At 40.3% G+C, this 72,089-nt stretch overlaps 1 protein-coding gene across 1 annotated transcript; it reads right to left on the bottom strand.

Annotated features, from left to right (window-relative positions):
• Positions 1 to 16,700: 16,700 nt before the first annotated feature.
• LOC126080564 (fatty acid desaturase 2-like protein FADS2B) lies at positions 16,701 to 58,841 on the bottom strand. Its single transcript, XM_049891758.1, has 12 exons — positions 58,521 to 58,841; positions 39,277 to 39,387; positions 35,843 to 36,040; positions 33,980 to 34,081; positions 28,534 to 28,659; positions 27,477 to 27,537; positions 24,750 to 24,826; positions 24,457 to 24,554; positions 22,660 to 22,756; positions 20,672 to 20,751; positions 18,872 to 18,997; positions 16,701 to 16,752 (listed from the first exon to the last, which is right to left on the bottom strand). Exons 1-12 carry the CDS (start codon positions 58,839 to 58,841, stop codon positions 16,701 to 16,703), a joined length of 1,449 nt encoding a protein of 482 aa, XP_049747715.1.
• Between the last annotated feature and the right edge of the window lie 13,248 nt (positions 58,842 to 72,089).

Below are 72,089 nucleotides of genomic sequence, written 5' to 3'. Positions count from 1 at the left end.
TATTCCAAGGAGTGGAATTGCTGGATGGTATGGTAGTTCTATTTCTAGCTTTTTAAGGAAGCCCTAAATCCATTTCCAAAGTGGTTGTACCATTTGACATTCCCACCAGCAGTGTAGAAGTGTTCCAATCTCTCCACAGCCTCTCCAATACTTACTACTTTGTGTTTTTTTTTTTTTTTTGCATTAATGACAGCCTTGTTGGAGTGAGATGAAATCTCATTGTAGTTTTGATTTGCATTTCTCCAATGGCTAATGATCGTTAGCATTTCCTCATGTATCTGTTAGCTACATGAAAGTCTTCTTTAGTGAAGTGTCTATTCATATCTTTTGCCCATTTTTAAATTGGGCTATTTGTCTTTTTGAAGTTGAGTGTTTTGCAGTATCATGTAGATTTTAAAGATGAGGTGCTGATCAGAAATGTCATGGCTAAAAATTTTTTCCCAGTCTGTAGGTAATCTTTTTACTCTTTTGGTGAAGTCTTTGGATGAGCATAGGTGTTTGATTTTTAGGAGCTCCCAGTTATCTAGTTTTTCTTCTGCATTGTTAGTAATGTTTTGTATACCATTTATGCGATGCATTAGGTCTCCTAAAGTTGTCCATATTTTTTCTTCCATGATCTTTATTGTTTTATATTTAGGTCTTTGATCCATTTTGATCTCATTTTTGTGCATGGAGTGAGGTATGGGTCTTGTTTCATTTTTTTGCAGATGGATATCCAGTTATGCCAGCACCATTTGTTAAAAAGACTACCTTTTCCCCATTTAACTGATTTAGGGCCTTTGTCAAATATCAACTGCTCATATGCGGATAGATTTATGTCTGGATTCTCAATTCTGTTCCACTGGCCTATGTAGCTGTTGTACCAGTACCAGGCCATTTTGGCTACTGTGGTGGTATAATAAGTTCTAAAATCAGGTAAAGCAATGTCTCCCACTTTGTTCTTCTTTTTCAGTAATGCTTTACTTATCCGGGGCCTCTTTCCCTTCCATATGAAGTTGGTGGTTCGTTTCTCCATCTCATTAAAGAATGTCATTGGAATTTGGATTCGAATTGCATAAAATGTGTAGATCGCTTTTAGTAGAATAGACATTTTTATAATATTAAGTCTTCCTATCCATGAGCAAGGTATGTTTTTCCACTTAAGTAGGTCTCTTTTGGTTTCTTGCAGAAGGGTATTGCAGTTTTCTTTGTAAAAGTCTTTTTACATCTCTGGTAAGGTTTGTTCCTAAGTATTTTACCTTCTTGGGGGCTAGTGTAAATGGTATTGATTTGGTGAATTCCTCTTTGATGTTCTTTTTGTTGGTGTAGAGGAATCCAACTGATTTTTGTGTGCTTATCTTGTATCCCGATACTCTGCTGAACTCTTCTATTAGTTTCAGTAGTTTTCTTTGTACAAGAGGATTCCTTAGGGGTTTCTGTATATAAGATCACGTCATCTGCAAACAGAGGTAATTTTACTTCATCCTTGCCAACCTGGATGCGCTTTATTTCTTTAGCCTAATTGCTCTGCTAAGACCTCCAGCACAATGTCGAATAAGAGCGGTGATAAAAGGCATCCTTGTCTGGTTCCTGATCTCAAGGGAAATGGTTTCACGCTCTCTCCATTTACGGTGATGTTGGCTGTTGACTTTCTATAAATGCCCTTTATTATGTTGAGAAATTTTCCTTCTCTTCCTATTTTACTGAGAGTTTTTACCACAAATAGGTGTTGAACTTTGTCAAATGCCTTTTCTGCATCACTTGATAAAATCATGAGATTCTTGTCTTTTGTTTTATTTATGTGATGGATTACATTAATTGTTTTTCTAATGTAAGACATCCCAGAATACCTGGTATGAATCCCACTTGGTCATGGTGAATTACTTTTTTGATATATTGTTGAATTCCATTGGCTAGCATTTTGTTGAGGATTTTTGCATCTAAGTTCACGAGGGATAAAGATTCGTAATTTTTTTTTTTTTTTTTTTGGTGTCTTTACCTGGTTTTGGTATCAGGGATATGGTGGCTTCATAGAATGCGTTTGGTAGTATTCCATCCTTTTCCATGATCTGAAATACCTTTAGTAGTAGTGGTGTTAACTCTTCTCTGAAAGTTTTGTAGAACTCTGCAGTGAAGCCCTCTGGGCCAGGGCTTTTTTTTTGGGTGGGGGGGGGGGGGTGTTTTTTGATTCCTTTTTTAAATCTTCTTTTGTTATGGGCCTATTTAGTTGTTCTACCTCTGTTTGTCTTAGTTTAGGCAGGTAGTGTGTTTCTAGGAATTCATCTATTTCTTCTAGGTTTTCAAACTTATTAGAGTACAATTTTTCATAGTAATCTGGTATGATTCTTTTAATTTCAGTTGGGTCTGTTATGATATCACCCATCTCATTTCTTATTCGGGTTATTTGCTTCCTCTCCTGTTTTTCCTTTGTCAGTTTGGCCAATGGTTTATCAATTTTGTTGATTTTTTTCAAAGAACGAGCTTTTGGTCTTTTTAATTCTTTCAATTGTTTTCCTGTTTTTTATTTCATTTAGTTTTGCTCTCTAATTTTTATTATTTGTTTTCTTCTGGTGCCTGAGGGTTTCTTTTGTTGCTCTCTTTCTATTTATTCAAGTTGTAGGGATAATTCCTTGATTTTGGCCCTTTCTGCTTTTTGCATGAGTTCATTTATTGATATAAATTGACCTCTGAGCACTGCTTTTGCTATGTCCCAAAGGTTCTGATAGGAAGCGTTTTTGTTATCATTGGATTCTATGAATTTCTTTATTGCATCCTTAATGTCTTCTATAATCCAGCCTTTTTAGAGAAGGGTATTGTTCAGTTTCCAAGCGTTTGGTTTCTTTTCCCTGCTTTTTCTGTTATTGATTTCCACTTTTATGGCCTTATGGTCAGGGAAGATGCTTTGCAATATTTCAATGTTTTGGATTCTACTCAGGCTTGCTTTATTACCTAATATGTGGTCTCTTCTAGAGAATGTTCCATGTGCACTAGAAAAGAAACTATACTTGGTTGCTGTTGGGTGAAGTATTCTATATATGTCTATGAGGTCAAGTTGGTTGATTGTGGCATTTAGATCTTCCATGTCTTTATTGAGCTTCTTTGTGGATGTCCTGTCCTTCACCAACAGTGGTGTGTTGAAGACTCCTACTATTATTGTAGAGCTGTCTATCTCACTTTTCAAAGCTGATAGAGTTTGTTTTATGTATCTTGCAGCCCTGTCATTGGGTGCATATTTTTTTTTTTAATTAACTTTTATTAAGCTTCAAGTGAACGTTTACAAATCCAATCAGTCTGTCACATATAAGTTTACATACATCTCACTCCCTACTCCCACTTGCTCTCCCCCTCTTGAGTCAGCCCTTTCAGTCTCTCCTTTCGTGACAATTTTGCCGGCTTCCCTCTCTCTCTATCCTCCCATCCCCCCTCCAGACAAGAGTTGCCAACACAATCTCAAGTGTCCACCTGATATAATTAGCTCACTCTTCATCAGTGTCTCTCTCCCACCCGCTGACCAGTCCCTTTCATCTCTGATGAGTTGTCTTCGGGGATGGTTCCTGTCCTATGCCAACAGAAGGTCTGGGGACCATGGCTGCCGGGATTCCTCTAGTCTAAGTCAGACCATTAAGTTTGGTCTTTTTATGAGAATTTGGGGTCTGTATCCCACTGATCTCCTGCTCTCTCAGGGGTCCTCTGCTGTGCTCCCTGTCAGGGCAGTCATCGATTGTGGCCGGGCACCAACTAGTTCTTCTGGTCTCAGGATGATGTAGGTCTCTGGTTCATGTGGCCCTTTCTGTCTCTTGGGCTCTTAGATGTCGTGTGGCCTTGGTGTTCTTCATTCTCCTTTGCTCCAGGTGGGTTGAGACCAATTGCTGCATCTTAGATGGCCGCTTGTTAGCATTTAAGACCCCAGACGCCACATTTCAAAGTGGGATGCAGAATGATTTCATAAGAGAATTATTTTGCCAATTGACTTAGAAGTCCCCACAAACCATGTTCCCCAGACCCCCGCGCTTGCTCCGCTGACCTTTGAAGCATTCATTTTATCCTGGAAACTTCTTTGCTTTTGGTCCAGTCCAATTGGGCTGACCTTCCATGTATTGAGTGTTGTCTTTCCGTTCACCTAAAGCAGTTCTTATCTACTGATTAATCAATAAAAAACCCTCTCCCACCCTCCCTCCCTCCCCCCCTCGTAACCGCAAAAGTATGTGTTCTTCTCAGGTTTGCTATTTCTCAAGATTTTATAATAGTGCTCTTACAGAATATTTGTCCTTTTGCCTCTGACTAATTTCGCTCAGCATAATGCCTTCCAGGTTCCTCCATGTTATGAAATGTTTCACAGATTCGTCACTGTTCTTTATCGATGCGTAGTATTCCATTGTGTGAATATACCACAATTTATTTACCCATTCATCCGTTGATGGACACCTTGGTTGCTTCCAACATTTTGCTATTGTAAACAGAGCTGCAATAAACATGGGTGTGCATATATCTGTTTGTATGAAGGCTCTTGTATCTCTAGGGTATATTCCTAGGAGTGGGATTTCTGGGTTGTATGGTAGTTCTATTTCTAACTGTTTAAGATAACGCCAGATAGATTTCCAAAGTGGTTGTACCATTTTACATTCCCACCAGCAGTGTATAAGAGTTCTAATCTCTCCGCAGCCTCTCCAACATTTATTATTTTGTGTTTTTTTGGATTAATGCCAGCCTTGCTGGTGTGAAATGGAATCTCATCGTAGTTTTAATTTGCATTTCTCTAATGGCTAATGATCGAGAGCATTTTCTCATGTATTTGTTGGCTGCCTGAATATCTTCTTTAGTGAAATGTGTGTTCATATCCTTTGCCCACTTTTTGATTGGGTTGTTTGTCTTTTCGTGGTTGAGTTTTGACAGAATCATGTAGATTTTAGAGATCAGGCGCTGGTCGGAGATGTCATAGCTGAAAATTCTTTCCCAGTCTGTAGGTGGTCTTTTGACTCTTTTGGTGAAGTCTTTAGATGAGCATAGGTGTTTGATTTTTAGGAGCTCCCAGTTATCGGGTTTCTCTTCATCATTTTTGGTAATGTTTTGTATTCTGTTTATGCCTTGTATTAGGGCTCCTAGGGTTGTCCCAATTTTTTCTTCCATGATCTTTATTGTTTTAGTCTTTATGTTTAGGTCTTTGATCCACTTGGAGTTAGTTTTTGTGCATGGTGTGAGGTATGGGTCCTGCTTCATTTTTTTGCAAATGGATATCCAGTTATGCCAGCACCATTTATTAAAAAGGCTATCTTTTCCCCAATTAATTGACACTGGTCCTTTGTCAAATATCAGCTGCTCATACGTGGATGGATCTATGCCTGGGTTCTCAATTCTGTTCCATTGGTCTATGTGCCTGTTGTTGTACCAATACCAGGCTGTTTTGACTACTGTGGCTGTATAATAGATTCTGAAATCAGGTAAAGTGAGGCCTCCCACTTTCTTCTTCTTTTTCAGTAGTGCTTTGCTTATCCGGGGCTTCTTTCCCTTCCATATGAAATTGGTGATTTGTTTCTCTATCCCCTTAAAATATGACACTGGAATTTGGATCGGAAGTGCATTAAATGTATAGATGGCTTTTGGTAGAATAGACATTTTTACTATGTTAAGTCTTCCTATCCATGAGCAAGGTATGTTTTTCCACTTAAGTATGTCCTTTTGAATTTCTTGTAGCAGAGCTTTGTAGTTTTCTTTGTATAGGTCTTTTACATCCTTGGTAAGATTTATTCCTAAGTATCTTATCTTCTTGGGGGCTACTGTGAATGGTATTGATTTGGTGATTTCCTCTTCGGTGTTCTTTTTGTTGATGTAGAGGAATCCAAGTGATTTTTGTATGTTTATTTTATAACCTGAGACTCTGCCAAACTCTTCTATTAGTTTCAGTAGTTTTCTGGAGGATTCCTTAGGGTTTTCTGTGTATAAGATCATGTCATCTGCAAATAGTGATAACTTTACTTCTTCCTTGCCAATCCGGATAACTTTTATTTCTTTGTCTAGCCTAATTGCCCTGGCTAGGACTTCCAGCACGATGTTGAATAAGAGCGGTGATAAAGGGCATCCTTGTCTGGTTCCCGTTCTCAAGGGAAATGCTTTCAGGTTCTCTCCATTTAGAATGATATTGGCTAAGATGCCCTTTATTATGTTGAGGAATTTTCCTTCAATTCCTATTTTGATAAGAGTTTTTATTATAAATGGGTGTTGAACTTTGTCAAATGCCTTTTCTGCATCAATTGATAAGATCATGTGGTTTTTGTCTTTTGTTTTATTTATGTGATGGATTATATTAATGGTTTTTCTGATATTAAACCAGCCTTGCATACCTGGTATAAATCCCACTTGATCATGGTGAATTATTTTTTTGATGTGTTGTTGGATTCTATTGGCTAGAATTTTGTAGAGCATTTTTGCATCTATGTTCATGAGGGATATAGGTCTAAAATTTTCTTTTTTTGTAATGTCTTTACCTGGTTTTGGTATCAGGGAGATGGTGGCTTCATAGAATGAGTTGGGTAGTATTCCATCATTTTCTATGCTTTGGAATACCTTCAGAAGTAGTGGTGTTAACTCTTCTCTGAAAGTTTGGCAGAACTCTGCAGTGAAGCAGTCCGGGCCAGGGCTTTTTTTTGTTGGCAGTTTTTTGATTATCATTTCAATCTCTATTTCTGTTATGGGTCTATTTAGTTGTTCTACTTCTGAATGTGTTAGTTTAGGTAGGTAGTGTTTTTCCAGGAATTCATCCATTTCTTCTAGGTTTGCAAATTTGTTAGAGTACAATTTTTCATAATAATCTGAAATGATTCTTTTAATTTCATTTGGTTCTGTTGTGATGTGGTCCTTCTCGTTTCTTATTCGGGTTATTTGTTTCCTTTCCTGTATTTCTTTAGTCAGTCTAGCCAATGGTTTATCAATTTTGTTAATTTTTTCAAAGAACCGACTTTTGGCTTTGTGAATTCTTTCAATTGTTTTTCTATTCTCTAATTCATTTAGTTCAGCTCTAATTTTTATTATTTGTTTTCTTCTGGTGCCTGATGGATTCTTTTGTTGCTCACTTTCTATTTGTTCAAGTTGTAGGGACAGTTCTCTGATTTTGGCTCTTTCTTCTTTTTGTATGTGTGCATTTATCGATATAAATTGGCCTCTGAGCACTGCTTTTGCTGTGTCCCAGAGGTTTTGATAGGAAGTATTTTCATTCTCGTTGCTTTCTATGAATTTCCTTATTCCCTCCTTGATGTCTTCTATAACCCAGTCTTTTTTCAGGAGGGTATTGTTCATTTTCCAAGTATTTGATTTCTTTTCCATAGTTTTTCTGTTATTGATCTCTAGTTTTATGGCCTTGTGGTCTGAGAAGATGCTTTGTAATATTTCGATGTTTTGGACTCTGCAAAGGTTTGTTTTATGACCTAATATGTGGTCTATTCTAGAGAATGTTCCATGTGCGCTAGAAAAAAAAGTATATTTTGCAGCAGTTGGGTGGAGAGTTCTGTATAAGTCAATGAGGTCAAGTTGGTTGATTGTTGTAATTAGATCTTCCGTGTCTCTATTGAGCTTCTTACTGGATGTCCTGTCCTTCTCCAAATTGGTGTGTTGAAGTCTCCTACCATAATTGTGGAGGTATCTATCTCACTTTTCAATTCTGTTAAAATTTGATTTATGTATCTTGCAGCCCTGTCATTGGGTGCATAAATATTTAACATGGTTATATCTTCTTGGTATATTGTCCGTTTAATCATTATATAGTGTTCTTTCTTGTCCTTTGCGGTGGATTTAACTTTAAAGTCTATTTTTTCAGAAATTAATATTGCCACTCCTGCTCTTTTTTTGATTGTTGTTTGCTTGATATATTTTTTCCATCCTTTGAGTTTTAGTGTGTTTTTGTCTCTAAGTCTAAGGTGTGTCTCTTATAGGCAGCATATAGACAGATCTTGTTTTTTAATCCATTCTGCCACTTTCTGTCTTTTTATCGGTGCATTTTGTCCATTTACATTTAGCATAATTATGGATAGGTATGAATTTAGTGCTATCATTTTGATGTCTTTTTTTGTGTGCTGTTGACAGTTTCTTTTTCCCACTTAATTTTATGTGCTGAGTAGATTATCTTTATATATTGTCCTTTCTTCACATTCGTTGTTGATTTTGTTTCTGCTGAGTCTCTATTTTTTCTCATATTTTATTTTGATGAGTAAGATAGTTTGTCTCCTTTGTGTTTACCTTATTATTTACCCCTATTTTTGTAAATTTAAACCTAACTTTTATTTCTTTGTATTGCTGTAGCTTCCTCTCCGTATGAAAGATCTATGATTATATTTCTTAGTCCCATTTTATTGTTTTAATGTTGTCTTCTTTCATACTCTAACATCGCTGTTACCCTGTTTTGAGCTTTTTTTTTTTTAAATCTTGCTTTTTTTTTTTGATTTCCCTGTCTGGGTTGACTTCTGATTGCTCTGCCCAGTGTTCTAGTTTTGGGTTGATATCTGATATTATTGATTTTCTAACCCAAGAATTCCCTTTAGTATTTCTTGTAGTTTTGGTTTGGTTTCTACAAATTCCCTAAAATTCTGTTTGTCTGGAAATGCCCTAATTTCACCTTCATATTAAAGAGACAGTTTTGCTGAATGTACGATTCTTGGCTGCCAATTTTTTTTCTTCAATTTTTTAAAAATAAGTCATCCCATTGCCTTCTTGCCTGCATGGGTTCTGCCGAGTAGTTTGAGCTTATTCTTACTGACTCCCCTTTGTAGGTGACTTTTCATTTATCCCTAGCCGCTCTTAAAATTCTCTCATTATCTTTGGTTTTGGCAAGTATGATTATAATATGTCTTGGTGACTTTCTTTTAACACCTACCTTATGTGGAGTTCGATGAGCATCTTGGATAGATATCTTCTCATCTTTCATGCTATCAGGGAAGTTTTCTGCCAACAAATCTTCAACAACTTTCTCTGTATTTTCTGTTATCCCTCCCTGTTCTGGTACTCTAATCACTTGTAGGTTATTTCTCTTGATAGAGTCCCACATGATTCTTAAGGTTTCTTCATTTTTTAAAAATTCTTTTATCTGATTTTTCTTCAAATATATTAGTGCCAAGTTATTTATCTTTGAGTTCAGAAATTCTGGCTTCCACTTGTTCAATTCTGCTCCTCTGACTTTCTATTGAGTTGTCTACTTCTATAATTTTATTTTTAATCTTCTGAATTTCTGATTGCTGTCTGTCTATGGATTTTTCCAGCTTATTATTTTTTTCATTGTGTTCCTGAATAATCTTTCTAATTTCTTCAGTTGCTTTACCTGTGTGTTCCTTAGCTTGTTCTGCATGTTGCCTCCTTTCCTTCCTGATGCCTTGAAACATTCTGTACATTAATCTTTTGTATTCTTTTTACTCTGCAACTGGTAATTCCAGGAATGCACTTTCATCTAGAAGATCCCTGGGTTCTTTGTTTTGAGAAACTGTTGAGGTGATCATGGTCTGTTTCTTTATGTGACTTGATATTCACAGTTGTCTCTGAGCCATCTATAAGTTATCATATTAGCTTATGCTTGTTTACTGTGTCGTAGTTTCTTGCTTTGTTTTGTTTTGATATAACCAGATGGGTTGCTTGAGTGAGCTAGCTTGATTATTTTTGCCTTTGGAGCCCTGATGTCTTGTCCCAAGATGGCTAGAGCTGTTATCAGGTATATCAATCCAGGAGTCCATTCACTTTTCTTGTATGAATTCAGCTCATGTTTCCAGGTAGCCGATTATCAAGTGTGTGGTACAGGCTCTGTCCTACAGTCTTAGAGGGCAGGGGTGATTGGTGTATGTACAAGTATCTGATTACAGCAGGGAGTCACACTCTGAAGAAGGCAGGGGGCTGAGAATCAACCCCCGAGTGTTTCTGAGGAAAGTGTGTCCCTGTTCCCTAGAGCATGAAAGTCGGTGGGTTCTGCAGGTGGACCTTGGGCACCCAAAGTTTTTGGTTGTAAGGACTGGGACGTACCAGTTATCCTTGGACCTCTGCCATGGGTGGCTGGGTGACCTGAGTGGAGCTACCAGTGCTCAGGCCCCTGATGTGGGTACGTGAGGACACTGTTTAATAGGCAAAGCAGCGTCAAACATCAAACACCCACCTCTCCACTGCACAGCTGAAACACTCGGAGTCTGCCAACAAGGGCCTCGTCTCCTGAAATAGGCATACACATATCCCTGCAGAAGGGAAGGGTGCTCAAAGTCCTTGGACCGTTTATGCCTGTGCAGAAGCAGCTTCTGTCCTGAGCTCCCCTGGTTAGTGGAGCTGGCAAATTATCTTTTCCTCAAATTGCAATTTTTTTTCCTTCTCCAAAGGTGGGAGGATGGCTCTAGGTCCTCAGCAGAGCCTATCTCAGCTACAGGGAATTCAGCCACTGAAGCTGGCTTGGGGTGGGGTGGCACAGTAAAATTTACACAAGTACTTAGCTTTTGCCAAGAGCACCATTCTTCTCTGGTTCTGGAGGTTTTAGTAGGCTCTGTGGCTGGCTACTTCTCCCTGAGGTAACTGCGGCTCTATGCTAGTACCAGTCCGCTGCCGCTGCTCCAGTAATGGTGCCTGATGGTTCCTCACGATTCAGGTCTGGTAACTCCTCTCTGCTTCTGAATGGTCTCTTCCTCCTCCTGCCCCTCTGTTCATTTTCTAAGCTTGCCTTTGATGCTCAGAGCTCCTAGCTTCTCATAAATATACTCGTTTCACTTGTTTTTTCAGGTCTTTGTTGTAAAGAGGTCTCGCTGGAAGCATCTGTCTATTCTGCCATCTTGGTTCCGCCTCACCCCTGTCTTCTTAATCCCCCTTTACTTTGGACTTCCTGGCAGAAAGCCCTAAATCTGAAACTCTACTCCACCACTTTCCTAGCTTTGGCATCAGGCGAGTTGCTGGGCCACCTTAAGACTCAGTTTTTCCATCTCTAAGATGAGGTTAATTACAGCACCTCTCCATGAGGCTGTTGTGGGGATTAAATGGGATGAAGGCCACAAAATAGCATAGTATATATTGCTTGGTCCAAAACGAAAACCAAAATTAAAACCAAATCCGTTGGCATTGAATGGGTTCTGACTTGTAGCGACTCTATAGGACAGAGTAGAACTGCCCCATAATGTTTTCAAGGCTGTAATCTTTACAGAAGCAGACTAGCAGACTGCCACATCTTTTCTCCCGAGGAGTGGGTGATGGGTTCAGACCTCTGACTTTAGGATTAGCAGCCAAGCACTTAATCATTTTTACCCCAGTACTCCTCATTGCTTGATAGATGTTCATAAATAATTGGTAATACCTTTTAAAAATCTAGAGTTAGACCATAGACATATCCAAACTCCCTGAGGGTCTGAATTGCTGGGCTGAGGGCTGTGGGGACCATGGTCTTGAGGAACTTCTAGCTCAATTGGCATAACATAGTTTATAAAGAAAATGTTCAAATTCTACTTTGGTGAGTAGCATCTGGGGTCTTAAAAGCCTGTGAGCTGCCATCTAGGATACTTCAATGGTCTCACCCCTTTGGGAGCAAGAAAGAATGAAGAAAACTAAAGATACAAGGGAAAGATTAGTTCGAACAACTAATGGACCCCATCTACTATGGCCTCCACAAGACTGAGTCCAGTACATCTAGAGGGTGCCCAGCTACCACCACTGACTGCTCTGACAGGGATCACAGTACAGCATCCTGGACAGAGCTGGAGAAAAATGTAGAACAAAATTCTAACTCAAAAAAAAAAAAAAAAGATCAGACTTGCTGACAGAGACTGGAGAAACCCTGAGAGTATGACCCCTGGACACCCTTTCAGCTCAGTAGTGAATTTACTCCTGAGGTTCACTCTTCAGCCAAAGATTGGACAGGGCCTAAAACAAAATGAGGCTAAAGAGGCACACCAGCTCAGGTGCAAGGACTAGAAGGTGGGAGGGAACAGGAAAGCTGGTAATAGGGAACCCAAGGTTGAGAAGGGAGAGTGTTGACATGTTTTGGGGTTGTTAACCAACGTCATAAAACAATATGTATACTGTTTAATGAGAAACTAGTTTGTTCTGTAAACCTTCACCTACAGTACAAAAATAAAATAAAAACCTAGAGTTAGAATGCAGTTACTTCCCATATATTCGATGCATTTGTCTTTCTATCTAATTAGATATTACACCATATTTTTGTAGTCAGAAAACTCTTGCGATAAGAAGACTTTAAATGGTTTGCTAGCTATGGAGTATAAACTTAAGCTGCGGTAGTGAAAAATAAGGATCAGGAGAAACTTCCTTGTGAGTTGTTAAATGTAAGGGTGGATTTCCATGGGAGAGACCAAGGAGACTCTTTAGTTGTTGCTATTAAATGCCATTGAGTCAGCCCCCAACTCATGGTGACGCTGTGTGTTACAGAGTAGAACCACTCCACAGGGTTTTCTTGGCTGTAATCTTTACAGAAGCAGATCACCAGGCCTTACTTCCACCGCACTGCTGGGTGAGTTTGAACCATGAATCTTTGGGTTAGCAGCTGATGGCAAACCATTGTGCAACCTGGGCTTCTTTTTTAGTTGCAGCCCTTAGAATTAGCATAAGTTTCTTTCTTTTCTTTCTCTCCTTTCCTCTTCTGTCTTCTCCTTCCCTCCTCCCTTTACCCTCTCTTTCTTTCTTTTCCCTCTTTCTTCCTCCCTTCCTCCCTACTATTCATCACTTAATAATCTTTATTGAGTGTTTCTAACATATCAGGTATTGTCTTAGTCATCTAGTGCTGCTATAACAGAAATACCACAAGTGGATGGCTTTAACAGAAGTTTATTTTCTCAGTAAAGTAAGGCTAAAAGTCAAAATCCAGGGAGTAGGCTCCAGGGGAAGGCTTTCTCTCTCTGTTGGCCTTCTCATCAATTTTTCCCCAGACTAGGAGCTTTTCTGCACAGGGACCCCAGGTCCAAAGACACACTCTACTCCCAGCACAGGTTTCTTGGTGGTATGAGGTCCCCTTGTCTTTCTGCTGGTTTCTTTCTTTTATGTATCAAGCGATTGCCTCTACACACAATCCAGTCTTGTAGGTTGAGTCTTGCCTCACTAACACAACTGCCGCCCCTCCTCCCTCATTAACATCCTAGAGGCAGGATTTACAACATATCGGAAAATCACACAATACCGGGAATCGTGGCCCAGTCTAATTGATACACACAGTTTTGGGGGGACATGATTCAACCCATGACAAGTATGTTACCTTATTATCAGGTATAGTTATTGCAGGCTAGAGAGAAGACAAACAATAGATTAAGAAATCGCACAAACGAATGCAAAATTGTACTCGTAATTATACTCGGGGGGTGGTTTTGACTCAGTCTGGGGAGCCCGGTGAAGCTTCCTTGGGGACCTGATACTGGTGCTGAGATAGGAGGCGAGTGACAGCTAAAAGGTGAGAAGGAGCCGGGGCAGGGAGGGTGACAGAGTTGTTTAGACACTGGGATCAGGAGCAGAGACCCTGTGGCAGAAGGGAGTGTGGTGACTTGAAAGAAGTCAGGGAAGCTGAAGCTGAGGGAGCAGAGGCAGGGGTGGTACATGGGGAGCAGGGGTGCTACATGGGGTGCAGGCATGTTACAGGAAGGAGCAGGGGTGGTATGGGGGAGCAGGGGTGGCACAGGGGAGCAGGGGTGGTAAGGGGAGCAGGGGTGGTACAGGCGACAAGGGGTGTGTTACAGTGGGGAGCAGGGTGGTGGGGGGAGCAGGGGTGGAATGGGGGAGGAGGATGGTACAGGGAGAGCAGGGTTGGTACCTGGAGGAGCAGAGGTGATACAGGGGGAGCAGGAGTGGTACAGGGGAACAGGGCACAGGAAAGGGACAGTCAGGCAAAGCCTGTCAGCATGTTAGAATTTGGTCTTTATTCCAAGAGCCATGGGGAGCTGCTGAAGATTTGGTGTAGGGCTGTAATATAGCTTTCAGGAGTCATTTAGTTTAAAAATACTGGAGCTGGGCTCGTCCTCCTTCTCCTACTAGCTGCAATGGAGTGGATTCTCACTTATAATGACCCTTGTGCTTCAGAGCAGCACTGAGCTCCACAGGGTTTTCAATGGCTAATTTTTCAGAAGTAGATTGCTAGGCCTTTTTCCTGAGGGACATCTAGATGAACTCAAACTGCCAACCTTCTGGTTAGCAGCTGAAGGCTTAATAGTTCTCTCTACCCAGGGACATCATAGAGCAGAGCCCTGTAGCATGAACGGCAAAAATGAAATGACCTGCAGGATAGATCGTCTACATTTTAACAAGGCGCTCGCAGTCTGGGGAGTTGTGAAAAGCAGTTCAGTTGTACAAGGGAGGCCTCGGTTCCCCTCCTCTGGGAAATCTACTGAACAAGCATTATAAATACCCAGCCTCATGCCTCACCAAGTACAAATACTCATCACCACAGAGTGAGAAAGAAAAATCAGATGAGACAGTGAATTCAGGAAAAAGATGGTTTATTGAACAGCAACCCATGAAGCCATCCATCACTGAATGTTTGCTGATGGAATAAACTTTAGTTCTTACGTAGAACTCTATGAACTGATTTTGCATGTTTCCCCATGTGAGTTGCCTAAATTTTCCATATTTGTTCAAAGTTGCCCAGTAACCAGCTACATGTGGGGAGCTACAAAGTAGCCTAGCTTCAATGCTGAGGTAGGACTGCCTTTGAGGTAGTAAGCTTGTCCAGGGAGAGTCCTGGTTGTTTTTCTAGTGACCAGAACAATAAATCGTACTCGAGTATCTCTTTGGGTCTAAAGTCTGGAAGTTGGATCAGATGAGTCACAGAGAACCAACCCTTGTACCCCACTCCCACTCACAACCCCCATTTTAGGTGAGAGAAACCATCTACAGATTCACCAGCTTTTGTCACATCCATGGGCTTTTGCCACATCCATCCAGTGATCATACAAACCATCATCAAGTCAACAGAACTTCCATTGTTTTAATCTCCGCCCAATGCTTCCCTATTTGATATTACTACCATTTCAATGCCCCTTCCTCCCAGGCAATCAATTCTTGTTTACTTAGCTTTGATATGACTAGTTCCTCAGGAAGGAGCCCTGGAGGTACAGTGGTTAAGCGCTTGGCTGCCAACTGAAAGGTCAGTGGTTTGATCCCACTAGCTGCTCCATGGGAGAAGGATGTGACTGTCTGCTTCTGTAAAGATTTACAGCCTTGGAAATCTTATGCGGGCAGTTCTACTATGTCCTATTGGGTCGCTATGAGTCAGAATTCACAGCAGTGGGTTTTGTCTGGGTTTGATTTAGTTCCCCAGAAGTGTGAGTGATTCCATATAGTATCTTTCACAGGGGATTTCATTAACACACAAACAAACAAACGTGCCTTTTTGAGATTTTGGAATTAAAGAATTAACCGGGATAAATCAACAGTGGTGAATTGCTTGAGGCTAGGGGTTGGGGCATGTTTCGTTGTGTTTTTACTCACTGCAGCTACGGCCAGCTTTGACTGTGTCTTCTATGAATAGCTGAGAAAGGGCACACATACTGGAGATAAGCGTGGCACTTAGTATATCCACTAGTCCTTCTAGCATTGGCATTGGGGAAAATACTCCCTCATCCTGCTTGTTATTGCTGTTGAGTTGGACCCAGCTCACGGAGACCCCATGCGCAACGGAATAAAACGATGTCTTGTCCTGCACCATCCCCGTAACCAGTTGCTGATCAGACGATGTGATCCATAGGGTTTTCATTGGCTGATGTTTGGAAGTAGATCACTAGGCCTTTCTTTCTAGTTTGTTCTAGTCTTGAAGCTCCACTGAAACCTGTTCAGCATCATAGCAACATGCAAGCCTCCACCAACAGATGGGTGGTGGCTATACGTGAGGAACCTGGGATTCCTGCATGAAAGGGGAGAATTCTCCCACTTGTTCCTTTCATCTCTCATCTTAAGATATGTTTAATCTAGTGCCAAGCTAGAATAATGCCTCGACAGAGCTTGGGACATTACAGAAAACAGAACCCTTTCTTTCATCAGGTCACCCAATGAGGTATGGTAGTTCTACTTGGATGGGTAGGAAGCGAACAACAAAATCTTATACTCAGAACAGTCTATTTCTTAGTGGAACACAGGACATCCTTTATATGTAAACCTTAACCTGCTTGATCAATTGCTATTGAGACTGAATGTAGGAAGTTCCTTTAAGAGATTTATAGAAATTGTAATTTCTCCTCTTGGAAAAAAAAATATATACACACACTAATCAGACATATGCAGGTATAATAACAAAAATGTGAATGTGTATTGAGATATTTAAAGAGATTTTAATGTTCATTTTTATAGAGAAAAATTGTGTTTTTAAAAAGAAATTAGCAAAAATTTGTATTTCTACAGCTGCTTCTTATATACCATGATTGTCTTCTAAGAGCGATTGCACCGTTTCCTAAAGTACCCCGTCAGGTGTCTCTCCTTTGGTCCGCTTCTTCCTATTTCCTTTTAATCAGTACAATTAGCTTTCTTTGTAGGATTAAGTCAAGATCATATTGAAAAAACAAAATCTCTCACCCCCACTTTCCCTTTGCTACTTTGATCAAAGTCATTTTGTGTTTCCTCTGCTTCTTCTTTACAGAGAAGACCTGCAAGGAAGGAGTTATCATGTCTTCTGGATTTCATGCTCCTAGTCCACTCACATGTGTCAATGCAAGGGCAGCAAGCAGGGAAGAGCTCTTGCACATTCACCAACACCCCTTTTAGATGCAATCCTATGCCAAGGCTGACGTTCTGCATCATGTCTCGTAATAGACCTTCGCCCAGAGAGCTCCGGATTTCTTCAGGGTCCTGTGGGAGCAGTAAACAGAATCATCAGGATGTGAGGCTGATGTAAAAGTAGCTTCTTCATGAGACCTTTGTTCCTCTACTTGGTTCAGGGCAATGTTGTCATTTTCAGTTACATTTGATAGATGTCTTTCTCTGTCTCTTAGTGGAGAGAGTCAAATACACTCAACTGTTTTTAGTAGATGAGTTTACCTTTTCCTTATGTAGGAGATTGTGTTTTCTTTTCATCCTTTCCTGTCCTCCATCCAAACCATCACTTTAGTCTTTACTATTAAACAAACTTCTTTGAGTCTATAAAGTAATGCATGTACCTGTATATCGACCCATCCTATAGCCACCTACCCATCCTATTTTATAATATGAAAGATATTTTTCTAGGCTCTGGCAATATAACAACGAACAGGACAGACTTGAGCCCGGTCCACATGGAGTTCTTGGTCTAGCTTGAGAGACACATATTAAATAATTTATTACCCAACATATTTTTTTATTTAAGCATTATTGTGATAAAGGTCATGAATGAAGAGAACCAGGAGCATGTAACAGATTTCATTTTGGGTGTCAGGGAAGACTGACATGAGGGAAAGTCATTTGAGACGAGCCTTGAAGAGTGAACAGGAATTGACAAGGTGATGTGGGGGGAGATGGCAATTTGGAAGAACATTTCAAGCAAAAGACGGCAAGGGGCAGGGAGTTTTATAACAACTGAAGGAAGGCCAGATGTCTGGAGGGCAGAGAGGGAGGAGGGAAGAGATGGTGAGTCTGAAGCTGGGGCACTGGAGGGATCAAATCAGATCAGGCCTGGCCTTGTTGGCTTCATTCAAGATTCTGTACCCCCTGCCCCCAAGCTTAAAAGCAAGAGAAAACATTGAACCCAGGCCTGCACCCTCCCCCCCCAAAAATAAAACAAACACAAAAAAACGCAAAGCCATTGAGTCAGCTCTGACTCATGAAGACCCCATGAGTTACAGAGTAGAACTGCTTCATAGGGTTTTCTTGACTGTAATCTTTCTCTCATTCATCTGTTTGATAGACATTTATTGAGTGCCAACCAGGTGCAAGATGCCCTACTTGTTTTTGTTGTTGTTGCTGTTGAGTTGATTCTAATTCATGGCGACCTCATGTGTACAGAGTAGAACTGTGTTCCATAGGGTTTTCAGAGTTATGACCTCTTGGAAGCAGATCGCTAGGGCTGTCTTTTGAGGCACCTCTGGGTGCATTCAAACCACCAACCTAGTGTTCAAGCACTTAAGCTTTTGTGCTACTCCGGGATTCCTTTAGTTGTAATGTTTATGAAAGCAGATCACCAGGCCCTTCTTCCTTGGCACCACCGGGTGAGTTTGAACTGCTAACTTTTAGGTCCATAGATAAGCACAAACCATTTGTGCCACCCAGGGACCTTTGAACCCAGGCCACTGACTGTTAATTTGACCAACATGACTTTCTTTAGGAAATTGGATATGAATGCCTTAAGAATGAGCATGGATTTCAGTTCCTGCGGCCCCCACCGTTCTTGGTCAGTCATTCCAGTTAAATTGATACATTTATGTCCCATCATACCCTATAGCATTTAAGTTTGCAGCCCTGGGCCAGATGATATGAGACTTCCTCCCACCATTTAAGTTCTAAAGCCTGTATAAAGTGTGGTCAGGGACTCAATGACAGATACTACACAACCCTGGTTGCAAGCAGCTTACAATTTAGCAGGGCAATAAGGTATTTTCAGTAAGAAGTATCTACAAGGTGGTAGATAAACAGTCAATATTATTATCATGGGAACCCTGCTGGTGTAGTGGTTAAGTGCTACGGCTGCTAACCAAGAGGTCGGCAGTTCAAATCCGCCAGGTGCTCCTTGGAAACTCTATGGGGTAGTTCTACTCTGTCCTGTAGGGTCGCTATGAGTCAGAACCGACTTGAAGGCACTGGGTTTGGTTTGGTTTTTGGTTTATTGTTATCATCGTTGTTGATACTGTTCCCCATTGAGTCTTCTGTCCGTGCTGGGTATACAGGTGCCTGCCTCTTAAATGGTCACTGGGTGAATAATTAAAAAACTAATGAATAGTCTGGGGACCATCACTGAAGGGAAATGAGAGCTGTGAGCTGAGAGAGAATATGTTATTACCTGACGATATCTCCAAATGCCTGCAGTAAAGGCTTTTTCACATACTGCAATCCATGCTTGGCACAGAGTGACCTCACCAGTGGCGCCACCTTGTGGTAATTATGGCGTGGCATTGTGGGAAACAGACTAGGGAAACAGATATGAGGAGATATAAAACTTTGACCAAAAGATAAATGCAAAAGAGTTTTCTTTCCTTTAATACCAAATAAAATTATATTGATAATGCAGACCCAACTGTGACTTTGCACAATGCCTCTTTTCTGGGAAGTTCAAAAACTCTTGCCAAAATACTCTTATCACCTAACACCTCTGTGAATCATGTGGGTGGCAAGTGTTTGGGAAGTGCTAAGAGAATAAATATTAGCTGCATTAAATATGTTTATTTTTGGCTAGGTCAAATAAAGGTATTGCCTACCATTTTGAGTTACCTAGAAGAACAGGAGATACCCCTCTCTCTCTCCATTCGACTCCTACCCCGTGAATAGATGAGTATCCAATAAGTTCTAGTCATTATATATTATATATGGGAACAAGTCCCAAGAATAAGGAATAAGAAGTAAGGAGATGTGGGCTCTTATTCAAGGTTTTCTGCTTATCAGTTAGGTGACCTCCTCGGGTTAACTTCCTCTTTGGTAATCCTTTCTTGTTTTGCTGAGGTTTTTAAGGACAATTTGAAAGAGAGGATGAGAAAACCCCATGAATAATTATAAGATCTCTTTCTTTCTCTGAATACAAGCACTTCCTGACTTATGATGTATTCGAGTTACAATGAACAGCCTTTATGACCACTTTTTAAATTTTTTTATGCATCTTATCATTAGTAATATGTGCTACATACAATGTTGCTCTTATAATTTTCCGATGTTGTCATTCTCAGGTGTTCACTAGCAGATGTTCAATATTATGATTTACTTTTCAAAACACTGCCAAGTAGCAGGCTATAAACTTAAATAACAAATAAAGAGGTATTCAACTTATGTCAGAACCGACTTATGGTGGAGTTGCCAGAACTGAACCCCTTTGTAATTCGGGGACTACCTGTATTCCAGAAATGGCTTAGGCAAAGAAAATCCAGAAAGGTTCTCCCTGGAATATTCTGGACAGATTGACTTTCAAAGTATTATCATTTTCTCCTTCTTTAGCACACTTCTACCTAACTAACTCATTGGTAAAGTACTTCCAGATACCATTTTGAAATGGCAGCTGAGACTGGATTTTCTTGTTGATTATTTTGTAACCTTGGTTCTGAAGAGAGAGATATTTAAATTAAATTGTAATTAAATAATTAAGTTTCCACACAACTTGGTTATCTTAGTCGTATGATTTTTCCTGGATTATGCCAACAAACCGAATGCAAAGGAAACAATCACCAATTTCTAAGCTTATAGGAATCTTACAGCTGAGTCACTGGTACTTTTCCACAATTCCACTCCATTTACTCATCATAGTCATACCTCCTTCCTTTCTTTCTTCCTTCCCTTACCACTGAACCTTATAGAAAGATGGTTGTTGTTATGTGTCATCAAGTTGGTTGCAATTCATAGTGAACCTATAGGACAGGGTAGAACTGCACCCTAGAATTTCCAAGGAACAGTTGGTGGATTTGAACTGCAGACCTTTTGGTTAGCAGCTGAGCTCTTAACCACTATGCCACCAGGACTCCAGAAGGGGGGTAGCCTTTGGAGAATCCTGTTGTTCCCTCTCAGATTCTGAGCCTACGGTTTTGCTCTGGCCTTTATGGGGAGCTGTTATAAGTGACTGTCCTTGCCTCATATCATAGACTATTTCTATTTCACTCACTGGTGCTCGATTTGGAAGTTCAGGTGTCCAGTGAACCAGTCATTGAAAAAAGACTGTTCAACATTACAGGTGGTCAAGACCTACAAAGAAAAATTCGTACATCAGATACAAATGAGCCCAAGTGTCTGGCAAAGAAATTTTTTTTTTATTTAGTCATTCGACAAATGCTTATTGAGTCCTATTTTGTATAAGACACTATGAAATATATAAAAGATACACAGTCCTAGGTCTCAGAGGAGCTTACAATTTAAAAGGTCAGTAAGACATTTTACTAAGATGTCTATACAAAGCAATGGATATGAAAACGTATGTAGAGTGTGAAAGGACTAAGTCATTATTAACCCTTAGATATGGAGGACTAAGGTGCTATAAGTGAGGACTGCGTGTTTGGTGAGTGTAAATGGGATCATAGTGGTTAGAATACCATCCTCATAGAGCGGACTTCTAAATGAGGAGGAAGGCATTCAAGGATCTAAGAAAGGGCTCTGTGGGTAGAAGTGTATTTTAATGTAAGTGATTTCTTTTGTAATCTTACGTATTACATTTTATGAATTAAAAAATTTATCCTAAGAAGGAGTTCATGTAGGCTTCTTCAGATTGCCAAGGGGGTTCATCACACAAAAAAGATTAAAAATTGTCACTGATGTAATTGTATTGAATTCCTTCCAAGGCTTAATTCTAGCGTGAAATCTGAAGTTGTTGCCATTTTGAATGCTATTTTTCTGGTTGCTCTGTGCAATGTTTCTCAAAGTGTGGTTCATAGAATATTGGGGTTCCCCAGTGCACTTTCAGGGAGTCTGCAAAGTCAAAGCTATTTTCATAATATTTTAAGATATTATTTGCCCTTTTCATTCTCATTCTCTTATGCTTTTACAGTGGAGTTTTCCAGAGGCTATTAAGCATGTGATGATGTCATCACTCTGGTGTTAATGTGTATTGGTTTTATTTGTATTATTTTAAAGTGAATTAATAAATATTTTTAAATCGATCAGTTTTAATTTCAAGTAAATGTTCATGCCTATAGCCATTATGACTCGGAATTGACTCGATGGCACTAGGTTTGGTTTTTTTTTTTTTTTTTTATAGCCAACAGAAACGAAAAGTCTGAGATTCTCAATAAATTTTAAGAGTGTCAAGTGATCCCCTGACCAAACGGTTTGGGAACTGCTACTCTGTGCCCTCTAGAAGGTCCCCTGAGTTTGAGTATGAGCTTCGAGAAGGATGCAGAGTGATGACTGAGTCCCCTGTTAATCATACATAGCCAGTGGGGCGGGGGGGGGTGGGGGTGGCATTAGCTTAGTTGGTGGGGGCGTTCTGTGAAGATCGCAATTCTGTTAAGCATTAACAGCATATTTGGAGTGCATGCCATGTCCCCTCTTTGGGCCTCTTTCTATTATACAATGAAATGAATGATCTCCAGCGTCCTTCCAGCTGTAAAATTCATTCTGTAATTCTAGGAGCCTCAGATTCACTTCAAAGGTTGTGTCACATGGGGGTTTAGAACAGGAGTCAGCAAATGTTTTCTTTAAAAAGTGTCAGATAAATATTTTAGGTCACTGTTGCAGCTACTCAAATCTGCCCTTGTAGCATAGAAGCAACAATAGATAACACATAAATAAACAAGCATGGCTGTGTTCCAATAAAACTTTATTTACAAAAACAGGCAACGGGCTGGATTTGGCCTTGGGCTGTAGTTTGCCGACCCCTGGTTTAGAGCAAAGGCTCTGGTATCAAACTATCTAGATTTAAAGGCTGCCTGCCTCTACTACTTACTAGCTGTGTGACTTTGTGTTGGTTACTCAGCCTCATCATGCCTCAATTTTATCATCCTAAAGTGGGCATATCTTAGCGCCTAGCTCATGTAGTTATATGCAAAGCACTTGGCAGTGCTGGACCCTGGCAAGAATTCAGTGAGTTGAGTTATTATTATTTGAAGTAACCAGACTCAGCATGGTTTGAAGAATCACCCCCAGGAACTCCGTCATTACCTGAGTGCTGAACCAGTCCCAGTTCTCTTCTAGGCTCATTTTCATTGGTATGTGGCTCATCTGGGTAACATATGCAATCCAGGGACTTTCAAGCAACCTTTCAGAGAATAAAAGTAGGAAGTGATGTCTCTTTGCAGTGTTTCAGGTCTATTACTGGGCTTGCATAACCCCTGGCAGAGCTGGTTGAGCATTAGAGATCATGAAATGGACTCGAATTTTCCAGCAAAATGGTGGTCGTTTGTTTTTTCTCTCGGAGGTTAGTTGTGGAGCCCCTTATACTGGAGATGGCATGCTAGGCATGCAGTCACAGCCACCTAATATAGGAATGGTGCCTCCTAAACTCACTGCAGTGCTGGCTCAAGGATAAAAAGATACCAGGTATATGCAAAGTGGTTGGCAGCCTGGGCTTTGTCATCAGATAGATCTGGGTTCAAGTTCTGGCATGGCACCGGCACTAGCCCTTGCTTGCTCTACAACCTTGGGCAAGTGATTTAATCTTTCTGAGGTTCAGTTCCTTTAGAAGAAGATTGAAGATGATACTGTCTGCATTACAGGGTCATGTGAGGATTACATCAAATAAAATAATTCTTGTAAGCCTTTAGCAAAGTGCCTGATGCATGTTGTTACCACTGCCTTTATTATCATTTTGGGATTTAGAAAAATAATGCAACGGAATGAGGGAGGAGTAAATTGGAAAGCTGAAGAAGATTCTTCAGTCAAATGACAGTCTGAAGTCATTTTGATTTTAAGAAAATTTCTACTCATAAAAGACCTTAAAAAAAAATTCCTGTCCTTTCATGATCTTTGGCAGGGATTATGTTGCCCAAATGGATTACAATTTTAAAGGACTTGGGGATCAGCTGGAATGCTGCAATTAGGAATCAAACAAGTGAAAAAAAATGGAGATTGGGCAAATTCTTTTTCCAAGAAACTTGTACCTAAGTTTGGCATGAATCTTCTAAGCTGTCTTTCTTTGTTGCAACCTTCAGATCTGATGGCCAAAGGGCCTAAGATGGGGTAGGATGTTTACGTTTACTGAATGTCTTTCAAGAGACACTTCTCCTTAATCTTCGCCTAGTGCTGTAGGTTCTAAAGTCATATGGTCCAGTTTCCCTCTTGTTTTTGGTACACCCCACTGGTTTGAAAGGCATAATGAAAATTTTAGCAAATCACTTTAAAACCGAGTCCTAAATTCTTGATAGTCAGGGTGTGACCCCAGACCAGCAGCTTTAACATCACCTGTGAAGTACAGAATCTCATGCCCCACCCCTGACTTATTTCATTAGAACCAACAGTTTAGTAAGACCTCCGAAAGACTCGCAAGTACATTAAAGTCTGAAAAGCACTGCCCTTGGCCATCTCCAAATTCTTATCAGCTTGGATAATTCTGTGATTTAGGAACAGCATGGCAGTGTGGAAAGAGCCCTGGGGTGAGAGTCAGAAGATTTAGCACCAATCAGGTCTCTCTCCTGTCATTTGGGATGTAGCTCAATTCAGCCACTCTACTGTAGAGACATTCAAAAGCAGCTTTATGAGGTCCATTCTAATCACAGTATTGTCCTTGATTAATAGAGATTAAGAAAAAAAAAATTAAGTGGAGTAGAGGGATGGAGGCATTTGGGAAAAAAAAGAAGTTATAATTATTTCAACTTTTTTTCATACTTCTTGGGAGTATCTCTGTCCCAGGAAATTTGGCATAGTGTCATAATATGTGCCAATTGCAAACAGCTCTGATGGGGAAGGTAAGAAGAGGACCACTTGGGTTATGGGGATAAGAGAAGATTCTTGTTTTCTTACTTGACAAAATATATGAGCAACACGGTTCCAAAGATTCCATAGAAAGGGCCAAATGTGATGAAATAGCGGATGTAAAAGCTGCTGATCCAGGCCATGTCCTATGGAGAGAAACACTTGAAAGTTAGATGACGTGAATACGGTTTCATTTTCCTTCAATGGGATGGGGTCTCTTCATGTACTGGCCAAATATTATGGCCTGATCATCAAGGAAGCTATGTCTGGAAGGGACCAGGCATTTTCATTTCTCCTCTCCTACCTGGCTTTGGTTTCAGAGAATGAGCCAAGTTACTTACCACCCAATATCTTTGAAGATACACTGCTTGCATGGACTGCAGGTTGAAATATACAGGCATGAGCAGGGGGAGCAGAACTGAGAAAGAATAGAAAGAGACGGTGACTCTATGAGGAGAATGTCAGCAAGAGTCTAGATCTTAACATGCCATCCTGAAATGTTACCCTTGAGGAAGAATACAAAATGAAGACCCCAGAACCATTCAGTCTTCTGATTCTCTGTGGTTAAGCCAGAAATTTATTTAGGCTCAAAGAAGCCCAGGAAGCTCAGAGGTTTACACGCCCTTGAGGGGACTAAGCAAGTTTTAAAAATTCAAATCATTCTTGATGGAGAGTCTGGAAAAAGTTTCTGCTACGAGTTTTTAAGTCCTTTCAAGGGCCATGAGATCCTTCAGTCCCCACATTCCTGGGGACTGGGTCCTGTTACAATATGTCAGGGTGGCAGAAATAAAGACGTCACATCATTTCCTGGACAGAAAGTCAGTTCCCTGTTTCTTTCTCAGGACCAGTGAGGCTGCCTAGAGCAAAAAGGAACCTTGTGGAAACCCTTTGGATTTGAGCATGACTCGATTGTTCTTGGGATGCAAAGCTGGTATTTGAAGGCAAAGGACACAATAAAACAGTGCTTGGTGGCAGCGTGGTCTTTGAGGTGGGGATTTTGCAGCAAACCCACATCGTTCATTCATCTTTTATGAGCTAAATGGCCATATTGCTGCACTACGGACAGGGGAAGTAAAGACATATTTCTCAGGAAAGATCAGAAAAGAAACTCTACCTGCTTTTTCTTGGGCAAACACAGATAGATGGAGGCAGGATGGGGATCAGCTGCCTTTCTAAATGGGCCACCAATGTCTTTACCCTTCTTTTTAGACATGCAAGAAAAGGGGAAGATGATTGGTGCAGGATAAGGGTTGCGAGACTCCAGGAGTGGGAAGGCAGCATTAGGTAGTCAGCCACCACGTCTCAAAAAATGGGCTTACACAGGAACCATCCCCAAAGCCAACACTTCAGACAAGGATTAGACTGGACGATGGGACAGAAAATGATGCTGGTGAAGAATGAGCTTCTTGGATCAAGTAGACACTTGAGACTATGTTAGCATCTCCTATCTGGAGGGGAGATGAGAGGCCAGAGGGGGCTAGAAGCTGTTGGAATGGACTCGAAAAGAGAGAGTGGAGGGAAACAGTGGGCTGTTTTATTAGGGGGAGAGCAATTAGGTGTATGTATATAAAAAAAATGTATATAGCAAGGTGTATATAAATTTTCGTATGAGAGACTGACTTGATTTGTAAACTTTCACTTAAAGCACACACACACACACATAAAGGCATGTTACAGGTGGCCACTGATGGCCAACACTTGAGCTAACCAGATCAACTACAGCAGGTTTCTCAACCTCAGCACTACTGATATTTTAGGCTGGATAATTCTTTGCTGCTGCTGCTATCCTGTGTATTACAGGATGTTTAGCAACATCTCTGGCTTATACCCACTGGATACCAGTACCGCCCTTCCCATTTCATTATGATAACCAAAAATGTTTCTAGAAATTGTCGAGTGTTCCCTGGGGAACAAGGTTCCCTTGGTTGGGAACCACTAATTTACAGGGAATGTTTGGGTCTTTCCCTGATTTTAGTTTATTTCCCATATGTGAAGGTATGTTTTAGATGTGTAGGTTTTGGGTTTCCTTGAAATCTTTCCTTGTTAGCTCTCATGATCTTGGTTAAGAGAAACACTTGTTCTCTTACGATGTCCTTTTATTTTTATAAGAACTACTCAGATATCCTGTTTTTCTTTTAATCCTGGGCCTACATTCAGATCTATTATATGCATTTGTCCAGGAGCCCTGATGGCGCAGTGGTTCAGAGTGTGACTGGTGGCTGCTAACCAAAAGGTCAACAGTTTGACCAGCCACTCCTTGGAAACCCTATGGGGCAGTTGAACTTTGTCCTATAGGGTCACAATGATTCGAAACTGACTCCATGGCAATGGGTTGTTATATATCTATCCACTAAAATGTATATATATGTATATATGTATCTGTCTACCAAAATATCTTCTACAGCTCTATGTAGGCCAGAGGAACAGTCAAATTTCTTCCACATGGAGTATCTATAAAAATAAAAAACCAAACCCATTGCCATTGACTTCTGACTCATAGAAACCCTGTAGAACAGAGTAGAACTGCCCCATAGAATTTCCAAGGAGTGGCTGGTGGATTCAAACTGCCAACCTTTTGGTTAGCAGCCAATCTCTTAACCACTGTGCCATCAGGATTCCTGAAATCTATAAAAAGTGCCTTTTATTCCTGGGCCTCCCACCTTTTCTGGCATTGCATTATAAATGCTCTGGCATTCTTTTCCTATCCCTCGTCCCTCCCCACCCATTCCACTACTTCCTTTCCTCTTGATAAGCATTTCTTTAGTCTTCCAGGACAGGAGACCAGGATGCAGAACCTCTTGATTGGCATCTTGCCTTCTGTCCCTTTTGGAGCATCTCCTTCCCTGCCTGGGACCCAGAGTGATGCGATGTCTGTTAAAAATGCCTATGTGCTCTCTACTTTCCTGTTCAAATTCTTACTGCAGTCGATCTGAAATAAGTCATGTTGCTTTTCTCAATAAGACATGGGCTGGTTTCTCTATGACAGGATTCCAATCGCATCTTCTGGCCTGGCAAGCGATTGCCTCAAAGACATAGAATGTATGGAATGTGGCTCCAAGGAGACTCACTCATGTAGAAGTAGAGGTGCTGCTTTTCATAGTTGATGTATTTCATTTTCTTCTTGCCATACTGAATGGAGAAAGAATAAAACTGAAATAACAGAAACACTTATGGTCATCACACTCAAGGACATCTTTGAGTGTATGTGTGCCTGTGAAATCTCTATGGATCATCTAAGAACCATCAGATTGGTGTTCACTGGCTATTAAACTTGAGACACTAGATAACCAGAGCCAGGATGGGAGGAAATATTGTGGTATCTTTAATTAAATGTGGGCAATTCTTACATAAACTATTTAGTCTGTTGAATCATGGGGATTATAATCTTTTCTTTTTTATGCCCATGGAAGGCATTTTGAATCTTTTTCTTCTTACGTGAGATGGAATGGTGACTGAAAGGGACAGGACATTCCCGCTGAGATTTTCGAGCTCTTTTTCAACTCTGCTGTTTAGAATTTTGCTTGAAGCTCAAGCTCCATTTCCAGTCATGCATCCAACTTCTGGTTTATTGAGTGGTCATGTGAAAAAAGATACAGTCATGACCTCTCTTATTTATTACATCCAATGGATCTCATGCTGTGATGTACCAGATATTTAGATGTTTATGATACAGTGCTTATTGAATGTACTGACCTGTCTTTCCTGGATGAACATCTCTTCATGTCTTTGTTAAACTTTGGAGAGTCATTATTAACTCCAGTCATCTAGTTTTGCTATCTAACATTAGCTTGTGCTGCCTCATAGGTAGTGAGCAGGCACTGGGCAGGGACCCACATGTCACTCAAGCAGACCAATATAGGTTGTCACATTTCCTCCTGTGGGAAGTTGGACTGGATGACCTTTGAGGTCACTGAATACTGCACTCAAGTCTCCTTCTCTTCTTACAACCCCAGATCCAGTTGTTTTGAATCTATATCCTGGATTTAAAAGTAGAAGAGATGCTCTCAGATGTACTTGAAGCTGGAATTTTCTAAGACTGGCTGGAGGCCTTTCTATTTAAGACTGGCTGTGGGCCTTTTCAGGAACTATTTTGCCTTTCTCTGGTGCCCAGGATTCTAAACATACCTTGACAGGTTGTAAATCTCCAACCACAAAAAGTGGGCCCATGTTAATATCTGGGTCTTTGGGGTAGATGTTCGGTTTTACGTGATGTTGGGAGTGTTGGTAATTCCACCAGTTTGTTGAAAAGCCCTGAGAAGAGAGGGTTCATTAGCTTAAAGACTTCTTTTATGTACTATCTTTCACTGTCAGAATTTTCTGCTTGCATACCCAAAGTCAAAATAAGACATCTGAGCTTCTGAAACATGCCCTTATTGCTGAGTTAGAACGCTTCCTTGAACAGAGGATTTCATAGCCTACGAAGAAATAATTACCTGACCCAGAAACACAACTTCAGGCTAAAACTACTCCTGATGATGAAAATCATAAAAACCCATTGAAACGAAATGTTTTTTCATCCTTCTTCTTTTTAATCTTCATTAAAAAATAAAACAAAACCCTCGGAAGTTAGGTGGGATGGAGATTATTATTCCTATTTTACAAATAAAGAAACATTAGTTCAGAGACTTTAATGAGTTCTGGGGAAAGACGTGGCCCCAGGTCTCCTACTGCAATGAATATTTCAAAGAATCATGGATCTGAAATGATCTCAGGAGGGAGCTTGCCTCAAATCACTGCATGTTCAGGCTGCAGTGCTCTCAAATAAAAATAAATGAGAATAAAAGTCTTCAAGCTGGTGCCAGGCTTGAACCATCTCTGATTAGGTACTTGTGACTCTCTCCCTCTCTCAGTGAAAGTCTGCTTGTTTAAATAGAGCAAAGGATTTGGAAGCGTATCAACTTGGTTTCCTATACTGACTGTACAAATACTGACTCCAGGGTTTGGGCAAATTACCCATCATCTTTGGGACTCAATTTCCTCTCCAGAAAATACAGCATTGTGACATTTACTACCTACCTGGGTTGTTTGAGGAGACACGGGATGGTGTATGTAAAACGTTGGCACCTAGGATCTATTCAACTTCTCCTCCCTTCCCCTATTAATCATTTATGGAATAACAAGAAGTAGCATTATTTTTTCATTGCATATTTGGCATCAATAACGAGTCTATATGTGTCCCAAACCTCCACTGTCAAACACAGTATCCATTATCCACACATGACTACTGAGCGGTTGAAATGTGGCCAGTGGAACTAACATGTAAAAAAAGTGTAAAATAATACAAATCTTGAAGACGGTACAGGAAAAAAATGGAATGTAAAATAGCTCATCAATTATTTGTTTATTGATGACATGCTGACATGATAGGATATTAGATATATTGGGAAATAAAGTTACCATTCAAACTTACATGGCTATTAAAAAGTTTAAAATGACATATGCCATTTTAATGTGGCTTGTGTTATATTCCTGTTGGACCATGCTGCCTAGACACTATATATCTGTGGGAGTGGGTGATGGGGATATTTGGATATATCTAAGTGTTTGCACTGCCTTTCCATGGGCTTCACTGCTGGGTCCCCTCTTAGCAACCTGCCCCTTCCCCCAAGAGGAGCGATACTCTCTTCTCACTGCTGATAAAAATCCAAAAACCCAACATGTTGCCTTTGAGTTGATTCTGACTCATAGCAACCCTACAGGACAGAGTAGAACTGCCCCATAGAGTTTTCCAGGAGCACCTGCTAGATTCGAACTGCTGACCTTTTGGTTAGCAGCCATAGCACTTAACCTCATGTCTAATACTCTCCCTAAAACTCTTACAGTGGAATCTCTCTCTCTCCAACCTGGATCTATCTCCTAAATCCCATGCCTGTATAGGCAATCGGTTCCAAACATTTCTTTTTGGATGTTTCATATCTTAAACTCAACCTATCCCAAACCATAGTCATCAATTTCTCTTCTCCCTTCTAGGACCCCGTTGCATTCTGCACTTCTCCGATTAAATTGCAGGTCACTCACTCACTCCCTCATGTCTACATTTGCACATTCATTCATCCATCCACTATTTACTCTGAAGTATGTGCCATGTGTCAACTACTGAGATGGGTGTTGGGAACATAAAGATAAACACGATGAAATGGGGTTCTCACACTTACGGAACATACAACTGAATGGGGAGCATTAGACAATTAAACAAGCTTTTAGAACACAGTGTGATAAGCCATTATTTCCTTTGTCAATTAAATCCTCTGAGAGCTAACAATTTTGGCCTCTTCCACCAGCTGGCTCTACCCTTTTAGCTAACAACCACCAGTGGTAATGTGGCAGACAGGTTTTGATTCATCATAGGTCAGGAGTAGATCTTAACAGCTCAAGGCCCTGGAGCTTGGAGCAGTTGTCAGCCACCAGGGTAATTATGGATGTGATCTAAAGCAGCTCGTTCCACCCTGGCAGCCTCTGTCTGGAAGCCATTATTCCCAGAGACGGAGGAGAGAGCACCCAGGGGAAGTGAGGATTATCAACTGCATGAGAACAGCTTCCGCTGCCCCTAGTGCTATACGGGAATCACCCTGAGTCATTTCCTATTTCCAAGCTGGAATTTTGGTGCACTATTTTATAAAGAACCCAGGGTCCCTATGTGGCACAAGTGGTTCGTGCTTGACTTCTAACCTAGAGGCTGGTGGTTCAAACCCACCCTGTGGTGCTGCAGAAGAAAGCTGACAATCTGCTTCCGTAAAGATTACAGCCAAGAACACCCTGTGGAGTACAGTTCTACTCTGTAACACATGGTTTCGCCCTGAGTTGGAATCTACTGGAAGGCAATGAGTTGTAAAGAACCTAGGTTTTGTACTGAAACCAACCTGAGTTTAAATCCCTGCTTGACCATCCACTAGGTGTGTGACCTTGGACAGCTATCTCATTTGTCAAATGGATGAGGTTGCTGCGGGTATTATAAGAAATAACAAGCTTGACACTCCTCCTTCCCAAAATATTTTGAGATGTGATCACAGAAACAGTGTAAGCCAGATTTTTTAGGATAGTCCAATTTTCATTTCTTTTTATCCCATTATCCCTGTAAGAACATTCGATTCCTACAGTCTTCAAAATGTGCATACTGGGGTGGGTGTTAAAAAAAAAATATTCTACAGGGGGATGTATTTTGTTTTTAGTATTGCACAAAAGTCCAAAATGTACACAGACTTTTTGTGGCTTATTTTCAGAAGGCCCTGTTATTGTGCAAACACTGCAAAGACTAGAACACCGATATATGTTTGCACAGCTCACGAATGAAAACTCTGACTAATCTCAATATCGGTGCCTTTTCTGGGGGCAGAGTTAACTGACAAGAAATCAAGTTTTAAAATTTAAAATTGGGATGCAAGGGTAAGGCGAGGATGCTGGTGTTGATATTATCATTTTCTTTGCCACTTCCTTCCCGCCCACCTTTCGTCTCCATAGGTAAATTTCCCTCCTGCGCAGAGCTGAACACTGTATTCATTTTTGCCCGTGATTCACTGGTTTTGCCTGCAGAAAGGCAGAACACTCTTGATTTTTTTTTTTTAGAGCCATTTCCCATTTCCTCACTCAATTCATGAGTCGCTGAGGTTATATTCATTTCAACTCCTGCAAAATTGTTCCTGAAGACACAATCTGTAGAGAGAGAGCAGTGTACAGATTGGGACCAGTGAGAAAGCAGTGATTTTTAAAAGCACCAACGAGTGTGCGGCTGATCTAAGTATTCCACATACCGAAACCAAACCCACTGCCAATTACCCTCAGGGCAGATAAGGATCATCTTTCCTCTCTCTGACTCCTCACAACAAGGGAGGGAAGGTGGAAGGGCTCATTAAGTGAACCTCACAAGGATATAAGAAGCTGTCTCTGCTTTTATTCTGTCGTAAATTTCTGAGTGAATCCAGAAAGACCTCACCTATATAACACTGGTGGAATCGAGGGGGACTAGTTTCTCTACAGGAATTTTCTGGATAAATGAAACTTGTCATATAAAATGACAGTATACTATTCATTCAGACCATTTTGGGATATAGACGTATTTCTAGCATCATTCCAGATCTAACTTTCTTATTTAATCTACTTAAACTTCAGTTTGTTCAACTGGAAAAAGGGTAGATAAGACTAGGTGATTGCAAGAATTTTCCAACTCAACAAGGCTCTGGACTTATGGTCAAGTTCCTTATCTTCATAATACCACTACGATTGAACACTTTTCTTAATGATTCTGGCTCCTCATTTTGATACACGGAAAGATTGCTCCTAATATTAATAACGGCCAAAATTTATTGAGCATTTCCTATGTACTAGGGTTGCTATGGAAATCCTGGTGGCGTAGTGGTTAAGTGCTACGGCTGCTAACCAAAGGGTCGGCAGTTCAAATCCGCCAGGCGCTCCTTGGAAACTCTATGGGGCAGTTCTACTCTGTCCTATAGGGTCGCTGTGAGTCGGAATCGCCTCGACGGCACTGGGTTTTTTTGGGTTGGGGTGCTATGAGTTGGAATCAACTTGATGGCAACAGGTTTGGTTGGTTTTTCAGGCGCTGTGTTATATACCATGTATGGATATTGCATATGATCCTAACAACAGCCCTATGAGGTTGAAGCCATCACCTATCTTCATTTTACAGTTAAAGAAACTATGTTTCACTGACATTAAGAAACTTGTTTAAAGTGACCCAGCCAGTTAGTGGCTGAGGTCCTGCAGAAGTCATGTCTGTCATTAGAAGGGTGATTCTTAATCCGGTTTGAAGGTTAGAATCACCTGGGGAACTTTGAAAAAGATGCTGCTGTCTAGACGCCACTGCCAATGAATTAGGTCAGAAGCTCCAGAGGTAGTGCCCAGGCCTCAGTGGTTTTTGAAATCTCTCCAGGTGACTCCAAAATGACAGCCGGAATTGAGAAGCACTACTCTGGAGCCTACAGTATTTAACACTGTACTATGAATTCTTCCATTTACCAGTTTATAGGGCATTGGTTTAAGTAGTTCACCCCTTTGAACATCAGTCTCAATTATAAAAGGAACAAAAAAAAAATTCCCCAAACCAGTTGCCGTTGAGTCTATTCCGACTCATGGCAACCCTATGTGTTACAGAGTAGAACTGCTCCATCGGATTTTCAAGGCTGTGACCTTTTGGAAGCGGGTTGTCAGCCTGTCTTCCGAGGCACCTCTGAGTGGGTTCAAACCACCAACGTTACGGCTAGTAGTCAAATTCTTAACCATTTGTGCTACCCAGGGACTCCTATTAGTATATATATCCTGGTGGGGCAGTAATTAAGAGCTACGGCTGCTAGCCAAAAGTTGACAGTTTGAATCCACCAGCTGCTCCTTGGAAGCCCTATGGGGTAATTCTGCTTTGTCCTATAGGGTGGCTATGAGTCAGAATCTACTCGACGGCAAAGGGTTTGTATATTATCTACATTGTAGTATATTAACATTTATTTATGGGGTTTGCATAAACATTTTTTATTGACATGATGCATAGTCAAAAAACCTTGGAAACACTGCCATAGGGAATGACATTCAAGAATTCCCATTCTACTCCCTGAGCAGCGTGTACCTTGAGATGGCACATTACAAATTTGTGCATCAGGTGGTTCCACTTGGACTTCTTAAACACGCAAAGATGTCCTACGTCATGCTGCAAAAATGAACTCTGAGCCTAGGAAGAGACACAGTTGTTGTTAGAGAAGCCAAGAAGATATCAATGAATGAATCTATCAGTACATTCAGGAGCCTGCTTGCCGAGAACAGTGGACTATCTTGGACCTCGAGTCGAGTTTACTTTCTACTTCCCACAAATGGAATGTTCTTCCCTACCTCTGTGCCTTTGCGTAGGTGATTCTCTCAGGCTAGAAACCTCTCCTTGCCACTGATAAACTCTTCCATCATGGAGCAGCAAGACTTTAGAGCCAGGCAGGTTTGGGTTCGAAACCATTCTTCACCACTTCTGAACTTTGTGACTCTTAGCAAGTTACCAGTGGCTTTGAACCTCAGATTCTCATCTGATAAATGGGCAAAATAGTAACTGGCTCATGGGGCTGTTGGGCAAGTTAAATAAATGTAAAGTGCCCGCTCATGTTAAGCACCAAACAGATGTTCAGTTCTTGTTTACGAAAGTCACTCTTGAAGGAAAAAAGTCAGTTGGCTTTTCAAGAAGAAAAAAAAAAAAAAGTATATATATTATTTTACCGGACTGTGGACACACATTACAGAGACCTGGTGGTACAGTGGTTGAAGAGGTTGGTTGCTAAATGAAAGGTTGGTGGTTTGAACCCACCAGCCACACTGCAAGAGAAAGACGTGGCAGTCTGCTTCTGAAAAGATTATAGCCTTGGAAACCCTATGGGGCAGCTCTACTCCGTCCTACGGAGTTGCTATGATGACGGCAAATTTTTTTTTTTTTTTCTAATCTTTGGACTCTCATTGCTGCTAATTCTCTACAGAACTTTCCTCAGTTTTTCTAGCCAGAATCAAGTGCCTCTCTGTGCTCCAACAGCTAATGGCTTGTTTCTTTTCTTGATGTTGGTGCCATTCTGTCATGTAATGTGTTTGGCTGTTTGAATGACCATATTCCCCACTGAATAAGATGTGTCATGAGGGCGGGATCATGCACATTTTGCTTTGTATCGAGAGCACGGGGTCACCTAGGATAGAGATTCATGTTTCATTTAAACAAGATTTATCAAGTTTCCTACCATTGTCAGTTGTGTTGTCATTCACGGTGGAACCCACGTGTTCTTATTCTCATATAGTAAGATGTAGCCTCTGCCCTTGAAGAATTCATGGTCTGATGCATTGATGCCTTGATTGATGTTGGTTTGTTAATGAACGAAAGATGAGGATGAGTGTTGTATGGCCAAGGACAAATTTCTGGTAAAGGACTTGTGTGCAAATATTAGGGCTAATTGTAGCAATTATCAGAGTCCCTGGGGGATGCAAATGGTTAATGTACTCGGCTGCTAACTGAAAGTTTGGAGGCTCAAGTCCACCCAGAGATGCCTCAGAAGAAAGGCCTGAGATCTACTTTAGAAAAATCGGCCACTGGAAACCAATATGGAGCACAGTTCTACTCTGACAGTCATGTGGTTACCATGAGTTGGAGTCAACTGGACAGCAATTGGACTGGTACAGCTATCATTGATTGAACGTGTATCATATTATAGCCACTGTTTGCTAGGCATTTTACATATTAGTTTGTTAGTTTTCTTGAGAATAATTCCATGAGGAAAATTATTATCCCAGTTTTATAGACGAGGGATATAGGGCTTAGTGAGGTTTGGTAACTTGCTGGTAAGTTCCAGGCATTGGAAAGTAGTCTGCCAAGAAGTGTCAGGCAGTAGCTGACACCAGTCTAAAGAGATGACAAAGATTTCTGAACTGTCCCCTGAGGCCACTGCCTGGGCTTAGTATACTTGCATACCTGAGAAATTGTGAGCAGAAAGGAAATGAGTATTGTAACAGTCCAGCAACTGCCAAAATTCCACACTAATAGCCAAGCCAAGGCTTCCAAAATCAAGATCTGGGCCAGATGAAGGAAGTAGAACCCCAAGTTGGCCTTGAACATGTTCTTAGCCTCTAATAAACGTCGCATTTCTCGGAAATCTTCCACCAACTGGGACTGTGAAATAAATATTGAAGAAAAGAATAAATTTCTTCAGGGAAAAAGAGAACACAAGTGAACATACTGATGATAAAACTGCCACCATTTATGGGTTCTTACTACATGCTAGACACTATGCTAAGTGTTTTAGATAAACAAATGTTTTAGTCACTTTCACAAAGTAGAAGGTTGGTCTTATTATTTTAGAGTTATAGAAGGATACATTTCATAGAAATCTTATCTGGGGAAAGATCACTATATTTGGGGTCTCTCTTCCCAAAAGGATTGGCTCCATTAGCCAGAATTAAAAACCACAAATGTTGAACCACCAAAACTTTTGAGCAAATATTATGATTTTTTTTTTCTTTCTGAAGAAAAGAGAGATGAGTAGTGATTTATATACTATATGGAACTCAGTTAAGATCAGTATTTTTTCTGTTTTTTGTGGGAGAAGGAAGAGGATATATAAGCCTAACAGTTACCTTTTAAACCATCAGTACTATTTCAGGTGTTGATTGAACTCTGGCTATGCTTTGAGGAACTTGGCTGTCACCATGGATCTGTGTTACCATATTACTGGCACAGCTTTCAAAATGCTTTCCAAATCATCAGCTGTTCAGTGTATGCAGAAGGCTCTTACATAGAAGATGATGAACATAGAATAATGTGGTTTACTTAAGTTAGCTCTCCACCATCCTTCTGCTGGTTTGTCTGACTTTGGCTGCTAGAGTGTCATACTTTGGTGTTGTACTTTGCATGTTGCTCAGGTGCCACCAGTATTTCAAATACCAGTAGGGTCACCTACGGTGGAAAGGTTTCAGTGGAGCTTCCAGACTAAGGAAGACTAGGAAGAAAGGCCTGGTGACCTATTTCTGAAAATTAGCCAAAGAAAACCTTACAGATCACAACAGAACACTGTCTGACTCACTTGCTTTGGACGTGTCATCAGAAGGGATCAATAGCTAGAAGAGGACATCATGTTTGGTGAAATAGTGGCCAAAGAGGGAAAGAGAGACCCTTGGTGAAATGGATTGGTGCAATAGTCGCAACGATGGGCTTGAACGTGATGGCGATTGTGAGGAAGATGCAGGACGGGGCAATGTTTTGTTCTGTTGTGCATAAGGTTGCCATGAGCCGGAGTCCACTTGATGGCAGCTAACAAGTCAGCTCTAAGGATGAATTTACTGGGAGTTGTTCAATGAAGTCCCAGAAACAAAACAGGTTCTCTAGTGGTGTTAGAGTGTGTCTGCTGGTGGGTGTGGTCCTATATACATGCACTGTGTGTTTGTGCCCATACGAGTTCACGTATAATACTCGCATTGGTTTACAAGATTGCCACATTGTACTGGGGGCTTGTACAAGGGCTGGGAAGAAATGACTTGGCTTAATGACTAAAATAGGTATGAAACTAGGACAGTTGAAAAGGTGACCAAAGAACGGGAAAGAAGGCAGGGTTGTAGAGATTTAAGAAAGGAGAAAAAAATTGAAAAAACATCTATTGCAATAATCTTAAGAAGCCAAAAATTTTATTTCAGTGTTCAGTGATGGAACTCCTAAAGCATCCACTGCCTGGGAAGGATTGGATAGACTCATTTCTCAAAGATGTGCACGTGCACACATGATTTATGTCAGACCTTTACCCCCAGAGGCTCTTTTAGTTGATCATCATCTTACATCCCTCAGGCATCAGTTGGATTTTTTTTTCCTTACCGGACATTTTTTAGGAAAAGCAAGTAAGCTTTGTAGCATCTTCCTTTCTGAGCTAGTGTCTCCTTCCCTCGAATGGTGGGGACACATCTAAAAAACCAAAAACTGACTGCCGTCAAGTCTATTCTGACTCATAGTGACCCTATGGGACAGAGTAGAACTGCCCCATAAAGTTTCCAAGGAGTGCCTGGTGGATTCGAACTGCCGACGTCTTGGTTAGCAGCTGTAACACTTAACCACTATGCCGCTGGAGTTTCTGGGGACACATCTGGAAGCCTGTAAATTGCTAGTGCTCCGTTGAGTTCAAGATGATGATAATATCTCAAATTTATTGAACACTCACTGTGTGCCAGACGCTGTTCTAAGCACTTTAAATGCCTCTTTCAGGCATCTTCCCAGGGACTCTTAGGGATTGGATACTATTACCTATTGCTCTGTTACAGAGAGAGAGAGGAACTGAGCCACAGAGAGATTTTGTAACTGGCCTAAACCCATACAGCTTGAGAGTGGCAGGGCTGTGTGTGAATCCAGGTTGTTCAAACCCAGAATCCACTCTCCTAAGCACAAAGTTAGGCTGCCTAACACTGTCGAGTGAAATGCCAGTGAGTCTAAGTGTTAATTTCAGCTCCATACATCATTAGTTCTGTGTCCTCAGGTTAGTCATACTTCCTTTATGCATCTGTTTCCTCATTTCATGAAGAGGGAATAAAATCCTTACTCCATCTGCCTTACAATGGTACATGGCTCAGCACTTGGTACAACTTATATGAAAAGAATTCAGGATCATACAAATGTAAGCTATTCTAAAAAAATGAATTCTTCGATCTTAAGTAAATTCCTTAAAGCTTCATGTAAAACCATCAAGGGAACTTCCAGTCTTAGAGAGACCCTGCACTTTAGAAGACAGTCAAATATTCATGGAGTTGAATATTAGAGGAAAAAAAGAACGGGAATATCTAAGGGCTTTGGGGTCAGACACAGTGAGTTGGAGGCCCAGCTCTTTGGCCTACCATCTGTTGGACTTTTGGGAAATAACTTATTCTCCCTGAATTATGAATTCTCCAAACGAAAAAAAAAAAAGGTCTGTAGTCAGGATATATTCACATATTTCATTCAACAGCTATTTATGGAGTTTTTACTACATGTCTGGTCCTGTGCAGGCAGCTTCTGAGGACACAGGGGTGAGCAGGATCGATATGTTCTCTGCTTCTATAGAAGTTCAGCAGAGAAAGTAAATGTTAAACAAATAATTACAAGCAGTCAATGAAAACAAATTACATGTATAAGTTGGCTGGCACAAAGTAGATGCTTAGAGATATTTTGGTGCAGGGCCCAAAATTTCATTCCTTTGTTTCACAGAGTTTTAAGAATTTTGAGGATCTAGGAAGAAGGAAACTGTTTTGAACAATTGGAATCAATTTATTTGTTCTACTGCAGTCCCACCTACAGATGGTAGTTAGTTTCTTACAGAAAAGAATTACACTGATCTTGAAATGTGCCTTGTCCCGATCCTTCTACATGCTCTTGGGTCCTGAGGGCTCACTTACATTTTTGTTTCTCTCCTGGCTAGGCTCTCCTGGGGCAAGTTCTCCGATGAGCAGTGGCTTAAGGTACAACCGCACAACATCGAGGTCCAAGTGCATGGCCCGGAAGGCATCCTGTAAATCAGAGAAATCAGTAGAGGCTTAGAAGAGATATTTGCATATTCACAGATCAGTCCCCTTCCTAATCTCGCCCCGTGCCACATCCTGGGAACCAGTCCAGACTCCATTATAGGATTTGCCTTTCGACTCCAGGTTGATGTTTCAAGTTGATTGATCAAAATCCTCCATGGAAATCCTCTCTGAGTGTCTCATACTGGAGACCCACCTACTCTATACACTGCTTCACTAGGCAAGTCAACACAGCCAGATCATCCTTTAGCATTAGAATAGATTGTTGTTTCTTTTATAGAGCACCAGAAAAAATAGTTGGCTTGAGTTTATGGGCCATGATGAATCTTTTAACTCCAAAATCAGTCTTGGTGTGGAAATTGCAGCACCCAAGATTGACTACACAAATCCTATCTCTCAGCAAACCCTCCCTCTTGGTTCTTGGCTAAGGCCTGGGGAATGAGGCCCTTGAATTAAATTATTTATAGAGAAGGACAAGTCAAAGTTCATGATGGTGGGCTTAAGACAAAGGCATGAAAGAATGTGGAGCATGGCCTTTGAGCTCTGGGGTTGTGTAAGTAGAAGACTCTCGGCTACATTTGGTGCTAAAGGAGTTACAGCACTCCCCCTAAAAAAGTATTATGGTGGCCTGTGTACAGAATAAATTTGACTGATTATTTTTCCATCTGAGATTCATAGTCAATAGTACCTCTAAGTGGCTGTAAGAAGCAGTGTTGGTTTCTATATCCTGCTTATATTTGCAAATAAGAGCTACTCTCCTCCCTCCTAGGGACTTAAACAATTTTGGGCAGAAAATTCTTTAAGAGAGAAATGCTGGACTATTTGGTAATATGGTTTTCAGGGCTGGGTGATTAAGAATGAAGAAATATGAACAAGGTTGTAACTTGAATATATAGAAGATGTACACATCTTTCTAGAAAGATGGTGCTGTATAGAACTGGTTAAGAAAGTGACTCTGGAGGCAAATTTCCTGCACAGAAATGCTGGCTTCACCACTTACTAGCTGTGTAATTGTGGGCATGGAGCCCTGATGGTACAGTGGTTAAGTGCTTGGCTGCTAACCGAAAGGTCAGCAGTTTGAAACCACCAGCTGTTCCATGGGAGAAAGAAGTGGGGGTCTGCTTCCATAAAGATTTACAGCCTTGGAAACCCTATGGGGCAGTTCTACTCTTTCCTGTAGGTTCGCTATGGGTTGGAATTGACTCGATGGCAATAGATTTGATAATTGTGGGCAAGTCAAGTCATTTCCAACTCATAGCCACCCTACAAGACAGAGTAAAACCGTCCCATAGGGTTTCCAAGGCTGTAATCTTTACAGAAGCAGACTGCCACATCTTTCTTCCACAGCTGAACACCTTAACCACTGTGCCTCCAGGGCTCCTTGGAGGTGATAATAATAACTACTAAATTAATAAAGTTATTATGAGGAATAAATAAATTAATTAGAATACCAATTGGCATATGGTAAATTCTCAGCAAATATTAGCTCTCTTTCTTACAGAGAGGGTAGACGGAAGTTCAGGGGTAGAATTCTCGCCTTCCATGCAGGAGACTTGGGTTTGATTCCCAGTCAATCAACCGCATGTACAGCCATCACGCAACTGCCAGTGGAGGCTTGCATGTTGCTATGAAGCTGAACAGGTTTCAGCAGAGCTTTCAGATTAAGACAGGCCAGGAAGAAAGATCTGGTCATCCACTTCTAAAAAATTAGCCAATAAAAACCCTATGGGTTGCAACAGTCTAATCTTGTTGTGCATGGGGTTGGCTTGAGTTGGGAGCTGACTCAGTGGGAGCTAATAACAATGACTACAACACCATCTTTCTAATATATATACTTGAACTCACTACCTACCTCCTCCTGCATACGGCAATTCTACCTATATTCCTCAGTGCCTATTATGGAATGAGCTCTGGACCCTTTTAAGTTAATATAATGAATTCTCCTTCAAATCCTAAAGCAACTTTAGATATGCTCAAGAACTACATATGAGCCTTATATAATAAATAAGCTTATTTGTTAAGGTTAACTGCAGGGGTGTGATACCACCTCTTTAGCCTCACATCACTTAAGAGTCTCTGGGTTCAATTATGCAGAAAGAAAGTGTTTTGCACCCATTAGAACTAGCCCAGTCTCTATTGTTCATTCTGTTGCATACTTCCTCTGATTCTCTTGGGAAATACTGGATTAGATGATATCAAAGGTGTTTTTTAGTTGTTGCATTCTATGATTCTAAAGCTTAGTTCCCTAAACAGGAAGAAAGTGATTTAGTGTTTAATAATGTGATAAAATATCTCAGGGTAATCCACACTGAAAAATCATGTTATACCTGTTGTTTAGGAGCAGGTTACCATGGAAAACAAGCTGATGGGTCAAGATAAGGGTGTAGAGGAAACGTAAGCTATTGAGATATCATCTTACTCTAGGAAGTCATCCCAGTGTGCTGGAACAGTGTGCTGACAACAACATTCTTCTGAGGTCACTGTTTCTTCTGATCTTCAGCAAGATTTATAGGTCAAGACTGTGACAACTGGTACTGAAGAGCTATAAAGTTTTCCAGAGTAGTAAATACTGGGTCACTATGTGGAACTCTTTTCATTGCATTCATGGGCAGTACAGAAAAGGAGTTCGAACAGTCCTAGAATATTCTGATTATTTTAAAGTCTTTCCTAATAGAGTCTGGATACTAAGTTGTGAGATCCTCATCTTGAAAGGCCTGTAAAAAGGTATTCTGTTATCAACATTCTTGGGCAAGTATGGTCCTGCTAAAGAAAGGAGAGGGGATCGAATGAAGAGGAGAAGGGGGCTGTGCCAGCATTTATTGAGTGTACCCTATGCACAAGCTACTCTAAGTGCCAACTCATAATCATCACCTTCGTTTTGCGTGGTTCTATCAACACTGCTGTACAGATAAAGTCTGATGGGAGAAACCCCTTGATCAAAATGACATGGTTAGTAAATGGTAGAGCCAGGACTTGAACTCAGGGTTATGTGATCCCAAAGCCAGGAAGCCATAAGGTCCACTGCAGCCTTAACATATATAATTCTCTTTCTGAAAGACCTTTCAAGAAAAGACTGATGCCAGGCATTTTCGGATGCTGATAAAATTAGGAGGTATGTGCTGGGTAGAGAATAATGGTCTCTTCCCACCAGTTAGCTTTTAGTCACAAGATACACTTCACATCTGGCTTCAACTAACCTTTCCAGGGTTACCTTCTGTTAGTACCCCTCATGTACCATCTTTTCCACTGCACCTCTCCCCATACAAAAAACACTCCATGCTCCTCTGTGATTCTGAAGTTTGCACAGACTGGTCCCTTTCCCTTCGCTATCTTCCTCCATCTTGTTTAAGTAAAAGCTTCTATTCATCCTTCAAGACCCAGGTTAACTATTTTCTCTGTGTGTGGCCTTCCCTAACTCACTCAGGAAAGTTACTTATGATCTTCCCTGGGTTCCCATAACACCTTGTTTATAGAGGTTTTCAAATTATGTTGTAATAAATCTGTGTACTCACCCCTTCTACAGTGCTCCATGAGTTTTTTGAAGACTGGGGCCATTTACTATTTATCAGTGTATATCTAATACCTATTGCTATTTTTCATTGTATACATAATACCTAATTCAATCTGTAACACTTTTTCCAATGGCTCCCCCAAATTGTGCAAAATACATTCACCCATCCCAGTATCCCCAAGACTCTTAACTCATTCCAGCATTCACTTTAAGTCACAAATCACATCTGAGTCATCTAAATCAAGTATGGATGAGACTCTGGGTGTACTTCTTCCTGGGAAAAATTCCTCTGCCTTGGATCCATGAAACATAGAATCCAAATTATCTGTTTCCAGAATACAATGGTGGGACAGGCATTGGGTAGACATTCCCATCCCAAAAGGGAGAAATTTGAAGGAAAGAGGGGGTCATGGATACCAAGCAAGACCAAAATCCAGCAGAGAAATTTTCATCAGATCTCAAGGCTTGAAAATAATCCTCTGATCTTCAGGTCCATCTATGCAACGGCCTTGCCTTTGGAATCTGGGCGTTAGTCCCACCCTCTGAATTCTGGGTGGCAGTCCCTTGGCCCTGGAAGTTGGCTCTGCTACCTTGGCTTTGGCAGTGGCCTTGCTTTCCTGGCCCATTTTATGCCTATAAAATTCCAGGAGGCAGACAGTTTTTAAACTTGGAACATTTCTGCTGAGATGATTGATTGGATCCATAGGTCACACGCCTAATCTCTTTAGCAAATGTTTGCCTAGACACACCCTTGACATCATCCTCTCCAGAGCAAGCTGTCTTAATTTTTACAATAGAATATTCCAAATCTTCAAATTCTGTCTCCTTTTCCCTTAATAGTTCACTCCTCAGTATATATCTTCCCTCTCATACTTTATTATAAGAAACAAGGAGAAATGAGACTGGCCTTTCAAGATCTTCTGTAGAAATCACCTCAGTCAAATATCCAAGTTTATCACTTACAAGTTCTGCTTTCCACAAAACATTCAAACATAATTCAGACAAGTTCTTTGCCACTTTGTAACAAATTTCACTATTTCTCCAGTGTCCAATGACCCTGACTCCAATGTCTTTCGGTAATTCCTCTTCTGCTCCTTTCTCAGATCTCATCAGCTCCAAGGCAATGACCAGAAGAACATTCTCCTCATATTTCAGGTAGAAAGTGAGTTGTGAATAAGCCAATTTGAGGGCAGAGTACAGCTTTTGCCCCTCTCCTGGAAAAGAGCTGCTTTGGAATGGAGAAGTCACCTAGATTCCCCTTCATCCACAGGGATAGCGCAGAAAGTTATTTTTCCACTACAACTCATTTCATTGTTTGAGAACACCAGTCCAGGGGGCATGACGAGACATTGTTTGAGACATTTCACTATTAGAAATCTCTGATATTTTCGTATGTTGCTTTCAGATGAGCTTCAACCTGAACTCTCTCACTTTCTTCATTCTCCCTTCCAAACCTGCTGCTCCTCTGGCTTCCCTACCCTGTAATGGAATCGCCACATACATTGTTGCCTAAGCCAGCTATCCACAAGTCTGTTTAGACTTCTTCATCCTGCTTACTCATATATATACCCATCAAACCTGATACATTCTGTCTCTTAGGTATCCTTCACACCCATCTCCTCTTCTGCGTTCCTGTTGTCAATGTCTTGTTCACGTCTGGTTTCCTGGACTGTGTAATCGACTCTTTCCTGGTCTTCCTTCTTTTCGACTGGCTCTTCTCAAGTTCATCCCTCCCTCAAAAGGCAGACTGACCTTTCAGAAAAGCAGTGGCCTATTTTCCTCTGTTAGCACTTCAACTTCTTTCTCTTTCTATTCCTCCATTTATTTTCAAACCTTAAGCATAGCTCAAATGTGAGACTTTTTATGAAATTTTGATGATCCAGGAATGATAAAATTATTGCTTTCCTTTCATCCACAGCTTAGGAATCTTGGTTGATTTATTTTTGTTATTGTTGATGATGATGGAAATGGAGAGGGATGCTGTACTAGAGAAGTGTCATCGTGTATAGTGGATGAAGATGAAGACAGACATTGAGGGTAAAATGCAAACTCTTTAGCTCAGCACTCAAAGCCGTTTCTTCCCCTCCACTTTCTTTTCCTCTGCCTTTCCACTTCCTCTTTCCCTCCATCTTCTCCTCCACCTTCTCCTTTTCTTTTTTCTTTTCACACCATGATCATGACTGACACTAATTGAGCCCATACCATTTGCCAATGTTGTGCTAAGTACAGGAAGTGGCTAAGCTACTATGCTCATTATGGCGAAAAAACAAAAAACCAAACCCAGTGCCCTTGAGTCGATTCCGACTCATAGCAACCCTATAGGACAGAGTAGAACTGCCCCATAGAGTTTCCAAGGAGTGCCTGGCAGATTCGAACTGCCGACGCTTTGGTTAGCACCCGTAGCACTTAAGCACTATGCCACCAGGGTTTCCCATTATGGCTAAGCAGGACATTAATCGCCTCTGTACACATCCTCTCTCTCTCTTTTTTTTTTTATATTAACTTTTATTGAGCTTCAAGTGAACGTTTACAAATCAAGTCAGCCTGTCACATATAAGTTTATATACACCTTACTCCATACTCCCACTTGCTCTCCCCCTAATGAGTCGGCCCTTCCAGTCTCTCCTTTCCTGACAATTTTGCCAGCTTCCAACTCTCTCTATCCTCCCATCCCCCCTCCAGACAGGAGATGCCAACACAGTCTCAAGTGTCCACCTGATATAATTAGCTCACTCTTCTTCAGCATCTCTCTCCTACCCACTGTCCAGTCCCTTTCATGTCTGATGAGTTGTCTTTGGGAATGGTTCCTGTCCTGGGCCAACAGAAGGTTTGGGGACCATGACTGCCGGGATTCCTCTAGTCTCAGTCAGACCATTAAGTCTGGTCTTTTTATGAGAATTTGGGGTCTGCATCCCACTGATTTCCTGCTCCCTCAGGGGTTCTCTGTTGTGCTCCCTGTCAGGGCAGTCATCGATTGTGGCCGGGCACCAACTAGTTCTTCTGGTCTCAGGATGATGTAGGTCTCTGGTTCATGTGGCCCTTTCTGTCTCTTGGGCTCTTAGTTGTTGTGTGACCTTGGTGTTCTTCATTCTCCTTTGATCCAGGTGGGTTGAGACCAATTGATGCATCTTAGACGGCCGCTAGTTAGCATTTAAGACCCCAGATGCCACATTTCAAAGTGGGATGCAGAATGTTTTCATAACAGAATTACTTTGCCAGTTGACTTAGATGTCCCCTTAGAGCATGGTTCCCAAACCCCCACCCTTGCTCCGCTGACCTTTGAAGCATTCATTTTATCCTGGAAACTTCTTTGCTTTTGGTCCAGTCCAATTGGGCTGACCTTCCATGTATTGAGTGTTGTCCTTCCTTTCACCTAAAGCAGTTCTTATCTACTAATTAATCAGTAAAAAACCCTCTCCCACCCTCCCTCCCCGCCTCGTAACCACAAAAGTATGTGTTCTTCTCAGTTTATACTATTTCTCAAGATCTTATAATAGTGGTCTTATACAATATTTGTCCTTTTGCCTCTGACTGATTTCGCTCAGCATAATGCCTTCCAGGTTCCTCCATGTTATGAAATGTTTCACAGATTCGTCACTGTTCTTTATCGATGCGTAGTATTCCATTGTGTGAATATACCACAATTTATTTACCCATTCATCTGTTGATGGACACCTTGGTTGCTTCCAGCTTTTTGCTATTGTAAACAGAGCTGCAATAAACATGGGTGTGCATATATCTGTTTGTGTGAAGGCTCTTGTTTCTCTAGGGTATATTCGGAGGAGTGGGATTTCTGGGTTGTATGGTAGTTCTATTTCTAACTGTTTAAGATAACGCCAGATAGATTCCCAAAGTGGTTGTACCATTTTAGATTCCCACCAGCAGTGTATAAGAGTTCCAATTTCTCCGCAGCCTCTCCAACATTTATTATTTAGTGTTTTTTGGATTAATGCCAGCCTTGTTGGAGTGAGATGGAATTTCCTCGTAGTTTTAATTTGCATTTCTCTAATGGCTAATGATCGGGAGCATTTTCTCATGTATCTGTTGGCTGCCTGAATATCTTCTTTAGTGAAATGTGTGTTCATATCCTTTGCCCACTTCTTGATTGGGTTGTTTGTCTTTTTGTGGTTGAGTTTTGACAGAATCATGTAGATTTTAGAGATCAGGCGCTGGTTGGAGATGTCATAGCTGAAAATCCTTTCCCAGTCTGTAGGTGGTCTTTTTACTCTTTTGGTGAAGTCTTTAGATGAGCATAGGTGTTTGATTTTTAGGAGCTCCCAGTTATCTGGTTTCTCTTCGTCATTTTTGGTAATGTTTTGTATTCTGTTTATGCCTTGTATTAGGGCTCCTAATGTTGTCCCAATTTTTTCTTCCATGATCTTTATCATTTTAGTCTCTATGTTTAGGTCTTTGATCCACTTGGAGTTAGTTTTTGTGCTTGGTGTGAGGTATGGGTCCTGTTTCATTTTTTTGCAAATGGATATCCAATTATGCCAGCACCATTTGTTAAAAAGACTATCTTTTCCCCAATTAACTGACACTGGTCCTTTGTCAAATATCAGCTGCTCATACGTGGTTGAATTTATATCTGAGTTCTCAATTCTGTTCCACTGGTCTATGTGCCTGTTGTTGTACCAATACCAGGCTGTTTTGACTACTGTGGCTGTGTAATAGGTTCTGAAATCAGGTAGAGTGAGGCCTCCTACTTTCTTCTTCTTTTTCAGTAATGCTTTGCTTATCCGAGGCTTCTTTCCCTTCCATATGAAGTTGGTGATTTGTTTCTCTATCACCTTAAAAAACGACATTGGAATTTGGATCGGAAGTGCATTGTATGTATAGATGGCTTTTGGTAGAATAGACATTTTTACTATGTTAAGTCTTTCTATCCATGAACAAGGTATGTTTTTCCACTTAAGTTTGTCCTTTTTAATTTCTTGTAGTAGAGCTTTGTAGTTTTCTTTGTATAGGTCTTTTACATCCTTGGTAAGATTTATTCCTAAGTATTTTATCTTCTTGGGGGCTACTGTGAATGGTATTGATTTGGTTATTTCCTCTTCGATGTTCTTTTTGTTGATGTAGAGGAATCCAAGTGATTTTTGTATGTTTATCTTATAACCTGAGACTCTGCCAAACTCTTCTATCAGTTTCAGTAGTTTTCTGGAGGATTCCTTAGGGTTTTCTGTGTATAAGATCACATCATCTGCAAATAGAGATAATTTTACTTCCTCCTTGCCAATCTGGATGCCCTTTATTTCTTTGTCTAGCCCAATTGCCCTGGCTAGGACTTCTAGCATGATGTTGAATAAGAGCGGTGATAAAGGGCATCCTTGTCTGGTTCCCGTTCTCAAGGGAAATGCTTTCAGATTCTCTCCATTTAGAATGATGTTGGCTGTTGGCTTTGCATAGATGCCCTTTATTATGTTGAGGAATTTTCCTTCAATTCCTACTTTGGTGAGAGTTTTTATCATAAATGGGTGTTGGACTTTGTCAAATGCCTTTTCTGCATCAATTGATAAGATCACGTGGTTTTTGTCTTTTGTTTTATTTATATGGTGGATTACATTTAATGGTTTTTCTGATATTAAACCAGCCTTGCATACCTGGTATAAATCCCACTTGATCGTGGTGAATTATTTTTTTGATATGTTGTTGAATTCTATTGGCTAGAATTTTGTTGAGGATTTTTGCATCTATATTCATGAGGGATATAAATAGGTCTGTAATTTTCTTTTTTTGTAATGTCTTTACCTGGTTTTGGTATCAGGGAGATGGTGGCTTCATAGAATGAGGTGGGTAGTATTCCGTCCTTTTCTATGCTTTGAAATACCTTTAGTAGTAGTGGTGTTAACTCTTCTCTGAAAGTTTGGTAGAACTCTGCAGTGAAGCCGTCCGGGCCAGGGCTTTTTGTTTTTGGGAGTTTTTTGATTACCGTTTCAATCTCTTTTTTTGTTATGGGTCTATTTAGTTGCTCTACTTCTGAATGTGTTAGTTTAGGTAGGTAGTGTTTTTCCAGGAATTCATCCATTTCTTCTAGGTTTGCAAATTTGTTAGAGCACAATTTTTCGTAATAATCTGATATGATTCTTTTAATTTCAGTTGGGTCTGTTGTGATGTGGGCCTTCTCGTTTCTTATTCAGGTTATTTGTTTCCTTTCCTGTATTTCTTTAGTCAGTCTAGCCAATGGTTTATCAATTTTGTTAATTTTTTCAAAGAACCAGCTTTTGGCTTTGTTAATTCTTTCAATTGTTTTTCTGTTCTCTAATTCATTTAGTTCAGCTCTAATTTTTATTATTTGTTTTCTTCTGGTGCCTGATGGATTCTTTTGTTGCTCACTTTCTATTTGTTCAAGTTGTAGGGACAGTTCTCTGATTTTGGCTTTTTCTTCTTTTTGTATGTGAGTATTTATCGATATAAATTGGCCTCTGAGCACTGCTTTTGCTGTGTCCCAGAGGTTTTGATAGGAAGTATTTTCATTCTCATTGCAATCTATGAATTTCCTTACTCCCTCCTTGATGTCTTCTATAACCCAGTCTTTTTTCAGGAGGGTATTGTTCAGTTTCCAAGTATTTGATTTCTTTTCCCTAGTTTTTCTGTTATTGATTTCTACTTTTATTGCCTTGTGGTCTGAGAAGATGCTTTGTAATATTTCGATGTTTTGGATTCTGCAAAGGTTTGTTTTATGACCTAATATGTGGTCTATTCTAGAGAATGTTCCATGTGTGCTAGAAAAAAAGTATACTCTGCAGTAGTTGGGTGCAGAGTTCTGTATAAGTCAATGAGGTCAAGTTGGTTGATTGTTGTAATTAGGTCTTCCGTGTCTCTATTGAGCTTCTTACTGGATGTCCTGTCCTTTTCTGAAAGTGGTGTGTTGAAGTCTCCTACTATAATTGTGGAGGTGTCTATCTTACCTTTCAGTTCTGTTAAAATTTGATTTATGTATCTTGCAGCCCTGTCATTGGGTGCATAAATATTTAATATGGTTATGTCTTCCTGATCAATTGTCCCTTTTGTCATTATGTAGTGTCCTTCTTTATCCTTTATGGTGGATTTAAGTCTAAAGTCTATTTTGTCAGAAATTAATATTGCTACTCCTCTTCTTTTTTGCTTGATATATTTTTTTCCATCCTTTGAGTTTTAGTTTGTTTGTGTCTCTAAGTCTAAGGTGTGTCTCTTGTAGGTAGCATATAGACGGATCGTGTTTCTTTATCCAGTCTGAGACTCTCTGTGTCTTTATTGGTGCATTTAGTCCATTTACATTCAGCGTAATTATAGATAAGTAAGTGTTTAGTGTTGTCATTTTGATGCCTTTTTATGTGTGTTGTTGACAATTTCATTTTTCCACATACTTTTTTGTGCTGAGATGTTTTTCTTAGTAAATTGTGAGATCCTCATTTTCTAGTGTTTGACTTTATGTTAGTTGAGTCGTTACGTTTTTCTTGGCTTTTATCTTGAGTTATGGAGTTGTTATACCTCTTTGTGGTTACCTTATTATTTACCCCTATTTTTCTAAGTAAAAACCTATCTTGTAATGTTCTATATCGCCTTGTATCACTCTCCATATGGCAGTTCTATGCCACCTGTATTTAGTCCCTCTTTTTGATTATTGAGATCTTTTACATTTTGACTTCAGTGATTCCCTGTTGTGAGCATTTTTTTTTAAATTAATCTTAATTTGTTTTTGTGATTTCCCTATTTGAGTTGATATCAGGATGTTCTGTTTTGTGATCTCGTGTTGTGCTGGTATCTGATATTATTGGTTTTCTGACCAAACAATATCCTTTAGTATTTCTTGTAGCTTTGGTTTTGTTTTTGCAAATTCTCTAAACTTGTGTTTATCTGTAAATATCTTAATTTCACCTTCATATTTCAGAGAGAGTTTTGCTGGATATATGATCCTTGGCTGGCAGTTTTTCTCCTTCAGTGCTCTGTATATGTCATCCCATTCCCTTCTTGCCTGCATGGTTTCTGCTGAGTAGTCTGAACTTATTCTTATTGATTCTCCCTTGAAGGAAACCTTTCTTTTCTCCCTGGCTGCTTTTAAAATTTTCTCTTTATCTTTGGTTTTGGCAAGTTTGATGATAATATGTCTTGGTGTTTTTCTTTTTGGATCAATCTTAAATGGGGTTCGATGAGCATCTTGGATAGATATCCTTTCGTCTTTCATGATGTCAGGGAAGTTTTCTGTCAGGAGATCTTCAACTATTTTCTCTGTGTTTTCTGTCCCCCCTCCCTGTTCTGGGACTCCAGTCACATGCAAGTTATCCTTCTTGATAGAGTCCCACATGATTCTTGGGGTTTCTTCATTTTTTTAAATTCTTTTATCTGTTTTTTTTTTTTTTTCAACTATGTTGGTGTTAATTCCCTGGTCCTCCAGATTTCCCAGTCTGCCTTCTAATCGCTCGAGTCTGCTCCTCTGACTTCCTATTGCGTTGTCTAATTCTGTAATTTTATTGTTAATCTTTTGGATTTCTACATGCTGTCTCTCTATGGATTCTTGCAACTTATTAATTTTTCCACTATGTTCTTGAATAATCTTTTTGAGTTCTTTAACTGTTTTATCAGTGTGTCCCTTGGCTTTTTCTGCAGTTTGCCTTATTTTGTTTCCGATGTCTTGAAGCATTCTGTAAATTAGTTTTTCATATTCTGTATCTGATAATTCCAGGATTGTATCTTCATTTGGGAAAGATTTTGATTCTTTTGTTTGGGGGGTTGTAGAAGCTGTCATGGTCTGCTTCTTTATGTGGTTTGATATCGACTGCTGTCTCCGAGCCATCACTGGGAAACTTGTTTTTCCAGAAATTCTGCTAAAAAAAAATGCAGTCAGATCCCTATCAGAACTGTCTTTCGATTATAACTGCCACCTTGTTCCCTGTAAGGATGAAAGTCCGAGATTTGGATCATACATGCTTGGCTGTAGCTCGTTCTGTGTTTTTAGTCCAATTAGGGATGGATTTTTGGTCCCTGGGTTTTTTGTGGTTTCTTCTCTCAGGCTGGAAGAGTGGGTTAGGAAAAGACCAAAAAAAAAAAAAAAATAGGGGGGAAAGCAAAGCCGCCGTGGAGCCGGAGCTGTTCTCCCTCTGGCTCAGGAAATTCCAATGTTAATGAAGCTGACTGGGGAGGGTGGGGGAGGGATCAGAGATAGGAAAGTAGCACCTCGGAATATAGCCAGCGTTGCTTGTCTTGCTTGGAATGACTATTATATCTGAGATTCCCAAGGGGCGTGTCGCCTATGTGTGTTGGCTGTGTGTAGATTGCCCCCGGGGGTCTGGCCCACTGAAGCCGTGGTCATATCCTCCGTTGCCAGTCCAAATCCTAGTGTCAAGGTTCCCTTGCTGGGACGCTTTACTCCCAGCTCCAAAATCAGTCACTGCCTCCCAGGGATTTCTCGTCCCGCCCGCGTCGCCGCGCTGCCTCCACAGACCGGCTGGGCTCCCTCTGGGGTTCAGTTCAGGGGGGTAGGGCTGCGCCCCTTGTTTGCACCGTCACAAGATTTATGAGTTCAGCTCCCCTGGGCCCAGATGCCCGGCACCAAGGTTACCTGACTGGGACGCTGGCTCCAGGCTCCAAAAACAGTTGCTGCTTCCCTGTATTTGTTTGTTTTCCATCTGTTTGTTGTTCAGGGTTGTAGATTGTTATGTATGTGATCGATTCACTTGTTTTTCCGAGTCTTTGTTGCAAGAGGGATCCGGGGTAGCGTCTACCTAGTCCGCCATCTTGGCCCCGCCTACCACATCCTCTCTTGCATCTGCTCCAGGCTTGCCTCTGTAGGCTCTTCTCATCCCAGGTCACTTAGGTTACTCTCTTTTGGAGTTGCATCTAAGTTTACGCCCTTTCACATAATAGTACTCCAGATAGTCAAAACTGGCATTGTTTTATTTTCTGTAAGTTTTTGGCAACTTTTCTCTGCCATGTTGTCTTTGACCCTCATAGGAAAAAATTTCAATTTCTTAGTGTCTATCCTTGAGTGTGGTATCCATAGATAAGGAGTTGGCTGACCAGCACACAGAATAATAAGCCTACTGTCTTCTTTGTTCTGGACAGGCTGCCTCTGTACCCATCAAAAGACTGAACTTACTTCTTTTGTGTTGCTTGGACCATACCGTTGCTTTATACAAAACTTGTAGCCAACTAGTCATATGCGTTTTTCTGCCATCAAAATGTCTTGTAATCTTCATCTTAACGATTTCAAAGTAGCTCATCATATGAATATATTGAATCTATATAATAAAATTTTTAATATTGCTTCTTCCAGGTGAGAGGCTCTGGGCCTAGACTCTAGTTATTAGCACTGTGTCATAGTTTTAAATCATATAGTTTCAAAATAACCACACACCTCATATGCTAAGGTGTGCAGTAGTAGGACTTTATGCATCACTGATTTTGTCTTATGGATTCATTTTTCTTAGTGAAATTCTTTGGAGAAAATTACAACCCCTTTCAGAAGAACTAAGTAATAATTAAAATGCAAGAGCTGCCATTGATTATCTAATCTGTGCCAAGTACCGTAAGGAGCACCTTATATATGCCTTTGCTGACTTTCACAACACCTGAGATGAAGGTGTTATCCGTTATTACCCATTTCGTAGGTAAGGGAGCTGAGGCTCTGACTGATTAATCAATTTCTTCAAGACATTCCTAGTAAATGGTGGAACTCAGACTCAAACCAGAACTGTCTCATCCCTGAACATGTGCTCTTAATCATTAGGCTGGACCCTCAACAAAGGTTTTAGAATGAATACGTGAATGAATGAATGAATGATCCTAAGGGACAGACTGCACAGTATCAATATCTACATTTGGGAAGAGGACTGAGGCCTGGAGAAGGGCTTTTGTGTAAATAAGAAAAAGGTGCTCTCACCGGACAGGTGCAGTCATGGGTCCAAGCCTGGCTCCCTTGTCTCTCAGGGCACAAGCTCTTAAACTGTGGAGCAAGCATTTGATCTCAGGCTGTCTGATTTAATGACCTAGCCTTCTGCACTAGAACACGTGGCGTTTCTCTACCATGTACCTCTCTGTTCCCAATCCAATGCCAACAAATATAATTAGGATTTCTAAGCTAGTGGTGAAAGGAAAGTAATAGTCACATCTCTGAAGATATGAATGCCAGTGATATGAATTATAATAGTTACAATTTAATGTACTTTTATCATGTGTCTGGCATGGTGCTAAACACTTTACAAGCATTGGTTCCATTGAGCTCCCACCAGTAAAATGGGTAGTGCCATTCCCATTTGCAGGTGATGAAGCTGAGTCTCAGAACATTTCAGTAACTTTCCCAGGTTTACTTAACTGATTCCGAAGTTCATGCTCCTGGTACTCGGAGTAGCCACAGAGTACTCGTTGTCAGAATTCTACTGTACCCTCCCATTCTTCCTGAGCCACCTTCCCTTGGAGAATCTTTTCTCTGAACATTGTGGGATTTGCTTTCCCAAAGTCTAAGGTACATTGCTGAACATACTCAGGGTTTCCTTCCTTGACACACTTGAATCTTAAGGTGGCAAGGCTAGTTTCCCCCGAGGTTCTGATTGTGTCTGTTTTATTAATCAATTCCTCCTTGCTGGCTACAGCTGAATGCAAAATCATGAATTTGTAAATACTTTGTGGGAGATAAAAATCATCAGCAAATCACAGATTTATCAGTTGGGTTGCCTCATGCTGAATGAGGCTATCAGGTATTTTCCAGATGGTTGAAGGCCCTTGCCTTTTCCAAACACATCCTCTGAACTAATTTTGTGACTTGTGTTATAAAAACATAGTCCATATTTTCTCCATGTTTAGGATCAGGGGTGGCCTCAAGAGGGACGTGCAGTATTTTTTCATTCTATTGTAGTTGCTCTTTCTCTTGTTATTCTTGCACAAATGTTCTCCACCCTGCTTGTTCCACCCTTAGCTCTCTGGATTTCTACACAGTGTGCATCTTCTTCTTCTTCTTTTTTTTTTTTTAAATTGTACCTCCGATGAAGGCTTACAGAACAAACTAGTTTCTCATTAAACAGTTAGTACACCTATTGTTTTATGACATGGTTAACAACCCTGTGACATGTCAACACTCTCCCTTCTTGGCCTTGGGTTCCCTATTACCAGCTTTCCTGTCCCCTCCTGCCTTCTAGTCCTCGCCCCTGGGCTGTTGTGCCACTATAGTCTCCTTTTATTTCTTGGGTCTGTCTAATCTTTGGCTGAGGGGTGACTCTCGGGAGTGACTTCATTACTGAGCTAAAACGGTGTTGGGTAGCCATGCTCTCGAGGTTTCTCCAGTCTCTGTCAGGCCAGTAAGTCTGGTCTTTTTTTGTAAGTTAGAATTTTGTTCTACTTTTTCTCCAGATCTGTCTGGGACCCTTTATTGTGATCCCTGTCAGAGCGGTCAGTGGTGGTAACCGGGCACCGTCTAGTTGTATTAGACTCAGTCTGGTGGAGGCCGTGGTAGATGTGGTCCATTAGTCCTTTCGGCTAATCTTTTCCTTGTATCTTTTTTTCATTCCCCCTTGCTCCTGAAAGGGTGAGACCAGTGAAGTATCTTAGATGGCTGCTTACAGGCTTTTAAGACCCAGACGCTACTCACCAAAGTAGAACGTAGAACATTTTCTCTATAAACAGTGTGCTGCTTCTTGACCTACACAATACCCCTTTCTCTTGGTATAAGCTCAGGTACATTTGCCCAGAGAGGTGCTGAGCTTTGTTTAAAAAAATAATACTAGATTTTTCGGAAGTGGTAGGGATATAATAGATTGTGTTCAGAAAGGCATTCATCTGACAGTAGAATCCAACAGGCAGATGGTAGAAGAAGAAGAATCTCGTTAGAGAAGGGGGATGAGAAATTGGGGAAAAAAGATTTAGGTAGCATGACAAGACAAAATCTTATCTATTTTATAAACTTGCCAGAGTGCTTGTGAATCCAATCGTTATTAGCATTGTTACCATCTACAGACTGGTGCTTAGTGAAATGATCTTTTCAATTTCAGACTTTGAAAGCAGTTAGAGAAATTATATCTTAAACTATGAAAACAATAGAAGCAACAAAGTAAAAAAAAAGTTGTGGTTCAAATTTCAGTTTTCTCATATATTCATTTTTTACCTTTGAATAGTTATATAACCCCTCTAACCAGCCATGGATTACACTCAACATAAAGAAAACAAAAATCCTCACAACTGGAGCAATAAGTAGCATCATCATAAATGGAGAAAATATTGAAGTTGTCAAGGATTTCATTTTATTTGGATCCACAATGAATGCCCACGAAAGCAACGGTCAAAAAATCAAACACTGCATCGCATTAGGCAAATCTGCTGCAAAAGACCTCTTTAAAGTGTTAAAAAGCAAAGATGTCACTTTGAGAACTAAGGTGGCCCTGATCCAAACCATGGTGTTTTCAATCACTTCATATGCATGCGAAAGCTGGATGATGAATAAGGAAGATCAAAGAATTGATGCCTTTGAATTGTGCTGTTGGCAAAGAATATTGAACATACCATGGATTGCCAGAAGAACCAACAAATCTGTCTTGGAAGAAGTACAGCTAGAATGTTCTTTGGAAGTGAGGTTGGCAAGACTTCATCTCATATACTTTGGATATGTTATCAGAAGGGACCAGTCCCTGGAGAAGGACATCGTGCTTGGAAAAGTAGAGGGTCATTGAGAAAGAGGAAGACCCTCAATGAGATGGATTGACACAGTGGCTGCAGCAGTGGGCTCAAACCTAGCAATGATTGTGAGGATGGCACAAGACTGGGTAATGTTTTGTTCTGTTCTACATAGGGTCACTATGAATTGGAACTGACTCAACAGCACCTAAGAACAACAACCGTCCATTCATTTATCTGTACAATGAAGAGATTAAATTTCCCAATTGAGATATAAAGAACTTCTTTGTGGAATATTTTAAAGGGATTCTTAAGTGCACTTAAGTGTTTGGGAGATCTCTCGATCTAGTATTAAATGGACAGGCTATTTTTTTTTAAGATTCAGATATACAGGGCATTATGGTCAAGCTGGAGCCCTGGTGGGACAGTGGTTAAAGGGCTGCTAACCAAGAGGTCAGCAGTTCAAATCACCAGCCACTCCTTCAAAACCCTGTGGGGAAGTTCTACTCTGTCCTGTAGGGTTGTTATGGGTCGGAATTGACTGGACAACAACGGGTTTTTTTGGTTTTTATGGTCAAGCCAGGAGCCCTGGTGGTGCAGTGGTTAAGCACTCAGCTGCTAACAGAAAGATCAGTGGTTCAAACCTAACAGCTGCTGCTTGGGAGAAAGATGTGGCAGTCCGCTTCTGTAACGATTAAAAACCCCCTGCTGCCGAACCTACTCTGACCCAGCTACCCTGTAGGGTTTCCAAGGCTATCAATACCACACCTTTCTCCCGAGGAGCAGCTGATGGGTTCAAGCCTCCGGTTAGCAGCTGACCGCTTTAACCACTGTATCACCAGCCTCAGAAACCTTATGGAGCCGTCTTACTCTGTCCTAGAGGGTCGCTAGGAGTTCAAAATTGACTCCACAGCAATAGGTTTGGCTTTTTGGCTTTGGTTTATGGTCAAGCCAAACTGAATCCAAAATTTGGCTTTATCACTTGTTGGCTGTGTGACAAATTATCTACTTCTTTGAACATCAGTTTTCTCACCTATGAGTATAATATCTGCCTGCCTCATGGTGAGGGTTTAAATGAGGCAATGCATTCGAATGTGTCTTCGGTACTCTAGGGACCTAGTAAGTGTTACAGGTCCCTCCTCTTAGCTGTTTTGTGGGGAGTGGGTAATCAAGGAGAAGCAGTGAAGAAAAGTTGAAATACTGCTGCATGTTCTTGGTAGTCACTGAACCTTTCTGATTTCAATGTCTTCTTCCTAAAAAGGAGGTTGTAGGTGCAAACGGTTAACGCGCTTAGCTGCTAACCAAGACATTGGAGGTTTGAGTTCACCCAGCAGCACCTCTGAAGAAAGTCTTGGTGACTTATTTCTGAAAAATTAGCCGTTGAAACCTCTCTGAAGGCACAGTTCTTCTCTGACACACATGGGGTCACCATGAGTCAAAGTCGACTCGACAGCAATGGGTTTTTTGTTTTGTTTCCTATTACCTATATCACACTGTGAAGACTGAATGAGTTATAGGTTGCAAAAGGGCTTTTCAAACTCTAAAATCTTCGATAATTGAATATTTTCATCATTATTAATAACAACATTTTGATGCCCACTGGATAAATCACTTTCTTTCTTTTAGACACTCCAATATAGGAGTCTGAGAAATTCCTACTTCAGTGTAGACATTTTTTTCCCCTGACTAGAGACCATACGTAAACAAAAACAAACAAATAAACAAAAAATAAAAAGGAAAACAAGAACCAAACCAAACCAAAACAAAAAGTATATATATATATATATATGTATATATATAGGATCCACTATTAACATCTGAAGCTCATCTCAAACCTGGTGATAATAACTAGGCTTTGAGTATTAATTTGCTTCTGAATTCTTGCTGGACAGGAATCTTGAAAAAATTGGTTTGGGAGAAGATGAACGATTGTGGAGCCTGAACAGGTTCCTGAACACTTTTAGGAAGACAGCCAAGCCCTCAGCCACCCCGCAGCTGGAAGAGAGAGCAGGGCTTTCAAGATCCTTACCGTGGCATCTTCCCCAGCATGGTGATTGAGGACCTGCTGCCCACCTGGGTGCCTGTGGGCCCAGCTGGTGACGTCGTAAACTTTGCGGTTGATCACTAGCCACTGGTCAGTTTGCTGATTGTGCTTCTGGATCTCCTGCCAGCTGTACATTTTGAGGCTTTTCCCAGGCACTGCGTGCTTCCCGTTTGTCTCCTGCTTTACGTAGACTTCAGCTTTTCCATTTGCTACTGGCTTTCCATCTGCCTGATGCTTCTCACCTAGGTATGGCTGACTCTTTCCTACAAGGGTCGCATTGCTGTCAGGCTTTTCTTTAAACTCCATCCTCACTGAACCCCTGGGATTCCTGGGTTGACTCCTGAAATCTCTAGTCCTCTCCTCTAATTGGATCATAAAATGACCTGTTACCTACCCTTTCACTTCATTGGAAAGGATACATAACTTCTCCTTGTTATTCTAGTTGTCCCTTTCACAAACCTGATAGTAAGCACCTTCCCAGCTTCTCACTTCTCCGTCTCTCTGGAATCTTTTCTGCCCCATGAATGGTCTTTTGTCCTGGGAGGTGAAACCACTGTTCTCTTTTCACTTCTCCTGTCCTTGCTGGCTAGCCTCTTAGCAGCATCCTCTTTCTTCCTTAAATGCCCCTTCCTAAAGTGCTGGGACCAATCAAATCTGGTCAGATGGTGCTGTCTGCCTCCTGGGGGGAGGGGCTAAGCCTGGTTTAGATGATTCAAGTGCTCTGCATCTTGCTGGGTTGGGTTCACAGGCTCTCTGACGTGCCTGTGAATGTAGACACTTAGATTTGTTAATTTGATATATGAGCAAAAGCTTTCAAAATCTCCAGGATGACATGAATGGTTGGTAGACTTGGGAAATGTTCTTTTTGATAGCTGCTATAGTCGTCTCGATGGCAGTGGGTTGGGTATAGGGTTGCTATGAGTTGGAATTGACTCGACAGCAATGGGTTTTTTTTCTTTTTTTTAAATTTCTCCCTAGGGCTTTCGCAGTTTTTTTTTTTTTTTTTAAAGAAAGTTTTGGGTTTCATTTGACCGAAAAATCAAATCAAGGGAAACCAGTTTTCTCTCTTCTCGGTTCCCTCTGAAAGCCATTTAAATCTGCAAGCATGCTTAATGATAATAGCAGCTGACTTGCTAGGACACAGCCAATACTTCGTCATAAGCTTTATCTCATTTAATCCTTGCATCAGTCTTTTGAGGGAGGTGCTGTTAGTGCCCCATATTTCCATGTGAGAAAACAGGCTTGAAGACCTCGGGTAACTTTGCCAGCATTAGCTGGCAAGTGAGAAGTAGGCTGGTACATGAATTCAGATCTTTGTATTCCAATTCCAAATTCTTTCCCCTCTACTTCCTACACCTAGGATCTAGACATGTAGAATAACAATTGTGCTCAGTGGTTTAGAAACAAGGCAGAAGAAAAGATTCTGGGGTGGTGTAGGGCAGGAAGTGTCTTAATTTTTCACAAAGAGGCTTCCAGAAATAACAGAAAACAGTGCAATCTCATATTTGAAAATCTAACCTAACTAAATGTTCAATGGTTCAGTCCAAGGTTTATCTACAAAAGGATTTAGGCCAGTATTGCTTTAATAATTAAAAATCAGAAACAACCTAACTGTCCAAAACTAAGGCAGAAGGCTGCATTGATTATGTACTTTGAATATTATATAGGTATTAAAACATGTTTTCATAGAACTTTTAATGGCATGGACTCATGCTTGCAAAATAGCAGGTACAAATTGTATTCACTACATGACCCATAATTAGAAGGAACTATACCAAAATATTAGCATTAGTCCTTTTTGAATTATAGTGTTATTTTCTTTATTTTTTGCGGTATTTCCCAAATATTCTATAAGTTAGTATGTGTTACTTTTGTAAGTCAGAAAAAACAAGAATTTCTTTTTTAAGAAGCAAATTAAACAAAGAGGAAAAAAAAAGCATGGATATTGGAGTTAGATGAATTTGGGATCACACTTCACCTCTGCCATTTATCAGCTGTAGGATATTAGGCAAATTACTTTCCTTTTTTTTTTTTTCCATCTATGAAATGAAAATAAGTGCAATTCTCAGGATTACACAAATTAACATTTTTTTTATTAACTTTTATTGAGCTTCAAGTGAACATTTACAAATCAAGTCAAACTGTCACATATAAGTTTATATACACCTTACTCCGTACTCCCACTTGCTCTCCCCCTAATGAGTCGGCCCTTCCAGTCTCTCCTTTCGTGACAATTTTGCCAGCTTCCAACTCTCTCTATCCTCCCATCCCCCGTCCAGACAGGAGATGCCAACACAGTCTCAAGTGTCCACCTGATATAAGTAGCTCACTCTTCATCAGCATCTCTCTCCTACCCACTGTCCAGTCCCTTTCCAAATTAACATTTTTATAAACCCTTAGTAGTTTCCATAATTTTTTGTGAGAGTTTCATAAATCCAACCTACATACATTCAGTATTTGTAGATCCAACATACAAATTCAGGATAGAGCCAGAATTTCAGCATAAGAGGGGCCTGAGGGGTATAAATTCAGGTAAGGGACTGGTCACGGGGAGGAGATAATGTTATCACCATATCACATGATACAGATACATTGGTAGAAAATGTGTGTGTGTATGTGTGTTGAGGAGGTATAACTAAAGACCTTCATGTCCCATCAATGATGTTACATTTGGATATGCTTGGTGCCTAGCCGAACCAAAAACCTGTTGCCCTCATTTTGATTCTGACTCATAGCAACCCTATAGGGCGGAGCAGAACTGCCCCAAAGGGTTTCCAAGGACTGGCTGTTGAATTAGAACTGCTGACCTTTTTTTTTGGTTTGCAGCCAAGCTTGTAACCACTGCGCCACCAGGTACACATCAGGGACTCCATAATTGTTAGTTTCCTTTTTGTGTCTGCTTGGATATCCAGTAGACCACAGAGATAGCAAACCATTCCTTTGAAATGTTTGTGCTTGTCTTTTACTTTGGAGGCAGTGAGGCAGTTTACAATACTGGGAATAGAATAGGCTTTGGGGCTAGAAATACCTAAGCAGAGTAGTCTTGCACAAAATTCTTATTATCACTGTGCCTCATTTTCCTTATTCTATAAGACAGAGTAAACAAAAATTACACTCATACATCTGTAAAAAAAAAAAAAAGTAGAGGGGATTAATTTATATTATGCAAAGAACCTAGTCTAGTGCCTAATGCCTGGAGATACTCAATTCAAGTGATGGCTGTTATTGTTATTACACATGTCTTCTTACTGTCCTGGAATGTAATTACTTGTGTATTAGTTACCATGTATTAATTACTCTCTGAGCTCCTTAGGCTTCACTTTCATTTAATTTTTTCTTTTTAACGTTGCCATTAAAATGGCCATTGTTATTAAGGCTCAGGAGAGGAGATAAAAGGTATATGACTGTGGGAAGCGGGGCTATTTTGATTTTACCTTCTGTTCACCCCCAAAACAAAGGGCCAGCTATCTAGAACTCTGTTGGCTGGTTTTGTTTCCCTGAGTCTGGTTCTCCTTGTTTGAGAAATGGTGCTGATAACACTTATCACTGAGGTGAAAATTAAGTGAAATGAGGTAAGTAAATATGACAGATGTGTGACAAAATGCTTAATAAAGTCTCTTCACTTTTTCTGTTTGCCAACAAGCTGCCTGAGAGACCAGCTAAAGGTCAACAACAATGCCGAAACTAGGTCCGATCTCCCTTGTCATTTGTTCACGTATTTATTCACTTATTTAACAAATATTTAGTGAGGGCCTATTCTATGTCAGACTTTACAGATAAAATGATGAACCAAAACCAGTTGCCACTGAGTTAGTTTCAACTCATGGTAATCCCATGTAGTCAGAGTAGAACTGCACTCCATAGGGTTTTCAATGGTGATTTGTTGGAAGGAGATTGCCAGGCTTTTCCTCCAAGATGGAGCCCTGCAGGTGCAGTTGTTAAGACATATGGCTGCTAACCAATAGGTCGGCAGTTTGAACCCACCAGCCACTCCTTGGACTAAATATGGTGCCAGTGGTTAGCTTAAACATGCTGGTGATGAAGGTGGCCTCTCAAAATTTTTCTCTTAAGAATCTCAGGACTCACCAGTACAACTAGATGGGCCTGGCTACCACCACTGACTGCTCTGACAGGGATCACAATAGAAGGTCCTGGACAGAGATGCAGAAAAATGTAGAACAAAATTCTGAAAGGAAGACCAGACTTGCTGGCCTGACAGAGACTGGAGAAACACTTTGAGGACGGCCCTCAGACACCCTCTCAGCTTAGTAATGAGGCCACTCCTGAGGTTCAACCTTCAGCCAAAGAATGAACAGGCCCATGGAACAAAACACGCCTAAAGGGGAATACCAGCCCTGGGACAGGGACTGGAAGGCAGGAGGGAACAAGAAAGCTGGTAATAGGCAACCCAGGGTTAAGAAGGGAGAGTGTTGAGACGTCATGGGGTTGTTAGCCAATATCGTACAACAAAGTGTGTACTAACTGTTTGATGAGAACTAGTTTGTTCTGTAAACCTTCATCTAAAGTTAAAAAAAAAAAAAAAAAAAGAATCTCAGTACTCAATGCTTAAAGGGACAGGTTCTGATAAGGGTGATGGAAAAATCCAGGAATGGTTAAGGGTGATGGTTGAACAACATGATGAATGTAATGTCACTGAGCTGTATATGTGAAGATTATCGAAATGATCAAAGTGTCAAATATTTTCTTAGATATTTACCACACACACTAAAAAACTCTGATATTTAAGAAAAATAAATGATGCCTGAGGTCAGGCTTCGAGTAGCTTCAAGTAGCTGGTTAGTTAAGTTTGACTTAAAAACTTTGCACAATTTTGCTTCCTGATCAGTCATACCCATAGATTCACCTTGATTTTGGGAGATGAAGTAGATTTACTCCGTGATTTCATGTGACCCTTGGCTCATGACCTCTGGTTTGATGAGTCCTGTGTGTTGTCATTTGGTTTTCAGGATTCAAAGGTCACATTTAGAGGTCTTCACACACATGTTGAGGAAGACTTTTAAAGAGATGGATTGACACAGTGGCGGCAACAATGTGCTTAAGCATAACAACGATCATGAGGATGGCACAGGACTGGACAGTGTTTTGTCCTATTGTACATAGGGTCACTGTGAGTCGGAAGTGACTCAATGGCGCCTAACACCAGCAACAACACATCCTCCCTACAAACTCAGTGCAGACGTATGGGGTGAAGCTTGTAGGCAGATATTATTGTAACATGGTGATTTATTGAAACAGACAATGCTCCAGGGCCACGATTGATATCTTGGTCTTTCTCCCTTCTTCCCTCCTTTCTCTTCTCTCCTTATTCTCTTCTTTTCTCCCCCATTTCCATCTGTTCTTTCTTCTTCCTCTTCTCTTCCTTCTCTTTCTTTCTCTTTATTTCTGTGAACTTTTAAGAGAAGAATAAAGTATCTATCTTTCCCATGTCAAATTGCTTCTTCTCTGAGAAGGTTTGCCCAGTCATCCAGGCTGCAAAGTGACCTCTTTCTCCGCTGATTCAGTAACTTGCACCATAACTTTGGAAGATGTTAGACATATCAGTAACGACTCCATAAGTTGAAAGACAAACCCAAATCAATCTGATTCCAGAAAAAATGGAATTTATTAGTTCGCATAATTAAGTGAAAAGAGAATTTATTGGCTCAAAAAATTAATAAGCCCAAAACTACACGTCTTCATGTATGACTGTAACTAGCTAGAGAGCAAACATATTTTTTCAAGACTTGGTCATTGTCTTTCTCAGCACTGAACTCCATGTTCTTCTCTGTCTTGACTTCATTCTCAAGTATATCTCTTCCTCGGTGAATGATGCAAGTTTGAGATTCAAGCCGATTGAAAGAGCTTCTCTTTACCAATAGTACAAAAAACAAAACAAAACAAAAAAGTAATCCAAATTGACTCATTTTGTGGCCAAAGGAAGAGAAATGATCTGTTAGCTAGCCTGAATTAAGGACCCTACTCATGAACTAAGCTCAAGAAGTCACAAGTCCACCTAATGAGATAAGCTCCCTGGTATTGCAACTACATTGATCCTGGAGAAGTAGTTACTCAAAGGAAAATATGTGGTACTATTATCCTGGAAACCCTGTGGTGCAGTGCTGCTAACCAAAAGGTTGGCAGTTCGAATGGACCAGGTGCTCTTTGAAAACCGTATGGGGCAGTTCTACTCTGTCCTATAGGGCCACTATGAGTCGGAATTTACTCAACGGTAACTTTTATGTTATTTTTTTTTATTATCCTGGTGGTGTAGTGGTTAAGAGCTAAGGCTGCTAACCAAAAGGTCTGCAGTTTGAATCTACCAGGCACTCCTTGGAAACCACATGGGGCAACGAGGTTTTTTTTTTTTTTTTTTTTTTAATCAGAAAACCAGAAAAAGGGATAGCAGATGTACAGGTTCTTATATTCTGTTTTATTTTTCTATCACTTTATGTGTAAATTGTGTCTCCTGCACTGGGCTGTTAACTCTTTTTGAGGGTAGGGACCTCTTACTCATCTTCGTATATCCTTCTGACTATAGCAAATATAAAAAAGTTACCTTTAATTCTATCACCGAGAGGTAGTCATTTGCTTTTAGGTATTTCTATCTGTATCTAAAGTGTTAAAGAGCAAAGATGTCACTTCGAGGATTGATGTGCGCCTGACCCAAGCCATGGTGCTTTCAGTTGCCTCATATGTGTGCAAAGGCTGGACCATGAATAAGGAAGGCCAAAGAAGAATTGATGCCTTTGAAATTATGGTGTTAGCAAAGAATATCGAATATACCACGGACTGCCAGAAGCACAAACAGGTCTGTCTTGGAAGAAGTACAGCCAGAATGCTCCTTAGCAGCCACCATGGTGGGGCTTCATCTCATGTACTTTCATTCTCGGTAAAGTAGAGGGTCAGTGAAAAAGAAGAAGACCCTCAATGAGATAGATTCACACAGTGGCTACAACAATGGGCTTAAACATAGCAACGATTGTGAGGATGGCACCGGACCAAGTAGTGTTTCATTCTGTTGTATACATGGTTGCTATGAGTCAGAACCCACTCAATGGCACCTAACAACAACAATATCTATGTCACCCATATCTGTCTATACACACGTACATATATATATATTTATTCTCATACATGTATGCATATATAAACACACAAATATATATGGTTTTTAAAGTGAACAAATTAAATTATATATGCTCTTTCCAATCCTGCCTTTATCCACTTAACATCTTTTCTTAACATGTCCTCTTTGGAAAATATTCTTCGAGAAGCACAAATTTAAATAGCTACATGGTTTTTCATACTAAGAATGTACCATTCTTTATTTAGTGATATCCCTATTATTGGTTAGGTGATTCCAAACTATATCCATTATTAATGATGCCGTAATATAAATCCTTCTAGATAAGTATTTATCTGCATTATTTCTGTAGAAGAAAGGTCTTGAATGAGAAATATTGGGTATGGCTGTTTTTAAAGTTTTTGATACATTTATCAAATTGTCCTTGAGAATTTATGCTGTCATCCATCTCATTAAAAGTTTAATAATTACAAAGTGAAAAGGAGTGAACATGAAACTTTCTAAGATTCTTGATTCATATTACCACATATCTCCTACAAGAATAATTTCCAGAATATACCATCTGTTATGAATTGGATTGAATTGTGTCACCCCAATAATATGCCTTGTAAATTTTAACCCCTGAACCTGTGGATGTAATCCCATTTGGAAATACGGATTTCTTCATTATGTTAAGGAGGTCATGTCAGTGCAGGGTGTGTTTCAAAACAGTTGCTTTTGAGATATAAAGGAACAGATTAAGCATAGAAGAAGCAAGGACAAAAGGGGAAATATAGATACCACACTTAGATCACCAATGAACTGAGGAATGCGGGAGCTAGAGAAGCTAAAACAAGGATTTTCCCCCCAGAGCCAACAGAGAGAGAGCCTTCCCCTACAGCCAGTGTCTTAAATTTGGACTTCTACTCTCTTAAATGGAGCCCTGGTGGTATAGTGGTTAAGAGCTCAGCAGTTCAAATGCACCAGCCACTCCTTGGAAACCCTATGGGGTAGTTGTACTCTGTCCTACAGGCTTGCTATGAGCCAGAACCGACTTGACAGCACCTAACGACAACACCACCCTCTTAAACAATGAGAAAATAAATTTCTGTCCTTTAAAACTACCCACTGTTGTATTTCTGTTATGGCAGCACTAGGCAATTAAGACACCATCTTACTAGTAGATTCACTGATGACTATACCCCTCCCAGGGTCTGGAATGGTGCTGAGCTTCTAGTATGTCTTCCTGGTTATCTAGTGCTGCTATAAAAGAAATACCACAGGTGGACTGCTTTAACAAAGACATATTTATTCTTTCACAGTCTGGTAGGCCACAAGCCCAAATTCAGGGCGTTCGCTCCAGGGGAAGACTTTCTCTCTCTGTTGTGTCTGGAGGAAGGTCCTTGTCATCAGTGTTCCCTTGGTCGAGGAGCTTCTCAGGCCAGGACCCTAGGTCCAAAGGATGCACTCTGCTCCTGGTGCTGCTTTTTTGTTGGTATGAGGTCCCCATGTCTCTCTGCTTGCTACTCTATTTTATACCTCAGAAGAGATTGGCTTAAGACACTATCCAAACTCTCATAGATCTCATCAAGATAAGTGTCACTAATTTTTTTTTTTAATCCATCTCAAAAAAAAAAAAAAGAATCGTAGTGATAGAAATTACAACGCACAGGGAAATCACATCAGATGACAAAATGGTGGACAATCACACAACACTGGGAATCATGACCTAGCCAAATGCATACACATATTTTTGGGGGACACAACTTAATCCATGACGTATGTGCTTGTGGGATGCTTGGGGATTCATTTCTGTTGACATTGTGTAAATAGCCTGAACCAGAGCAGATATTAAAGAAATAAACAAAGAAGATTTATCAGTTCAGTATGTAGAAAGATATCTCCTGAGCTATATTGCCCATGCAGGTAGCCTTCAACTTATTATGTTTTTGAGTTACAATGAACCACACTTACGACTATCAGTCTATTGGAACACTGCATCTTCCTGGGAGGAAGTTACTGGGAAATGCCTGCAGGGGGTATGGAAAAAATTGCTGAGTTATGTGAACATTCTCCAAACATTTCATCAGGATAATATGATGGAAGAGATTGGTGGAAAATTGTCCATACGGTAAGAATGTTGAACTTAGAACTTGATCTCACCAATGTGGTCATGAAAAAGGGGGACTGACAAATCAGGACTTAGTGGATTTTGAAGAGGAAAGAAATGCTGAAAAAGAAGGCAGTAATGAGAAAGAAGGAGGAGAGAAGTTATCAAAATTTTTACAGTGAAAGGATTAGCTGGAGTTTTTTTCTAAACTAAATCAAGGGTTTTGGTTGTTTGAAACCATGGACCAAAATGTTGATCACTTTGCTACAGTCAACAGGCAGATTCGGGAAGCAGTGAGATGTCATCAAAAAATATATGAAGAAAAAAGAAAAAGAGCATAGAGAAAACTCCCCTAATTTTCTGACTAGAAACGCTACCTCCGTTCTCAGGGATAATCCAGACGTCCCAGGACCTTTCACAAGTGGAGTTATTATTACAACCGACAAAATGCCCACACTGTTCAACTCTTCTTCATCATGGGAGTAAATTTTTACTATTTGTGTATTTTTTTAATGTTTGTGTGTATTAAAATATATCTGTAAGTTTATACGTAATGTTTACAGCCCCCAAAGACAAATAAAGACCAGATTTATAAAGATACTGATAATAAAAGGCAATAATAACAAAAACTAAAAACAAAAACAAAGAGATATACAACTTCATCAGAACTGATGAAATGGAACCCCCTCATAAGTCGGGACTACAAGTAGTATGTTAATCATGTTGATTAATCAAGAAATACATAATCACCTTAGAAGAGTATACAAGAAACTGTGAGTGGACCTTGCCTGTCTGTGGGAAACACATTTTACTTTCCATTTTTAACCTTAATTTTGCTAGTAGCAAGTGTTATTTTCATCACAATAATAAAAAAAAATTACAGAAACAAAAAAAACCCCAAAACTAGGAGACCATAATGTTCTCTGCTCTCTGAAAATTTCCCGGTCTTCAAAAGGACAAATGCATTGAGTGACTAATCAGGTAGATTTTAAACTAAACTGGACTCTTGCCATAGTTTCAGCATGGCCCAGTTGTTAAGTATTTGGCTGCTAACCAAAAGGTTGGTGGTTTGAACCCAATAGCCAGTCTTTGGGGGTGAAAAAAGACATGGTGATCTGCTCCAGTAAAGATGGCTGCCTAGGAAACCCTATAGGGTAGTTATACTGTGTCCTGCAGGGTCGCTATGAGTTGGAATAGATCTGATGTCACGCAACAGCAACAACTATGGGATATGCTCTTCACATGTGTTATTTTATTTCTTCTTCACAATAGGTGGATATTTTTGTTTCCATCTTAAAGATAAGAAAACAGAAATCTGAGAGGTTAAGCAACGTACATCGGGCCATGTATTTTGCAGGAGACTGTATGGGATTTGACCACTGGTCTGTATGAATACAAATAGTTCTGCCAACTTCATGATGGGTAATCAGTATGAAAAAAAAAAAAAAAAAGCAGTGTTAAATATACAGGGCTACTGTGCTTGAGTGGCATGATTGCCCATCATTTTAACCGGCTGTAAGAGTCCTTATTCTACCTCTTCTTGGCCTTAATAATTTCAAACTGGGGAAGGAAATTCCCTTTAGTAATGATGGCATATGTTTTTTCAGGGAGTCTTTTTAAAAGTCTAAAGGGAGAAATGTGTAGATATGATTGATATTCATTTGTTCATACAGTCAACAAATATTTACTAAGCTTATTCTTCATTCTGGGTGTTGGGAGTATCTATAAGGATAAGACACAACAAAAATCCTCAGGTATCTTGGTTCAATGAGAGACAGAAGCCAATATAGGATGTTATGGGATCACAGAAAGAGACTGACCAAAATCGTTTTTAGATTGGTGAACCCCTTAGTTTTGGAAATGAGGTGGTCCCAGAACAGACTTTTTGGACATGGAGATTTCTAAATGAATGATCTGGTCTGCAGAGCTATAACACTGAGACAGTCATTACAGAAAGTATCACTGCCTTCTCTTTTGTGCTCTAGCTGAATCTACCTTCCAGGGATGGCCTTGAGGTCAGGGGCTTCTTTCACACAGGGATGAAGGCAGTAGAGAAATACTGGCTATAAAACAGCCAATTTTCTAGCTCCCTGATCAACCTCCAAGAGAACATTCTTGGCATTTCCCTGACTGTGAGCCCCTTTTCCTTTGTCTACCCATAATCTGAAATCCTTTTAAAAAAAAGTTTCATTCTATACCTGCAAGCTACTTTCTTTTCTCTCCTCTTGCCAATTTCTGAAAGAAGAGTCTTTAGGTACTGCTACCATTTCCTAACCACTCATCTGCTTTCATGTAAACTGGTCACCCTTTTCTCCTCCCACCATCCACAGAAACTTCTGAGGTTGGCTTGGCTGCCCAACCCATTAGCCCCTGTTCAGTATTTACCCTCTTTGATCTCCATGTAGATCTGACCCTGTTGACAAGTCTACTCTCTTCTCTTTTGGCTTTTGGATACTGAACTCTCTTGATTATTTGCCTTTTCCAATTCTTCATCCTAACCTCTCTGTTCCATCACTCCACGGCAGCATTTCCTAAGGTTCTGCCAGGTTCACACTATACATTCTCTCATTGTTTAACAGTACCGACTCTTGTGACCTCACCAAAAGGAAGTCTCACAGTCATTATCGTTTTAAAAGATCATAATCTGACCTTTCACTACAGATTTAAATCCTATGTACCAGTCTGGTGAATCCTATGGAACCCTTTTTGGAAAACTGTTTTAAAATGTATAAAATCAAACCTATGAGATTAAAAAATAAAACCAATTATTTTAAAAATCTGGTAAGAAATCTGAGGATCTATCAAGGAAGTCTAATACAACTTTCTCTGATAATGGAAATATTCTTTATTTGTGGTATCCACTATGGTAGCAACTAGCCACGTGTAGCTATTGAGGATGTGAAATTTTAAATTTTATTGGATTTCAATTAATTTAATTTAAATGTAAATAGCCACAATAGTGACTACCATATTGGATAGTACAGTCCTAAATATTTATTTCCCCATTATTACTAGATATCTACGGACAGATTATACTCAATGTGCCTCAAAACTAAACAACTGAGCTTGATTTCCAAATAGCCCCTTTTTCCAGTATCTCTTTCCACATTAATGCATTATCCGTCACCCAGAAGCAAAGCCTCAGTCATCTTTGATTCCACTCTCTTACTTACCATTTTCTAAAAATAACCCACATTTATCAAGTATTCACTGTCTCAGACATTGTGCTAAGTACTTTACATACATTATCAAATTCAATTAAAAAAAAAGTATGAAGTAGGTACCATTGTTTGCTGAAATTTATAACAAATTGGAGAGGTTAAGCAACTTACCCAATATAGCCATATTGTTCATTGTTTGATCCAGTTCCCTGTTTTATTTAAATGTTCTAGTTTTTCTGTATAAAGTCAACTAAACTCACTAAGAAGTCAGGCTTTTTGCACTTGGCTGGAATTAATTCACCTCATGGGGATGGCATGAAATATCACATGCTGGCCAGAAGCTCTAGGTGACAGTTATTTATGTCCTTGAGAAATAAAAGCTGGGAAGAGAAATTTGCCTTCCAAATAAACTACATTTAATTAAATACTACGTTTGGTTGAGAAGTCTTAATTTGTGGAGGTACAAAGATGAAACATTTTTATTTTCTTTAATAACTGCTACCTCCTGTGCTCTTTGGAACCTTCCTTTCCCAGGGAACAGTGTATTCCATCAATATAATTGCACTCAGATGCCTTAGCTGTGCTGTCATTTTTGTTATTAAAGCAGTTTCATTTGAGTTATTAAAATGTAGCATTTTCCATTTTAAAATATTCATCTTATAACTGGTTCTCTCATACATTGCTGATGGGAATGTAAAATGGTACAGACCCTCTAGAAAACAGTTTGGCAATTTCTTAAGTAAACATATACTCACCATGTGACCCAGCAAATGCAGTGCTGAGTATTTATCCTAGAGAAATAAAAATGTATGTTCACACAAAAACTTGTACACAAATGTTCATAACAATTTTATTTATAGTAGTAAAAACCTGGGAACAACCTAGGTATCCTTCAACAAGTAAATAGTTAAATGAACTGTAATACGTCCAACTAAAACCAAGCCAAACCAAACCCACTGCCTTCAAGTCGATTCCGACTCACAGCAACCCTACAGGGCTGAGTAGAACTGCCCTATAGAGTTTCCAAGGAGCAGCTGGTGGATTCCAACTGCCAACATTTGGTTAACAGTCGAGTTCTTAACTGCTGTGCCACCAGGACTCCTTAACACATCCATATAATGGGATGGTACTCATCATTGATGATAACTGAGGTGTGCTTGACCCAATCCATAGTCTTTTCGATCACCTCATATGCATGTGAAAGTTAGATAGTGAAAAAG

Source organism: Elephas maximus, chromosome 7 (genome assembly GCF_024166365.1).
Source record: "Elephas maximus indicus isolate mEleMax1 chromosome 7, mEleMax1 primary haplotype, whole genome shotgun sequence".
NCBI lineage: Eukaryota > Metazoa > Chordata > Mammalia > Proboscidea > Elephantidae > Elephas > Elephas maximus.
The sequence above is the reverse complement of the archived record's forward strand: the minus strand, read 5'-3'. Positions and strand labels throughout refer to the sequence as shown.

Bases quoted from the DNA above. Each gene is read 5' to 3' on its own strand.
- LOC126080564 (XM_049891758.1), bottom strand. From the start codon at position 58,841: ATGGAGTTTAAAGAAAAGCCTGACAGCAATGCGACCCTTGTAGGAAAG. The intron at 36,041-39,276 runs GTAAGTGAGCCC...TTTATTTCACAG, and splicing joins GCCAGGAGAGAAACAAAAAT to TCCCAGTTGGTGGAAGATTT. The intron at 34,082-35,842 runs GTATGCAAGTAT...GTCTCTTCCTAG, and splicing joins TTCTGCTCACAATTTCTCAG to GCTCAGAGTTCATTTTTGCA.